The sequence below is a fragment of the Hyperolius riggenbachi genome, chromosome 12 (genome assembly GCF_040937935.1).
Source record: "Hyperolius riggenbachi isolate aHypRig1 chromosome 12, aHypRig1.pri, whole genome shotgun sequence".
NCBI classification, from domain to species: Eukaryota; Metazoa; Chordata; class Amphibia; order Anura; family Hyperoliidae; genus Hyperolius; species Hyperolius riggenbachi.
The window spans coordinates 31703625-31765129 of record NC_090657.1 but is presented as its reverse complement, the minus strand read 5'-3'; the positions used below and the strand labels follow the sequence as shown (position 1 = coordinate 31765129).

Genomic DNA, 61505 nt, shown 5'->3' with positions numbered 1-61505 from the left:
CAGCGCCTGCCTGTTCTCTGCTTTGTGGGTATTGTCTGTGCCTCTGCCTTCCCTCCTTCAGTCCTTATACCTTGCACATTAAAGTGGACCCAAATTAAAAATACAAGATTTCAGAAATAAAATCTATTCTCTAAATTATAATAATAAATAGCAGCCTTTTTTCAGCTGCATGATGACAAATATAAAATATTTTACATTTATTGGAGGAACCCCTCCCTTCCTTTCATATTGCCAGGACAGAATCCGGCAGATTGGTGGAGGAGATAAAAAACAAAAACAAAACACAGGCTGCTACTGATGATGTCACAGGGAATCTCCGCTTGTGTGAGATTTCACATAGATGACGCCCCTGTGAGGGAGGGTAGCTGATGACAAACACACCCATGATCTAAAACCTCCTACTAAGCTCAGAAGTAATGGCTGCCACCTGTATAACCCTAGTTATGAAAAGAGAAGGGTGAAAAGCATGCACTGAAATGCTCATAGGCTTGAAGGAGTGTTAATTTATCTTTGTATGTGTCAGAGTGGTGCAACTAAATATTTTGAATTAAAAAATGTTTGGTTTGGGTCCACTTAAAGGCCTGGGTGTAGCCGAAGTCAGGTTGACGTTACTCTGTCTCCTGTTCAAGCGGGGATGCACCAGACAAGGTGAAGACTGCGGTGTTAGATTGGGGAATAAGGACTGATACGAAGGTGGGGAGTCCGGCAGGCCTCACAGCTCTGGGTTACAGCATGCCAACAGTTTTAGAATGACACATTGCAGATTCATTGACACTAGAAAAGACTACACCATATTAATCAGTCAAAAACTTGCTCTGCTATTAGCTCATGATCAGCACGAGTAGAACTTTATTAATACTTGTAAATGCAAACATTTGTAGAGATACTAATTTCACTTTCATGCCGGAGTTTGTTTGTAATCACCACATGATGATCACGCTGATAAACAGGAGACAGCACGTCTGGTGACTTGGAGATTCCATCTGTTTCCTCGTTGCAGACACAGTCTGGCGTAGCTGGCAGTGTTTCCGCTGTCAGTCAATTCTTCACAGATGGTCACTGACTGTCACATCTTTATTAGGTTTCCTGTGACTTCACTTCCTTATGAAGCTTTTTTTTTTTTTTTTTCAAACCACAATCCAGCAACTTCCTGGTGTGAAAATGATGGATTAGACATGGCAATCAACTATCTCTCCCACTTGACTTCTCATCAATCATGTTGACAGCAGCTGTAACCATATTGTCTGGTTCATTTCTCATTCCCTTATAATGAACAAGTCAAAAGAAAAAGACTGGGCTCACGCCGTGGCATGAAAATACTGCTTTATCCTCTCTTCTCTTTGCTTTGCTTAGGTTTAATTGACTGACCACTACACAGGGGAGGGTGCTAGGGCCCTGAGGGGCCGTTCTTACTCCCCTGCCTACACCATTTTTTTTAATATATGTATTTTTTTTTATAATTGTGTGTGTATGATTAGTGAAGTGGATTTATCAAACAGATGCAAAGAAAACTGAAATTAAACTGGAGTAGCTGCCCAAAGCTACTAACCAGGGATGGTCGTAGTCAGCCAACTTTGCTACGCTGGAACTATGGTAGTTTTACGCAATTACGCTTCGCCAAACTACGGCTTCGAAATCAAATATTCGCTTTGTATGCATTTTGTAGACTACGCGTTAAAATATGCAATTACGCGTAGTGCGAAGCGTAGTGTATGCGGAAGCTTATGCCCGTATGCAGAAAATTTTACTCATTAATTCCTCTTTAAATGCTTATACCGGGAACTCTTCTATGTGTACATTCCCCTTTCCAATGCGTAAATTTGTAAGCATACAATCGCACATGGAAAATTAGACGCGAGTAACGCATTCGTAGTTCACAACGCAATACACATGTTAACTAAGCTACGCGTAACGGTACTTCGCTACGCGTAAATTCGTAAGCGTAGTTTCGAAACTTCACCTACAAAGTACGATGCGTAGATGCAAACTAGGATGCGTAAATTTGCACTGACGTAGTTTCTGCTCATCCCTGCTATTAACAGCAACCAATTAAAAACCTAGTTCCATTTAATAGATGAAATCTGACCGGTTTCTTAACCACTTGAGGACCACAGTACTAAACCCCCCTAAAGACCAGGCCATTTTTTGTTAATTGGGCCACTGCAGCTTTTACCTCGGCACAGTGATTCCCCCCCCCCCCCTTCCCCCTTTTCTCCCCACCAACAGAGATCTCTGTTGGTGGGGTCTGATCACCCCCCAGATTTTTTTTTTTATCAATATTTATCTGTTTATTTTTACAATATTTTTTACTATTTATTTATTTATTTTTTATCCCCGCCAGCCAATCACTGTGATCGGCTTTCATAGGCTTCAGCCTACGACAGCCGATCACTCCTGAGCTAATGGAGGGGACACCCATGTCACACGGCTGTCCCCAGTACATCGCTGCCGCAGATCGCATCGCTGTTTATAGATGGCGGTTATGCCGTCTAACAGTCTCCGAGCGGCGATCGCTGCTGGGAGACTGAAGGCAGGGCGGAGCTCCAGCTCCCAAGCGGAGATGCCGGGGGGGCTACCTATTACTGTGGGCACGTCTGGCTATCTATACCGGAGGGGGGCTACCTATTACTGGGGGCACACCTGGCTATCTATACTGGGAAGGGGGCTACCTATTACTGGTAGCACATCTGGCTATCTATACTGGGGAGAGTGCTACCTATTACTGGGGGCACATCTGGCTTTCTATACTGGGGAAGGGGGCTGCCTATTACTGAGGGCACATCTGGCTACCTATACTGGGGAGGGGGCTACCTTTTACTGGGGGCACATCTGGCTATCTATACTGGGAAGGGGGCTACCTATTACTGGTAGCACATCTGGCTATCTATACTGGGAGGGGGCAACCTATTACTGGGGGAACATCTGGCTATCTATACTGGGGAGGGGGCTACCTATTACTGGGGGCACATCTGGCTATCTATACTGGGGAGGGGGCTACCTATTACTGGTAGCACATCTGGCTATCTATACTGGGGAGGGGGCTACCTATTACTGGGGGAACATCTGGCTATCTATACTGGAGAGGGGGCTACCTATTACTGGGGGCACTCCATCTATCTGCTGTTGGTCTGGTCCCTCTGTCAAAAAACACACCTGATGAAGGGGGTTACCCCGCAACATGTTGTGTCTTTGCTAAAGTTTAGATAAACGCAAGTTGAAAATCCTGTTGTGTGACTTCTCCCTTGTTTACTGGTCCCTCTGTCAAAAAACTCATTGTGGTCACGAGTCAAAAAAGTTTGCCAACCCCAGTGTGTACTGAATCCATATTTCCCATATAAATGCTTTTCTTAGCGAATGTACAGAAACACCATTCCATCTATTGGCATGTGTAGAGAAAAAATATGCAAAACATTATTACATGAATAAAATATTTTGCAAGTTACCCAACAGTTGCTCTACCTGCAGCCCTGCTAGTTTAGGGAAGGAAGTCACAGCCAGTGTCACATCTGCTATAAAATATTGCAGGTAGGACCTCAGCTGTCACAGCCACAAACCACAGCAGCTCAGTGTGTGTGTACCACTCCCAGACCCCCATTATCAGCAATGACAACATGACCGAGTGCTAGAGTTCCCACAACATTCACACTGTGTTATGTTAAAGAGACTCTGAAGTCTCAAAAAAAATCTTTTTATTTAACAAATATGATTAATATGATTCCCCTAACTAAACCGCCGGCATCCCCGCCTCTGTACGCTAACTAAATCCCCCCAAACTCCCCGAGGGGCACTCCGGGCAGCACTTCCGTGAGAGGCAGAGCTATGAGCCGCAGCCCTGCCTCACACGCGTCTATCAGCCCCGGATCGCCACCTCTCCCCCGCCCCTCTCAGTCTTCCTTCACTGAGAGGGGCGGGGGAGAGGCGGAGATCCGCCGCTGACAGACGCGTGTGAGGCAGGGCTGCAGCTCATAGCTCTGCCTCACACGGAAGCGCACAGGGGCAGCAAAATCCACGACCAAGAAAGTTGTGGATTTTGCAGGGGAGAGGGAGGGGGGAATTTAGATAGATTACAGCGGCGGGGATGCAGTGGTTTATGACATTTGCAAAGTAAGAAGTTAAAAATATAGAAAAAGATTGATAGTTGCCTTATAATTTGTTCATGTTGTTTGATTCACCGTGAGCCAACAGGCCATCATCTTTAGTGCTTTCAGATATTTAAAAAAAAAAACAGAAAGGACCAACTGCCCTTATCTATAACCACACCCACTAACGATGTAATAGTCTGAAACATGGATGGAAGTCCATGGAGTGAGGACCCCTTGGTGCTCAGCTCCTGCTCCGATGTCCGCAGTACTGAGCCGCAAAGTGCACCAGAGCCGCGGAAAGCCCGCCAGCCGATACATGATCAGGGTGGGAGCACGGAGGCTTCACAGAAAATGATGCGCCGAGCCGCGGAAGTGGCAGCTAAACTGAAAAAGTTTCAGGCAGCTCCCTAAGGCTGTAAACTATATAAAAAGGCACAAACCTGATACAGTGAGGCCTGTCAGCTGCTGGATGGATAGCAGTATCCTTGTATTACTGAATAAGTGCTTATAGTAAAATTTAATCCACAGCGCTATTTGCAAAGTTTTAAAACGTTTTTTTTTAAAACAACAAGCAACATGTGTCTCCTGGGTCCTTAACCCTTTTTAAACCATCTACAATTGACATGCATGCGTTACCTACACACATACAACTCACTGCAGTGAATGAATATTAAAGGATACCCGAAGTGACGTGTGACATGATAAGATAGACGTGTATGTACAGTGCCTAGCACACAAATAACTGTGCTGTCTTCCTTTTTTTCTTTCTCTGCCTGAAAGAGTTAAATATCAGGTATGTAAGTAGCTGACTCAGTTCTGACTCAGACAGGAAGTGACTACAGTGTGACCCTCATTGATAAGAAATTCCAACTATAAAACACTTTCCTAGCAGAAAATGGCTTTTGAGAGCAAGAAAGAGGTAAAAAGGGGAATTTCTTATCAGTGAGGGTCACACTGTAGTCACTTCCTGTCTGAGTCAGGACTGAGTCAGCCGCTTACATACCTGATATTTAACTATTTTTTAGGCAGAGAAAGAAAAAAAGGAACACAGCATAGTTATTTGTGTGCTAGGCACTGTACATCCCCATGTCTATCTCATCATGTCAGTTGTCACCTCAGTTGTCCTTTAACCTATTGCCATCTGCAAAACGCCAACTGGCGTGTATGCCGCAGCAGCCCCAGGACTGCTTCACGCCAATCGATGTGAAGTCCTGGGGCGGGGTTTTGCAGGAGATCGTGCGCCGGTGCGCGTGCACCTCCACTCAAATGATGGAGCTCCGCTCTGTCATCAGTCTCCCAGAGGCTCACAGCAGCGCTGTACTGGGGACAACAGTGTGACACAGCTGTCCCCCTGGGCGGCAAGGAAGCGATCCTTTAACCACTTCACCCCATAGCGGTTTTTACCCTAACGGACAAGAGCAATTTTCAACTGTCAGTGCTCCGCCCTTTTATTTTCCAATAACTTTATTACTATCTATCGCAACAAAATGATCTATACCTTGTTTTTTGCCACAAATTAGGCTTTCTGTGGGTAGTACATTTTGCTATTAATGTTATTTATTCTAAATGCATTTTAACGGGAAAATAAAAAAATGGAAAAAAAAACATTAATTCTCAGGTTTGGGCCATTATACTGTAGTTTTAAAATAAAACATTCTCCTGTGGATAAAACCCACAAATTGTATTTGCCCATTTTTCCCAATTATTAGACCATTTAAATTATGTCCCTATGCCAATATATGGTGACAAAATATTATTGGGAAATATACAGTAGATGTAATTTTTCTGTCTTTTTTGTCCGATCCATAATTACAAGTCCCTATGTAGTAAAGTAATAGTAATATACTCTCATAAAATAAAGTTAAGTCCCTAAGGCAACTATTTACGTTGGCGGGGAAGGCGCGCATATGTGCACATTGGCGGTGGGAGCGAGTGACGCATTAAAATGTCCTGGAGCCATTAACAGGCTCTAATAGGACGTTTTAATGCGTCAGCTTGTCAGTAAATGGTTTAATGGAAAGAGAAAATGTTGAGCCCAAAACAAAGACATGCGCTAGTTCAAAACTTAAAAGTTATAAAAAATTTAAAGTTTTTATATCAACAGCGAAAAAAATGACGTTTCCACAACTATTAAGACAGTCTCCTGTCAATAAACTGGAGGCATTCAGAGGCAAGAGTATTGATTCCATAAAACTGCACTATAATTGGTTGTATATGCATGCAGTCTCTAAGAATCCAAATGATACAGCCGCTATAGTAGATCATGTGACATGTATGCAGTTCAAAGACGATTGCTTAAAGTGGACCCAAATTAAAAATACAAGATTTCAGAAATGAAATCTATTTTCTAAATTATAATAATAAATAGCAGCCTTTTTTCAGCTGCATGATGACAAATATAAAATATTTTACATTTATTGGAGGAACCCCTCCCCTTCTTTTCATATTGCCGGGACAGAATCCGGCAAACTGGTGGAGTAGGTGGTGTCCAGCAAAGGAGGAATTGCTAATGGCTGCCACCTGTATAACCCTTGTTATGAAAAGAGAAGTGTGAAAAGCATGCACTGAAATGCTCATAGGCTTGAAGGAGTGTTTATTTATCTTTGTATGTGTCAGAGTGGTGCAACTAAATATTTTGAATTAAAAAAATGTTTGGTTTGGGTCCGCTTTAATCCTGCATAATCAAATTGCAGATCAGCTATAAACTGGGTCAACGTTCATATGTTACCCGTCCAGAGAGAATGGCTGGTTAAGTGACCGGTATCTGCGTCTCAATCCTCCGCTAGAAGACGGCTGTTTCAGCAAGCAGGGAGAGACTATCGTTCGTGAAGCCACAGGTGTCTAGCGCTGCATGCGAATACCGGAAATGCCCGATGATAGGGTACAGAGTCGTGCTGTTCAGAGTGATGTCACTTCACACAAAGTAATGAATGGCTGACGTTTCAAGGGGTCCGCCCCTCTTCTTCAGGCTCTGAAGAATAGGGGCGGACCCCTTGAAACGTCAGCTAGGATCCATGCATCACTCAATGTTTTCTCAATGCTCCTAAATGTGAAAAATTATATTTATTTATTAATATTATTTAGTATTTATATAGTGCCAACATCTTCTGCAGCGCTTTACAGAATATATATAGTCTTATCACTAACTGTCCCTTGGAGGAGCTCACAACCTAATCCCTACCATAGTCATACAGTATGTCTATGTATGTATCATGTAGATTATGTATCATAGTAAAGACCTAATTTTACAGGGGAAACCAATTAACCTGTCTGTATGCTTTTGGACTGTGGGAGGCAACCAGAGTGCCTGGAGGAAACCCACACAGACACAGGGAGAACATACAAAACCCATGCAGATAGTGTCCTGGCTGGTATTTGAACTGGGGACACAGCGCTGCAGGGCAAGGGTGCTACCCACTAAGCCACTGTGCTGCCCTTGGGCAGGTACATATTTCTCCATTGCACAACAATTAAGGGTATCCCTTTTTTAGTTAAAAAACAACAACAATAAAAGGTTGTTTAAAAAAAACACACACACACACACACACATATATATATATACAGTATATATGCACAGGGAGATACTGCTTGCTTGGCAGTTGGCAACAGCTGTTATCTCCCATAATGCGACGTGGTTCACAAAGTGTTTTCTTATCAGTTCATTACTTGCCAAAATAATGTAAAACTGTCCTTTGTGAAGAGGGCAAAATGATTGAAAAGCACAAGTGGTATTGACTGATAAGCCAGTCACTCCTGAAGATGGGTTTTGGTATTGGCAACTGGCAGAGCCGGGGCAAGGTCCTCCAGCACCCAAGGCTGAGACACCAAAGTGTGCCTCTCCATCCCTCCCACCTCAACCATCACCCACTGATTGCTATGAGACTAAGAGGCGCCCCCAGGGCCCCCAACACGTTAATCTCTAGTTATCTGGCTTGCAGTCACTGCCATGTATCCCCTTTTCTTATTTCTCTCTGCTTCAAACACAATAGCGGAATGATAGCTGAGTGAATTGTGTGCCCCCTCCTACACTGTGCCCTGAGGCTGGAGCCTCTCTCGCCTCTGCCTTGGCCCGTTCCTGGAAACTGGTAATTCCTGTATTCAGTCTGCCTCTTAATTTCAAATGTTACAGAGAAAAATGTATGTCATGTATGTGTATGTTTTTTTTGTTTGTTTTTTTGTGTTTTTAGAAAACCGGATTGTAATTTCTCAAAGTGACTTCAAATTCTCAATAAAACTGAAAATGCTACCAAAAGCAGCACAAATGATAATATCAGTACAATTTATGGGGGTCAGAAGGCTGAGAGTGAATCTGTTACTATGTACATTGTCACTCTCAGTGGTCCATAGGACAGGAAGAGGATGAAGTGAGCTGTTTGTTATTTGTCACCCCCAACATCAAGGCCAGAAGTGTACAATAGATGCAGGTCATGGGTTCTGTCCCGTGCCATTAAGAAGACGCAATATACATGTATACCACAGGATGACGATTAGGTGGCAGCAGGACAGGAGGTCAGTAATAATGACACAGGAGACCGAGGTGAACTGGCAGCTGTGTGTACTGAAAACAGGAACAGTTGTAGAAGCTGCAAAGGCACATGATGATATATACGTCAACATCTGTCTGTGATGGTTACAGAGGGATCGCTGTATATACCGTGTTTCAAATTATCATGCAAATTATATATATTTTTTTTTAAGAATCTTTTATTTTCAAAAATTATTTTCTTGTACAAACAACATATATGAATACAACATAGCATAGCTAATAAAAATGTGAACATCGCCAGTCATACATTAATACAAGTTCTCCGGCAGTTAGGCAGGACTGTCGGGTGGTGAAATACAGAGAGATTATTATTAGTATGACTAATCTATAGCGTAATTGTCCAGGCAGAGTTCCAGTGTGATATTGCATAGTTGCGAAGGTAAAAGTTCCTTTATAGCATGTAGGGGGCATCATAGAGAGCGACCAGGGCCCAAGAGGGATCATACCCTACTAAGGGGAGCCATTCTTGGAAAGGGAGCTCAGCTTAGTACATCTCACAGAGTTCACGTTTTTGCAGAGGGGCTTCAAAGGAGAAGCTTATGGTATTCGAGAAAGGAGCAGGAGGTGTATGTATAGGAAGGGAAAGAGAGAAGAAAAGTTAATAGAGAAAGAGAAGAAAAAGAGAGAGAAAAAAGGGGAGAGAAGATGAAAGGGTTCGTGGTCCATACCCGATGTCGCCTAGTCAAATTTTAAGTTTGCCAGAGGGGGCAATGTTGCATGCCAAGTAAGGACAGTGGAGACATCCAGGGGTGGGCATAGGGCCTAGGTGGAAATGAGGGAAGCGTAGCGAGGTGTTTCGATAAATTCGAACCAACCATACCATGTCTTCATAAACTGGTCTCGTCTTTCTTGTATAGTGGAGGTAAGGTCCTCCATTTTTTGCACCCAGTCAATCTCTCTGAGCCAGTCTTTAATTGTGGGGGGGTCCGGTGATTTCCAGCGTCTGGAAATTAGGACTTTAGCAGCATTGACTAGATGCCTTGTAAGAGTTTTCTTGTATCGTCTAATTGACCAGTGGTTATGATGGAGTAGGAAGAAGGCAGGGGAGTCAGGAGGGAGAAAGTCTGTCAAGGAGTGCATGATGTCCCTTACATCTCTCCAGAACTGCTTGAGTTTACTGCATGACCAGAAAACGTGAAGGAGCGTACCCATCTCCAATCCACATCTCCAGCACTGTGGGGAGACTGAAGGGAACATCTTGTGGAGTTTGCAGGGGGTGAGATACCACCTGGTGAAGACTTTATATCCTGCTTCCTGGCTTCGAGAGGAGATAGAAGACTTATGGGCAAAGGTTAAAATTTTTCCCCATTGTTTGTCTGTAAACGTTAAATCCAAATCCTCCTCCCACTTTGACCTAAGTGTTTGGCATGGTTCTTCAGTAGAGTTCAGGAGAGAGTAGACCAGGGAGATGGTACCTCGGATGTGTCCCTCCCCCATACAGGCCTGCTCAAATGGAGTAGTGCGCCTGTCAAACCCCGTTTTTGTTCCCTGGGAAAGTAGGAAGTGTCTAAACTGGATAAGGCTCCAGATGTCTAGAGTTGGGGAGCCCAAGGAGGAACGTAGTTCCTCCAATTCTACCCATCTTCCCTCTGATATCAGATGGTGAGCCCGGAGGGTGGTTCCTAATTTCCATGGAGCATAGCCTCTTGGATTAAGTCCCATAGGGAAGCTCTCATTGCCCAAGATGGGCATCAGTGGGGAAGGCCACGGCGAGATGTGTGTCAGTTCCCTGTGTTTAGCTAAAGTGCGGAGAGTCTGATGGGGGATAGTAGCAGCTGGTTTTACCTTTGAGGGGTGTCTGGACCATGGCTTACCTTGCAGTGTACCTTCCACTAACTCTTCCTCCATACCCACCCAGCGTTTGAGGGAGCCGTGCCTGTGCCAGTCAATCACCCTAATCAGGGAGGCAGCAGTGTAGTATAGACGCGGGTTTGGGACTGCCATCCCACCTGACTCCTTGGGAGCAGTTTGGATAGCGTATTTTAGCCTAGGTTTCTTGCCGTTCCAGATAAATTGGGAGAAGGTTCTCCTTAGTTGAGTAAAGTAGGTGGAGGGGATGAAGATAGGCATCGTTTGAAATAAATAGAGGAGGCGTGGCATTATCGTCATTTTAATGATACAACTCCTTCCAAACCAGGAGAACTGGGGCTTATCCCAGGACTGTAAGTCTTGTTTGATGCGATTCAGGGCAGGGGTAAAATTTGCGGAGACCAGGTCCCTGGGGTTGGGCGTAATCTGAATGCCGAGGTATTTCAAAGAGCGAGTAGGCCACTTGAAGGGGAAATTACTTTGTAACAACGCCTTAAGTTCTCCTGGTAGCTGCAAGCTTAGCGCCTCACTTTTATCATAATTAATGGACATATTTGAAATCTCTCCATAGGTTTTAAATTCGGCCAGTAGGTTTGGTAATGACACATATGGGTTTGTGAGGTAAAACATAAGGTCATCCGCATATGCGGCTACTTTGTGGGAAGATTTGGGGAAGGTGATTCCCTGTATGTCGGGGTTATTCCGAACTGTGCACAGGAACGGCTCCAGGGAGAGCGCGAAAATTAGGGGCGAGAGAGGGCACCCCTGACGGGTGCCATTGTGGATAGGGAATGAGTCTGATAGAGCGCCATTCGCCTTCACCCTAGCATTTGGGCAGGAATATAGGGCCAGAATGCGGCCGAGCATATTATCCGACAGGCCAATATATCTAAGTGTGCCCCCAATGAGGTCCCAGTCCACCCTGTCAAAAGCTTTTTCTGCGTCCGTTGACAGCAAAAGGGAAGGTATGGACCGAGACCTCACCCAGTGCACAATATTTAGAGTTCTAATTGTATTATCTCTGGCCTCTCTGCCTAGGACGAATCCCACTTGGTCATAGTGGATTATTGATGGAATAAGAGGGGCTAATCTGTTTGCCAGCATCTTTGCATATATCTTAAGATCTACGTTGAGGAGAGATATAGGCCTGAAGCTCTGGCATTGAGCCGGGTCTTTCCCCTCCTTCAGAATCACTGAGATGTGGGATTCAAGCATTTGAGAGGAGAAGGGGTTTTCTCCTAGTAGGGGGCTGGAGATTGCGTTAAATGCTCTGAGGAAATGTGGGGATAATTGCTGTGAGAGCCTCTTATAATATTCTGCTGTGTAGCCGTCAGGGCCTGGTGCTTTGCCTGAGGGTGTCTGGGACAGGGCTATGTGTAGTTCGTCTTCTGAGAATGGTTCCTCTAAAAGCTTAACATCATCTGGGGATAACTTCGGCATCCGCGATCGTTCGAGGTATTCCGTTATCTTGTTTTGTTTGGTCTCTGCATTAGTTATAGGGTGGCGGTGTGGTAGATTATATAAATTGGAATAGAATTCTTTGAAGATCTCTACAATCTTTTCATATTTATAGTGCATCACTGAGTATTTATCCTTGATACAAGGTATGTAATTTGAGGATTGCTGAGTTTTTAATGCTTTGGCCAAGATCGAGCTGCACTTGTTGCCAAATTCGTAAAAAGTGCGCCGGCAGCGCAAGGCTGCATATTTGACTCTATAAAATAATAATGATTTAAGCTTTTCTCTCAGATTTGAAAGTGCAGATAACATTGTGGGTGCTCTATCTCTTTTGTGTTTCTGTTCCAACTCACCAATGGATATCAGGGTATCATTAATTTCCTTATCCCTTTCCCTCTTTTTCCTGGCTCCCTCCCTTATCAGTATGCCCCGTGTAAAGCATTTTTGTGTTTCCCAAATCGTGAGAGGTGACATATCCCCCGTAGCATTTATCTCAAAGAATTCCTCAAGTTCCCTTTTAATTCTCTGAAAGACCTGTTTGTCTTCCAGGAGTGAGTTGTTTAGCCGCCAGGAAGCAGGACCCCGTCTATTCTCCCCAATAGTGAGATCTACAGTGACTGGTGCATGATCAGATAGGGAAATATTTCCAATATAGGGAGCTGTTGATACTGAGAGGAGGTTATTTATGGGAGATAAAAATGTAATCTATCCTGGTGTATGCATTATGGGGGAAAGAGTAGTATGTATAGTCGATCGTGGTTGGGTTGTGAAGCCTCCATACATCCACTAGTTGCATTGAGCGTAATAGTGATTTACATTTTCGAAGGGTCGAGTGAGCGACAGAGGATTTTTTCGAAGAGGAGTCTAGTTCCGGATCTAGGGCCAGGTTTAGGTCCCCCCCCAGGAGGACACTGCCCTCGGCAAAAGAGTGGAGTTTAGCCAAAAATGATTGAAAGAAGGTCGCCTGCTGAGTGTTAGGTGCATAAAAGGAGCCTATGGTGATCTTTTGGTTATACACTACACCTTTAACCAAGTTAAATCTGCCTTGTGGGTCTTGATATTGCTCTATCAGAGTGAAAGGGGTATCTCGTGAGATTAAAATGGCGGTACCTTTGATCTTTGATAATTGAGGAGAACTGAAAAACGCTGTTTTATAAAATCTATTTAGAAGCCTGGGTACCTTCGGGCCTTTGAAGTGTGTTTCTTGCAGACAAACCACATTGGCTCTCTCCTTATGACACAAATGTAATACAGACGACCTTTTTTCAGGTACATTTAACCCTCTGGCGTTAAGGGAGAGTAACTTAAGTGACTGCTGGAATTGTCACGCTCAAGAAACGGCACCGGGACGACACACGAACCCTCCTAGTATGGAAAACTGAAATAGGAGAAGGTATGAGAGAAATAGAAGTCAGAGAAGAAGAGAGTACAAAGATGCGTGTAGAGAACCACGCAATACACATAAGTGACATATACATTTCAACCTTTATTCCGGGAGTGTACCCTTCCCGGTTTAGGTCCAGAATGAGCATCAGCTCAGGTTCCTGGGAGCCACGAAGGTTCCCGTTGGTATCGGCGAGTCGCCCTGGGGTAAGTAGCCCACAACCAACCAGTGAGTGAGCCCCCTCACCCCCGGGTGACCGCATGAACATGTTCAATCAATGAAAAAAAAAATATATGTCTAAGGGTAATAGATAAACTTTCATAAACTCTATCAAATGGACAGAGAAGAACGAGCTATAACCGGGCTAACAGGGGCACAGATCCTTTCGCCCCCCCCCCCCCTCCCGCCCTCAGTCCCCGGGTACTAAGAACTTATATATATATTTCTCTGTAGTTGTAGCAAAATTATCCGGGTGGGGTATTAACTCAAGTAGAGTACTATATCTTGGTATAAAAAAAGAGTATATAATCCCCGAGAGCCTCAAATGCCTCTATACACCATCCCTTCATATGTCACACCACCGACTTAACCCAGGCCCCTCACCCCCCACGCTCCCCCCCGCCCTAGAGCCGATCCCCACATCCCCCAAGCCGTCATACACTCCCTCAATAACGATGTTATAGACAGTCTCAATAAACATTATAAATACAGTATAAAATGCAGTATTATGATATCAGGGGCAAATGGATGTAGGTGAGTACTGAGGGGTCCGCAGACCAGGAGGAAATATCAGCCAAAGAGAGTTATTGGACCGGGAGGGGGAGTAGCAACTCATCCTCGTGTAGGGGGAAGGCATGGAGAGCAAGGAGCCCGGGGAGCAGGGAGCGTGAGGGTGGCGAAAAGTGTTTGCAAAATTGAAGGTTGCGGACAGTGCAGGCATGCTACGTTCCTGTTTGGCAGGGTCTTTCTGCTACGGCAGGGACTACAGGGGAGGGAGCTTACGTCCGAAGTAAGTCTCCAAGGTTGCAAAACATGGGGGGCGAAGGAGAACAAGTTGGAAGTACTCACGCTGGATCCCGAAGGTTCTTTTTTGCTTTCTGTGGCCTACCGAATTCCGAAGAGTCCGGGTCCCATTCGGACAGGTCTACAACAGGCAGTGACAGGGCCTCCCTAAACGAAGGCAGCTCTCTAGGGTGGCGCAGGATGCAGACCTGGGATCCTTTAGAAGCAATCAACTGGAACGGGAAGCCCCAGCGGTAAGATATTCCATCCTGCTTCAGAACCTGTATGAGAGGGCGCAGAGCTCTACGTTGAGCCAAGGTAAAAGGCGCCAAATCTTGGAACAGTGTAACCTGGGCTCCCTCATGGTCTAACGGTCCGCTGTCACGTGCTGCGACCATGATGTCTTCTTTGTCTTTAAAGTTGTGCAGCCTGCAGATGATGTCTCGTGGTTGCTCTCGATTAGTAGGCACAGCCCGGAGGGCTCTATGCGCGCGGTCAAATTTAATTTTCTGCGCCACAGGGCGATTCAGGAGCCCGTTGAACAAGGATCTCAGAGTCGGTACAATGTCTTCTGTGGAGACTGATTCAGGGATACCACGGATCCTAATGTTGTTCCGTCGTCCTCTGTTTTGGAGATCCTCCATCTGGTATCTCGTGATTTGTGCTGCGGCCTGTTGCTTCTCACTAGACTCTCTCAGGGAGGCAATCTCCGCACGTAGCTGGGCGATGTCTGTCTCTGTCGCGGTAACCCGGCCTGTAAGGCCTGAGATGTCAGCACGTATAGAGGCGATCTCTGACCTCGTGGAGGAGACAATGCGCTCCGTCTGCTCGTCCAGATCTTGTTTAGTTGGGAGTGAGCGGAGGTACCTCCATATGTCCTCCAAGTTGCTCATGGCAGCAGGTCCCGGTCTGGGCTGGCTGGTGGCTTGTGGAGATGAGGTTGCTGGATCCGCCATCTTGGAGGCCGCAGCGCTCGGCGTGGCTGCCTGGAAATATCGGGTCACAGGGCGCTGAGAGGGTGTAGAGTGTTGTCGGTGTCTGCCCTTACCCCTCTTCACTTTATCCATACCCTTTTGGTCATCAGATAGGGGAGAATGATTGCATAAAGTATCTAAAATTTCATGCGGGCCCGGGAGCTCGGCAGCAAGACGTCCTCACTCCTCCATTGCCGGCCACGCCCCCCCTTTCATGCGGGCCCGGGAGCTCGGCAGCAAGGCAAATTATATTTTACTGTGATTTTCCTAACTAGTCGATGCAATTGGCAGTCAGTATATTTTTTCAGTATAATTCAAATGTTACTGAATAATAACGGTATGATTTTCAAAAATAAAAATACTTAAAGGGACTCCGAGCACCTCTCATGGGTATGCCTTTAAGACTCCGACCAGTACTGCAAAGTACTTAAACATGCATACCTTCCTGTAGCTTGTGCTCTCCTCTTTCATTTGATGCCTGAATCGCCGTTCTACACCAAATAGTTTTAGTTTGATTTCAATTGAAAAATCGTGGCTGCCATCTTGACTATGTTAGAACTTCCGGGTCACCCCTGATTTCTCTGTTAGAGAAGTGCATCACTGAATGAAGCAGGAAGAGGAAGTGACACGCATGGCCATTGCAAGAGGCTCCTCCAGAGGGGTCATAGCACGACTTTGTTGGAAGTCGTCTGTCTTAAAGGCATGCCCATGAGAGGTGCTCGGAGTCTCTATAACCTTCCTGGCGGTAAGCCCGAGCTGAGCTCGGGCTATGCCGCGCAGGAGGATAGCTCTGCCCCTGGTGGGGCGATTTGCCCCATTTAAAGTGCTGTGTGCGCAGCTAGCACTTTGCTAGCCGCGCGCACAGCTTGATCTCCGCCGCTCTGCGGCGATCGCCCGCACGCAGCCAGAGCCCTGCGCTGCCCGGACCAATGAGTTCCCGGCAGCGCTATGGGCTGGATCGAAGGCGTCTGACGTCAGGATGTCGGCTGACGTCCACGACGTCATTCCGATCGTCGCCATGGCGACAGGAGAAGCCAAACAGGGGAACGCGTTATATACGCGTTCCCCTGTTTGCTATTCATGCCGGCGACGATTGCACTAGAGGGACACATGCGCCCTCTAGTGGTGTTTCATGTAGCTACCACTCTACCACTCTGGTAGCTTTACATGAAACAAAATTTTTTTTTTTTTTTTACATGGATTTCTGCCTATTTGGCAGAAAAAATTAACCGCCAGGAGGGTTAAAATGCACTGTTCCAAATGATAACACATGACAGAGTTTCAAAACATTTTTTTAGGTTGTAAAGAACTGAAAATGGTCATCCTTGCATCCTTACAGCATTAGATAATACATTGTCATTCATGGAGATGAGAACAGAAAAAATAGGGTTCTTCTTTTTGTACCATGGAAGAAAGTGGTCAGTCAGAAACTCCACATACTTTTCAGAGGTCATTTTCACACCTTCAGAGACCCTAAAGGGGCCGAACAGCTCTCTTCTCATGATTCCAACCCAAAACATTACTCCGCCACCTCCTTGCAGATATTGCAGCCTTGTTGGTATGTGGTGGCTGCTAACCAACCATCCACCACTCCATCCATCTGGACCATGAAGAGTTGCACAGCACTTATCAGTAAACAAGACTGTTTGAAAATGAGTCTTTTTGTAGTTCTGGGTCCACTGCAGCTGTTTCTGCTTATGAGCTTAGGTTAGGGGCAGGGCCGGATTTGGGGAAAGGCACCCAAGGCACAGGACTAGGGCGAAATATATGTACTACCTTCCATGGGGCGGCCGCTGGTGACAGGTTAACTAATTGACTGCACCTGTGACCTGTCACTGTCAGCTGGCCGCCCGCTAGTGTCCGCAGCCGCCCGCCCCGCGCTTGCCGCTCTGCTCTGTGTGCGGTGTGAGCAGGGTAGGAGCGGCTACGGTTGCCTGGCTACACAGGGGGAGGGATCCCAGAGGAGGAGGACTAGGGAGGAGATCGGACTCCGAACAGACTCCGAGTGACTCAGGCGGAGCCATGCGAACGATGCGATGCTGGCAGCCAGGCCTGGCTACTCCGTCGTCGTAGCATTATATACAGCAGAGCTGGAGGCAAAGCTTGATTGTGTGCGCCCTCTGCACACACTGTCAGCAGCCAATTGCAGCCCTTACATCCTCCAGGAGTCCAATAGCATGGCTTGGGGGGAGTGGCTTGGCCTGCACTCCTATTTACACTGGCTGGTAGTAGGTGGGCATCACGTGACTTGGCCGCTGGGGCACCTTTCAGAGACATGGTGGCCAGGTGTTGATTACGTAGAGGCCGTGAGAAGCAGCAATGGACACAACCAGCCAGGCAACTCGCATCATGTTGCCTGGCTGCAGCTCCCAGTCCCCGGAAGGGGGGGGGGGAGGGGGAAGGGGGCCATAGATCAATAATGGTTCTGTGCCAAAGAGTCAGGCAGCACCAGCAGTACAAGATCAAAAGCTCCACAGGGGTAATTATACAATAGATAAGATCTTTCACACTGACCTGTACCGCGATCAGATTAAGTCGCTTCAGTATACCGAAGATAAGATGATTGCCAGCGGCTGCTGAATGATTTATTGTCCATTCTGTCACTCCACATGTGTAACAGCTCCTTCCCTTCTCCACACTTTTCTTCCCACACACTCTCTTGTTCTCTATTTCTGTCATTTTTAGTTAACCTCTTCCCTATTTTGTTCACACTCTCTCTCCCTATTTTACTCTCCCATCTTGTGCTCTCTCTCTCTCTTCCTCTTCTCCTTCCTTCCCCCTCTTTTTCCTCTCTCTCTCTTTCTTTCTCTCTCTTCCATTTGACTGTCAGCTCACAATCTAATCCCTACCCCATACTCTAATGTCCTACCATATTATTATTATTATATATTTATATAGCACTGACATCTTCTGCAGCACATTACAGGGTACATAGTCATATCACTGACTGTCCTCAGAGGAGCTCACACTCTAATCCTACCATAGTCATAGTCTAATGTCCTACCATATTATTATTATGTATTTATATAGCACTGACATCTTCTGCAGCACATTACAGAGTACATAGTCATATCACTGACTGTCCTCAGAGGAGCTCACAAGCTAATCCCACCACCACAGTCATAGTCTAATGCCCTGCCATATTATTATTATGCATTTATATAGCCCTGATATCTCCTGCAGCACTTTACATAGTGCATAGTCATGTCACTGACTGTCCTCAGAGGAGCTCACAATCTAATCCTACCATAGCCTAATGCCCTACCATATTATTATTATGTATTTATATAGCCCTGACATCTTCTGCAGCACATTACAGAGTACATAGTCATGTCACTGACTGTCCTCAGAGGAGCTCACACTCTAATCCTACCATAGTCTAATGCCCTACCATATTATTATTATGTATTTATATAGCCCTGACATCTTCTGCAGCACATTACAGAGTACATAGTCATGTCACTGACTGTCCTCAGAGGAGCTCACAATCTAATCCTACAGTAGTCATAGTCTAATGTCCTACTATATTATTAAGTATTTATATAGAACTATTATCTTCTGCAGCACATAACAGACATGTCACTGACTGTTCTCAGTGGATCACACAGTCGGTGATATGATATTGTGTGTATGCTGGGGGGGGGGGGGGGGGGGCGCTTTGTTGCTTGCTGGCCTAGGGCGGTAAAAAGTACAAATCCGGCCCTGGTTAGGGGTGGTTGAATAGAAGGTCTATGCACTGAAATCCTCTGAAGAATCCTGTACTTGGATGACTCCGGTGGCACAAACACCTTTAAATATGTGTTTTCTGCTTTGTAATGGCATTTTATTAGCTGTTCTCTTAGTATGATGTATTTGACAGAACCCTTCCTCATTTTGTTTTTATCTGCACAAACCCATGTGTGCTCTGAGTAGGGTCTGTAACAAATGAAGACGCAGCTGCGGCGAACAGCACCGCCGCCGCAGCTGCCTCCATCCCCCTGCCCATCCCTCCGGCGTCTAGGACGCCGAGGTCGGGACGTTCGTCAGGCAATAGGATCCCTGTCTCGCGCGGGCACGTGCACAGACGGGACCTTTATGCTGGAAGGAGGCTCGTCAGCTGACTGGCTGGTTAGCTGACCTCAGAGAAGACTCACGGCGCCCAGGATTGCCTGAGTGCAGGGGGCGTGCCAGTGAGGTCTCCTCTGTTTCTTAAGCCTCCGGGCTTCAGTCTGGCACTGTCTGCTGTCGTGAATACATTATGTGTTAGCGCTCAGACCTTAGACTAGATCCCAGGTGTTGAAACCAAGGACTTCACACCTAGACTAGGATTGTGTTATATTGTTTGACTATCTGTTTATGACTCTGGCTATACTCTGACTCTGATCTCGCTTACTGATTCTTTACTTCCGCCTATCTGCCTTAAAGTTGCTGAACCTTTGCCTGATTATTGATTACTCTTCCACCTTACGATTTCTGTACTGATACTCACCTCTCTGTTACCGAACTTTGCCTGTCTAACCACTCTGTCCTCACCAGGGGACCTAGCCTCTGGTGAGGGATTCTTAGTATGGAATCACCTGCTCCTCAGGTGTTCACTATCCTGCAGTATTGTCTTATTTGCCTGGAGATCATTAGTTGCAGTGTTGGTTGTAACACCTGCTCCTCAGGTGTCCTCTAGGCTGTAGTACACTCTCAATCACCTGCTCCTCTGGTGATCACTAGGCTGCAGTACACTCTTAATCACCTGCTCCTCAGGTGATCACTAGGCTGCAGTACAGTCTGAGTCACCCGCTCCTCAGGAGATTCTATCTCCTCAGTATCAGTATCTCCAGCCTGCTGGGGCTTGTATGCTATTATACAGTCAGTGTACTGATAGTACCTCCCCAGCCCCTCTGGTGAGGTCTCGCCTAATTATTTAGTTACAGTCTGTGTATTAAAAGTACCTTACCAGCTCCTCTGGTAAGGTCTTGCAAAACTAATAAAGTTACGGTTGCACCAAGCACTACTCTCTAGCACCCTTTTAGCTATACTACTAGTATTATTGGTGATTCTGCAGATCACCACATAATCAGGTATAGCGTCTGCATTATTGGTGATTCTGCAGATCACCATATAATCAGACATCTGAGTTGCTACACCCAACCGTTACAGGGTCACAAATCTTTTAACACTACGACGATCATGCTTAAAATGACCCAGGAACGATGGAAATTAAAGATTTTTATAAACACGGATGCATTCCTCGCCGTCCTTCCGCGTGCCTCCGTTACGTTGCGATCTGGTATTCGGCTCAATTGGGCCCAGTCTGACTCAGTAACATCAGTTTAAAAATCACGGCTGCCATCTTTGCTATGTTATAACTTCCGGGTCACCAATGTCTTCTCTGTTAGAGAAGTGCATCACTGAATGAAGCAGGAAGAGGAAGTGACACGCATGGCCATTGCAAGAGGCTCCTCCAGAGGGATCATAGCACGACTTTGTTGGAAGTCATCTGGCTTAAAGGCATGCCCATGAGAGGTGCGTACTCAGAGTCACTTTAACACTTTTTGGCAGCAGAGAGATCATTTTTCTTTCTCAAATTGCTTGAAAATGGCGGTCTGCTTAATAATGTGGAAAACCCTTTTTTAGTAGTTTTTCCTTTAATCGAGCTCACCTGGCAAACTAGTGTCTAAAGTATTTCAGTGATCAAAAGAGCCCTGAGAAATAATTAATACCATCCATAAGTTTAATTGAAAAACAAAATATTTAATCTTTATGACACTTAAATACAATTTGCATAATACTTTGGAAAGTGGTGTATATTATTCACATCATACTGATATTGTATTAGGATTCCCCAGAACCCCAAAACAACCATCTCGAAACAGTCATGCATAGCATAGATTCCACATGATGCTGGAAAATCAGCCAATTAGCAGATATTGAGCTCAAACAAGCCCAACCGATACCAGCAATTATGCTACAGCCAGAATCATTGAGAATATACTGTATTTTTTGGACTATAAGACTCACTTTTCTCCCCCAAAAGAGGGGTAAAAAAGTCACTGCGTCTTATAGTCCAAATGCAGGGAGTTCCTGACTTGAGAACGTCCTCTAATACCAACCTCCAATGCGCTGCAATGTCAGGGACTCCCTGTACTGTGCCCAAGCAGAAGAGGACACAGGGGGACAAATGGAAGACACAAGGGGGGGATAGAGGAGGACACATGGGTGACAGAGGAGGACACATGGGGGACACAAGAGGTTCAAGGGGTACGAAGTACAAAGGGGGCATAATCCACAAGATGCCCCTTCACCATGGATGCACCAGGTTTAGTATATATTTGTTCCCCTGGTTTTTGTCCTCTAAACCTAGGTGCGTCTTATGGTCAGGAGCGTCTTATAGTTCGAAAAATACAGTATATAAACATAAGGTAAACAGTTTCAGTTTCTACGAACGAGGTGTGTGCTCATACCAGGCCACTGTAAAAATGTCTCTTGACCAGGGGTGTAACTACAAATCATTGCCCCCCCCCCCAGCAAAACTTTGACAGGGCCCCACAATGTGTTCACACTCTTTCCCTTGCCAACCCCTGGTGACCCTCACAGCCTGGAGGCCCATGTCGCTAGGGTCATAAAACAAGTGTGGCCATCCTAATCTTCACATACTGTACATAGCATGTGTAGCCACAAAAACACCTGATCTGAACTGAAGGGTGGAGCCCTATATCGAAGGGAGTGAAGTTGTATTTGGGGGTCCCTTACAGCTCTAGGTCCCCTGCTGCTCCCCTCTATTTAAACCTCTATTTACGCCCCAACGTAATGGCATAGCTACAGACTCATGCGCCCCAATGCGTAATTTGGACCTGTTCCCCACCCTGCCTCCAAACTCCCCCCCCCCCCCCCCTGACCAATTTGTTTGCAGAAGAAGTCAGTGCTCCTCCATATGATGTAAATACCATTTTGCTCTGGGCCCTGGTGACATCAGATCTAGCAGTGCAGCGGCTGAGCTCTATACTTGTCATCACTGATGCTTTTTTTTACCAGCACTCTGCCCCTCCCCTTGACAGTGCCACACTCTGTTCTTTACTTGGGGAAGAGGGGAGGAGCCAGGCCAGCCAAAGTTTTGTACTGCAGTGGTAGTTGGAGAAGGCGGTGCTGAGTGGACTGATGGCTTTACAGCACAATGAAGCAGAGCGAGGACACATGCCGGCTAGTGATTGGTCTCTGGAGGGGCTGAGACAAGTACTCGCAGCTGCTGGCATGCACGGGCCCCTTCAACGTACGAGCCACCATAGCAAACTATAATCACTTACAGTACAGTACCATTCTACTACCATACTATTTTGTATTTGGTATTCTTCCTGTTGTTTTTATTGCTGACTAGGTAAGAGGCGTAACTATGGGGGGCAAGGGGGGACATACTTTCCCGGGCGCAGCACTGTGAGGGAGCTCAGCACAGCCACTGTAACCCCACGTGAGTGAGAGGCGGCTCATTGGTCGCCCGAAGTGCCCCTGCTTCTTTTCTTCCCCCTGCAGAGGATTGCAGAAGCATTAACAGCAGCAGAAAAAGCGGGGCACATCTGACTATCTAAAGGAGGAGAAGGTGGGCACATCTGGCTATCTATAGGGGGAGAACATCTGGTTATCTAAAGGGGGCACATCTGGCTACCTAAAAGGTGGCACATTTGACTATCTATAGGGGGAAGAGGGCACATTTGGCTATCTAAATTGGGGGCACATATGGCTATCTTAACAGCATTTGTACATTTGACTCCACCCATGACCACGACCACATTCTGGCGCATGGTCTTGCCCATTTTTGTTTAGAGTAGGGTGCAAAAACTATATTTGTCTCTTTGTCCCCAGGTGCTGAAAACCTTAGCTACGCCTCTGGACCAGGTCAATGAATTGGCTGATCTCTATTATAAAGCAGATAGAAGCACAAGTTAGAAGGCTTTACCATGTCTGAAGCATAACTGTTGTGTATTGTACACGCCCTGCTGGTATGGCTTCTGTACCTGCAGAAGAGATAGCTACTGGAACACCTCCACCACATCCTCTTGTTAACCACAAACTTTGTTCACACTTAATTAGGTGTTCAACACCCAGCATTATATAAAAGGAATTCACTCAAACTTGGATGATCCATAAAGATTTTTCAGATTTGCGTGCCATTCAACCAATTATCACAGATGACAGTTTGTAGGTATATTTCCCATTTTGTTTCTGCTAACAGACTAGGGATCTGATTCAGTTACACTAATCGCTAGCATTAAGGGCCAGCAGTATTCTAACCCATGAGATTATAGAGTTACATAACGAAATTAAAGGGTACCTGAACTAATATGTGACATGAGGAGATAGACATAGGTATGTATAGTACCTAATCTAATCAATATGCGCCTGGGACGCATCAGCCGGGCGCACATGATGACAGGAAGAGAGCGCCAGCGCAGAGCCCAAACTAGCGTACTGCGTGAGGGTCAAAGGGCGCCCTCACAGACTGATTACAATGCCGCCGCTGCCACCACCAGGGGATTTACTTGGAACGGAGGGGGACGCAGCCACAAGGGAGGTGCGGTAAGAGACCACGCACCTCCCCATACACAAAGCGTCCCCCCAGCTAGGTCTTAATTTCGGAGTAGGTCTTATATTTCAAGCACGCTTAAAAAATAAGGGAGGCCTTACTTTCGGGGTAGGTCTAACTTTAGGGGAAACACAGTACTACTCCTACTAAGAAATTGTCTGAGGTCCCTTTCTGTTTTCCTGTGCAGGAAGTGTGAAAAAACAAGTTATGTTATCTATGCAAATTAGGCAGTCAAACAAAAAGTTGAATTTTACCAGATGTTCCTGAAAAGTAAATAGAAGTAAAAACACTTTTAACTACTGATAAGATTCAACTTTCACACCATTTCCCCTTTTCCACTTGGTGACCCTGCCTGGGGGCCTATTTGCCATGGGTCATACAACATGTGGCCATCATGATCCCATACATAACTAGGGTGGCCATATCAATATGTAATATGGAGAACAAACTCCTGTATCAGATGGAGTGCGGTGGAGAGGGGAGGAGTAAGGTCTCCCATAGCCCTTGACCCCTTTGCAGTTGCAGGCCAGCTCCCCCACAGTTACAATACACTCTGTGGGTTAATGCGGGGTTCAGCTCTCTGTTCAGCGTTGGCTTGGTTGAACAGTTACTGCTAGGCATGGGTTCAGGGGTAGGTCAGTGTGAAGCATTATGTGGTGCTCAGTGTTAGGGTGTGTTGGAGCCTTAAAGAGAAACTCCGACCAAAAATTGAACTTTATCTTAATCAGTAGCTGATACCCCCTTTTACATGAGAAATCTATTCATTTTCACAAACAGACCATCTGGGTGTGCTGTATGACTGATATTGTGGTGAAACCCCTCCAACTGCCAAAAACCATGCAGCAGCTACATCACCTGCCAGCAGTAAAAATGTTCACTGGAGTTCCTCTTTAAAATCAAGTCGTAAGGAAGCACATCCACAGCCCAATCCTTGGCTATTGATTTTCGGCAGATGTGTACAGCCATGGGCTTCAGTTCTACTTCTGTGCTAACAAGCCCCATCCCCACCATTAATTTTCCAGGCCTATACAACTATTGAATTTCTCCATATAGTATTTGTATGAATTATATAATGAATATCTAACTTTACTAAAGTCACGTTTATCCAAACTTTTTTTTCCCAAAATTTCTCAACTTTTTAAAATGTTTAGCCCCATTTTTGTAGTTTAGAGTCAATTAAACACATTTTATTCAGTACAAAAATACATATATTTACATAGATCTGTACAGGGGTGTAACTACAAATTATGCTTCCCCCCAGCAACACTTTTATGGGTCCCCCTAAGGCTCACACCCCTTCTCTTGCCTCCCCTTGGTGACCCTCACAGCCTGAGGCCCGTCTCACAAGGGTCATAAAACAGGAGTGGTCATCAGGATTTTCACTCCCATAACGTGTAGCCACAAAACACCTGATCTGAAGGATGGGCCCCTTTATGGGAGGGAGTGAAGTAGTAATTGGGGCCTCCTTACTGCTATGCCCCCCCTCCCCCCCCCTGCGGTCTCAGGGACTGCTTTCTCCTAGTTACGCCCCTGGATTTTTACAGGAGTCATGAAGAAGGGACAAATGAGGAAGAAAGAGGGACATAGGAATTGGGTTCCCAAAGAGGGACCATCCCTCTGAAAAAAGGGACTGCTAGGAACTATGAAGAGGGAAGGGATTTAAGATATAGTACACTCAAAGGATGGGCTGAATGAGAACCCACTTATAAAGCAAGTGGAGGAAGCCCTTCTCAACTCAGGGAAGCTGGAGATGGTCGCTCTCTTGCTGCCAGTGAAATGGTGACCAGCTGACCAATAGCTGCTGATGGCCACCCTCCAAGAGAACCCTGAATCCCACCAGGAGCAGTGACGTAGCTACGGAGCTTGGGGCCCCAGTGCGAGTTTTACATGTAGCCGTAAGCACTGTACTGATATGGAGCCTGCCAAGGACAGCTAGAGTGTCAGAGAGGTGTATTTAGAGTAAGGAAACAGTTTGTTAAGGATTAGCACACTGCAATGCACATATAGAGGTGATCATTACCAGCACAGTACCAATGAAAAGCTAATAAGATGGATGAAAGAGGCCCCTAGTGGGCCCCTCTGGCAGAGGCGGGACAAGGTCCTCCAGCACCCAAGGCTGAGACACCAAAGTGCGCCCCTCCATCCCTCCCACCCCAGCCGTCACACACTGATTGCTATTAGACTAAGAGGTGCCACAGGGTCCACAACCTCCCCAACACCTTAATATCTAGTTATCTGGCTTGCAGTCACTGCTATGTATCCCCTTTTCTTATTTCTTTCTGCTTCAAACACAATTAGGAATGACAGCTGAATGAATTGTGCGCCCCCTCCTACACTGCGCCCTGAGGCTGGAGCCTCTCCAGCCTATGCCTCGGCCTGGCCCTGCCCTCTGGTACAAGGGCCCCGGTGCGGTCGCAACCTCTACGTCCCCTATTGCTATGCCCCTGACCAGGAGTATATAGGCATCCTCCAGTCACACTGGTGTGTCCCTTTCAAAAAGAACTTTATGAAATTCTATTGGACGGAGCATCCAACATGGATAAAATTTGCAGTATATCTTCTAACGATTTTTGTTGTTTTTGGCCTTAACGGTGATATGGTGTTGATGATGTTTTAAGCAATTTCTTTTGGAAGTCAGACAGTTTCCTATTTTAAAGGGGCACTACAGCGAAAAACTGTAAAATTTGAAATAGGTGCAAACATATACAAATAAAAAGTACATTTTTTTTCCAGAGTAAAATGAGCCATAAATTACTTTTCTCCTATGTTGCTCTCATTTACAGTAGGTAGTAGAAATCTGACAGAAGTGACAGGTTTTGGACTAGTCCATCTCTTTATAGGGGATTCTCAGGGATTTATTTATTTTCAAAAGCACTTAGTGAATGGCAGTTGCTCTGTCCAACTGCCAAAAAACTGTATAGCGAGCAGGGAGGCTGGCCAGCATCATTGTTTAAATCCTTTTTAGGGAATATCTTTATAAAGAATAAAAGCCTTGCTGAGAATCCCTATGAAGAAATGGACTAGTCCAAAACCTGTCACTTCTGTCAGATTTCTACTGCCTACTGTAAGTGACAGCAACATAGGAGAAAAGTAATTTATGGCTCATTTTACTCTGGAAGAAACGCACTTCTTATTTGTATATGATTGCACTTATTTTAAATTTTACAGTTTTTCGCTGTAGTGCCCCTTTAAGAGAATACTGAAAAAGTAGATTTTCTATATTATAACTTTACAAAACAACACAAAAACTATAGACATGCACAACTAAACAGCGTGTTCAGCCTATAGTCTCCCGTGCATAATGCAGGAAGATGGGGAGGGGCCTCCCTCCTTTTGTATACACAATACTGTACAGAATGGGTTTCTATTCATTGCCTCCACAGCTCACACGGGATCATAGCTACCCACACTGAGGAACAGATACCAGTCATCATGCTGCTGTCACACTGTGGTGAGTACTGATTTCATGCCAGACACACAAGGCGACATACCACCACACTGCCTAGTCTTCATTCATGAACTGTCGTCACTGATGAGAAGCATGCAGTTATTCAGTGCTGTGTTATGCATTATTTCTCAAAGACTTTAAGAGTGTATATCTATGTTTCCAATACTGACCATTGGTGGAAGGGTCATAAGAACTTAATCTATGATTTTTTTATATGTTTTATTCATTGTGGGTTTGGGTTACTTCCAATACAGAAAAGCAATGTCCAGGCACTTTTATATTGACTATGTCAGGGGTCCCCAAACGTTTTGGGTTAAGGGCCGTATCAACATACTTCAGACTGCTGGCGGGCCGGAGGATACATATAATGATGTAGAAGTCTTTGCGGGCCAGACAGTCCAGCTGGACAGCAGTGTCACCTGATGTAGAATTTGATTGGAAATTAGCAAATTATTGCTTTCTGGCTTCCATGTGGATGGGTGGTGCCAGCACTGCTATTCTATATGCGGACCACCAATAGTTAAAGATGTAGCTGACCACATCTATAAGTAATACATTGTGGGGGGGGGGGGGGGGGCGGTAAAAAAGCCTCAGGGGGCCACATCCGGCCCGCAGGCCTTAGTTTGAGGACCACTGATCTATGTTAATAAGGGGGGGGGGGGGGATGGAAAAAAAACCTTGCGAAAAGTTTAGGTACGGGTGCCCATACATTAGGCAGATCTCTCCCTGATCCAATCTGATGAGAGAGAGATAAGTTGGCTGCCCATACACTGCAGACTGATTCCCGATTGAATATCAGCATGAAATCTCTTGGGAACCAGCCTTGTGCTGCTGTTTCCCCGCCCCTCCCCTGTACCCCCTTAATTTAAAATGTGCCCCCCGGCGCAGGTTTTGAGCTCCACCGCTGGCTCTCGGCTCAGTCCGCAATCCGCATTCATGCGCCCCCATGTGGTTGCCGGCGTATACCTGGGTGCGTGGGTGACATCACCATTGCTCGCTCCGATATCGCTTGCTGTTACCGCCGCGCATCTGATCGACCGTAACGGTCCTACATCTTGCAGTAAGTCCGATCGATTCATGTGACCCAATTTGCCCCAAAATTGGTCGTTGGTCATGCACTTGGCGGCACTGGTTTTCATTCGATTCAATAATAATTATCGAATTGGATGGTGGATCAGCTGCCAAGTTGACAGATATATGGCCACCTTAAAGGGAACCTGAAGCGAGGAAAATTATTTAAAATAAACACATGACGTGGCTGCAAATGAATATTATATACTAACCTCACTGTCAGTTCCTCTCAGAATCTCACCATTTTCTTCTTACAGTGATACCTTTCAGTTCTGACAATATTTTGTCAGAACTGAAATATACCAGTTGTTGTCAGTTATTATATCAGCAGCTGCCAGTTACAACTGAATGTGCAAGGTAATGTCCATGTTTCCCTATGGCTCAAGTGGGTGATATTACAGTTTAACAGTGTGCTGACCAGGAAGCTGGTAGGGGGTAATGGCCGTTTTTAAAATAGAGGACGGAGAAATTCCATGATTACAGTGGACAAATGGGAAGCAGGAGAGGGGAAAGAGATTGAGTAGTAGACTACATAGAAGGTAAGTATGACCTGTGTATGGTTATTTTGACTTTTTATTTTCAGTTCAGGTTCTCTTTAAGTAAATTACTGTTTAGATTAGCAAGCTGCCTCCAGAGCAGCCACAGAAAGCCAGGTGCCCCTTTAATACCAGTTATTGACTCTACCTGATTTACATTTCCTTTGTCAGATTCTCCAACCGCAAGCAAATTAGAGCATAACACAGCGTTTTTGACACATCTGTGTTTTCACAGAAGCGGTGCAGCTATCAGTATCGCCTGTAATTACTGAGGCTTGAATGTTAGGGTGACATTACAGGACACAAGTGCAATACAGACACATCACTTGGCTGTAGTTGAGCTATGTGTTCTGTACAGGGGAGAGGGGAAGAGGGACAACAGGGGCATGGCATACTACAGAGCGGCTTCTGGCAGGGGGAGATCTCTGAGCAATGTCGTGGGACACCTGTACACATCGATTTTATTTTTGATTGATATTATGATTCATTATTTGACACCTGACAATAGATGAACATTGCAGATCAATCATTTGATTAATTCTAGCCCATAATATTGATTGTTATGCCAATATCAATCACAAATTATTTTATTTGCTTCACTTTACAACCGATTACACAAAAATTGTACACGCAAGTGACGCAATCATAAACCCAGTTGTTACTGATGCAAAGTTAACTAATGCTAGGTACACACCATACACTTTTCTGGCAGATTTACCTGCCAGATCGATTAATTCCAACATGTCCGATCTGAATTTCGATCGATTTTCTAATAGTTTTTTTATCGTTTTTTCGATAATTTTTTTTATCGATTTTCATAGCACTGAACGAAAATCGATTGAAAAAACGATAAAAAAAAATATCGCAAAATCAAAAAAAATCGATCGAAATTCAGATTGGACATGTTGGAGATAATCGATCTGGCAGGTCAATCTGCCAGAAAATTGTATGGTGTGTAACGAGCATAATGAGGCTATGAAGGAAATTACATAGCTCTGACCATTGTCCTTAAAGTTAGATACAGGTAGTCCCCGGTTAACAAACGAAATAAGGACTGTAGGTCCGTTCTTAACCTGAATCTGTTCTTAAGTTGGAACATTGTGCCATCTCTGTCCCCTGTACCTCCTCTGCGCCCCCCTGTGCCTCCAGTGTCCCCCTCTGTGTGTCACCTCTGCCCTTTGTACCTGTTTATACAAGTTAAAAAGCCATTTTTTCTTTGATTTTTTAAAAATCGTTTTTCTCAAAAATTACAAGTCCAATTTAAAAAATGTTTTTGACTTGTTCCCATGGAAACAGAGAATCCATGCCGTTCGTTTTGGCGGGTCAGACGTAAGTCAGGCGTTCGTAAGTCGGGGACTACCTGTACTTGCCTAGGTAGAAGGAAGGTTCTGGATAGTCCAAAGGCTTTCCATCTGCTCTTCTTCACCCCACCATTGCCGCCCATGGACAGGGCCGGCGCTACCATAGAGGCAAAAGGGGCAATTGCCCTAGGGCCCCAGAGCCTGTAGGGGCCCCCCAAGGTGTCTTCTCCCAACTTAACTGTTGTTCCCCGGTGTCCCTGCAGAGTCTTCAGGTGAGCCAGGTGGTAACAGCCCCTGCCTCAGGGTCCTTGGGTGGAAATTTGGCTGCAACAAAGGGTCCCTACTGCCGATTTTTGATTGGGGGGTGTCTATTGGGGGGCCCCGGGGTTAATTTTGCCCCTGGGCTCCATTGTTACTAGAATCGGCCCTGCCCATGGACTCCAGGAACATGGACCTACAAGACAAGAGCTTGTCTGATATATCCTTGTGGCCTCGTTTCCTGTTTCTGTGCAATTTATCAAATGAACACGTATCAGTATTGGTGATGTTTTTCATACTACACATCTATTGTATGTATCTCTGTAGCGGTGTCACACTGGATGTCCTGATTGTACAGTATGTTGAAGTACTCATGTATCTATGCTCCCATAGTTTTATGGCTTTGTACATTGTACATCGCTATGGAATATGTTGGTGCTCTATAAATAATAACAATAATAATAACAACAGTTTATAATAAAATGTACTTTAATCCCCGTCTTACACCACCAGAAAGTGAACAGTAAAAGTTTACAAAATGTACTTCATCTGTTGAACACGGATTCAGCTGTGTCAGTTCATCACTGAAATAACAGGGGGGTTTTTGGGGAGGGGTCACTAAACTGAAAACTGATACTACAGATTTTGGTAAGAACGCGCACACCCAGCAAACCTTCTGCAACAGAAAAACGTGCATTCTGCAACAGTAAAAGCGTACAACTCATCACTAGTTTAGACTTTTTACACCTCTCCCATGGTGACCGCATCTTCATTCTGTGATAATGATCTTATTTCCCTGTCCATAGTTCTACTTCTACATGCGGATCCATCTGAAAATAGCGACTGCGAATAATGGCGCACGGTGTTGCCGCTAATCCGTTTGTCGCTTATCGCTATTTAACGTTAAAGCCTTATCGTTATTTAGCTCTGTTTATTTTATTGAAAATTAGCGTTAACACACAGAACCCTCTCTGTACCTATCTCCAACCCCTAGACACCCCCCCCCCCCTGGTGGTGCCTAACCCTAAGACCCCTATTGGTGCCTAACCCTAACCACCCCCCTGGTGGTGCCTAACCCTAAGACCCCCTGTTGGAGCCTAACCCTAACCACCCCCCCTGGTGGTGCCTAACCCTAAGACCCCCCTGGTGGTGCCTAACCCTAACCACTTCCCTGGAGGTGCCTAACCCTAAGACTCCCCTGGTGGTGCCTAACCCTAACCACCCCCTGGTGGTGCCTAACCCTAAGCACCCCCTGGTGTTGCCTAACCCTAAGCACCCCCTGGTGTTGCCTAACCCTAAGACTCCCCTGGTGGTGCCTAACCCTAAGCACCCCCTGGTGGTGCCTAACCTTAAGCACCCCCTGGTGTTGCCTAACCCTAAATCTCCCCTGGTGGTGCCTAACCCTAACCTTGACAGTGTTACATTAAATCCATTCACTGTCTTGCTAAATAATGTCTGCAGTTTGGCTTATGTAGGGCGCTATTGATAAATAACGTTACTGTGCGCAATAACGTCTGCTGTTTGGCTAATGAACGGCGCTGTTGATAAACAACGTTACTGTGTGCCTTTTTCTTCTTTTTTCCCTGTGCGCCATTATTATGCAGTACTAACGATAAATAGCGATAAGCGCATCTTTTTTAATGCAGCGCCATTTTTATGTATAGGCGCTGGGCGCCATTATTCGCTGATCCGTCTACATGCATATCATGTCGTGTTTTCTCTTAAAAGACCACTATCAACTTTAAAGAGAATCTGAAGTAAAAATAAACTTATGATGTAATGATTTGTATGTGTAGTACAGCTAAGAAATAGAACATTAGTAGCACAGATATGAGTCTCATATTGTCTCCAGCAGGGCCGGTTTAAGCAACAATGGGGCCCCAGAGCAAAGTAAATCTGGGGGGCCCCCCAACAGATACCCCAGAACAAAAATTGGCATTAATGGACCTTTTTTGTAGCTGGTATAGTCAGGGTGTGAAGCCCCAATCGGTCGGAGCTCCACATTCTGGCTACCCCAGCCTGCATGGGGGACAAGGGGTTAAAAAGTTTCAGGAGGGGGGACCCCACATAATTAGAAAAAAAAAATTGGGAAAATAGGAAAAAATGCCAGGGATCTTCATGCAGCCATTTTGCGGCTGTATAGCGATCCCTGGCCAAAGCGCTGCTGCTGCGTATAGACCCCCTGGAAAACCCGTCAGGAAATTCATTGCTCTTTCTTTTGATACATGTAAAATTACACTACCGTTAGGTTTGCTACTAAAAGTGACATTTAAAAGTATACTTTTTTACTTTGAAACTTTAAAATCGATTTTCTCAAAAACTATAAGGTCTTTTTGAAAAATAGTTTTTTCCTCTTATTCCCAATGATCTCCTTAACATATCCTGCAAATGTAGGGTTTCTAGCATTGAAGGTGGATTTGCTATAAACCGTTAAAGTCGGTAGGTTTTTAAATGTGTATTTTTTTCCTTTGAAACTTTAAAATCTATTTTCTCAAAAACTATAAGGTCTTTTTGAAAAGAAATGTTTTCCTCTTGTAGCCACTGGGGGCCCCTACAGGCTCTGGGGCAATTGTCACCTTTGCCTCTATGGTAGCGCCGGCCCAGGTCTCCAGTACAGGAAGAGTTAAGAAACTTCAGTTATCTATGCAAAAGAGCTTATCTGAGCTCTCCAACTAATTTAGTCATAGTAATTATCCTTTAAAGTGTACCTGAGATTAAGTAAAAGTAAAAATTCATAAATACCTGGGGCTTCCTCCAGCCCCGTTCGGCCTGACCGCTCCCTCGCCGCCGTCCTCTGCCTCCTGGATCCTCCACAATCCTCCCGGTAACTTCAACCTGTCGGCGCAGGTGCAGTGCGGCCACTACTGTGCAGGTGCAGAAGACTCCAGGCTATGGGAGCGCAATGGGCAACGCCTGCGCATGCAATGTAAACCCCGATTCCTGAAGATACCGGGAGCCATAGCGGAGGAACGAGACAACAGAGGAGGACGGCGGAGAGGGGGTGATCCGGCCCGAAGTGGGCTGGAGGAAGCCCCAGGTATGTATGAATTTTTACTTTTACTTAATCTCAGGTTCTCTTTAAATAAAAGACGTTAGTAAAAGAGTTAAACGATTCTGCACAATTTACTCTAAGCGTCACCAAAACTGAGAAACTGAGACTAGATGAGTGGGACTTCTGAAATGCTAGCTCAAGAAGGCCACTGTTGGGAAAATCTATGCTTTGTTTTTCACTTGTGTTTTTCTGACTGTGACTGAAAGCGGTTTGGTGAGTGGAAAGAGTGACTGTTAAAAACTGAAAGTGTTTAGGTCCTAATCTAACCTCTATGGTTTACGGTCACGAAATAACAAGTCTACTCTTCAGGTGCAATAGGCAACTCTGTCCTGCTCTGCTGGTAATCTGACCACAAGGAGCCTATCTGACTCATAGAATCCACCGAAAAAGAACTCTGCACAGTTCTGAATCTCAATTCTGAACTCACAACATTTATGTAGTAGAATCGAAACAGAGGTGCCAAAAACAGGATAAAATGTATTAACATGTCAAAAAGGGAGGTATTTATTAATCACTCCGACAATGCAACGCGTTTGGCATGTCTACAGCCCGCTTCATCAGGCAAATAAAACAAGGAGCAACTCTTCGCAAGTTGAGTCAAGGCAGGGCTCCTTATGTAGATCTGAATTCCAGATTGCGATCGCAATCAAAAATGATTTCTAGGCACCCCTCCTAAACATAAGTTCCACCCACCCTGTACTGTGCACCGTCAGGTGTCTCTATCTATGAGACGAATATTTAACCACTTCATCCCAAAGCGGTTTTTACCCTAACGGACAAGAGCGATTTTCACCTTTCAGTGCTCATCCCTTTCACTTCCCAATAGCTTAATCACTACCAATCACAATTAAATGATCTATACCTTGTTTTTTTACCCACCAATTGGGCTTTTTGGGGTTGATGTGTGTTTTCAGCAATTACTTTATTTTCTATGCATTTTAAATGGAAAAACAAGGAAAAAATGAAAGAATACACTATTCCTCCAATATCATCCCCTATAGTTGTAATATAAACACTGCTACTGTGCATAAAACCCACACATTTTATCTGCCTATTTGTTCTGGTTATCACAACATTTTAATTATGTCCCTAGTACAAAGTATGGTGAAAATATATTATTTGGAAATAAAGGTGTATTTTTGCGATGATTTTTTTTCCCTCACTAACCTCACGGGAACGCACATGCAAGCGCGGGAGCGCGCAGGTGCACGTGCACACTGCACAGTGGTAGCAGCACTGTTTGACTTATAAAAACGTCCTGAAGCTGTAAAGAGGTTCTAGCAGGAAGTTTTTATAAGTCTGGTTTTCATTAAGTGCTTAAAGTTTAGTTATGCCAGTGTTTTATATTAATTACACTAGCTGTGCTTAATTTGGCCATTGGACACTAGATCAGAAAAACAATTTGCGCATTAGTCCTCCCTTCTCTTTCACCCTTCTATGCTCTTTCACCTATCCTATTCCGAGCTAGTGGAACACACTTCACACTCTGGGGCCCTGGGGCAATTGCAACCTTTGCCTCTGTTATAGCCCTGGCCCTGATCCTCTCATGAGCTGAGGCACTACTGGCATTGTAGCACACTGCATTTATTCTGGGAAGAGGTGTGGTCCAGATGTCACTCACTGTTGGCTGTAAACCTCCATCTCATATTACCATCTTGGAGGAAAATGGGGTTGGATTGCCATACTCCATACTGTCTATGGTAGCCTATAGAAGTAGCTGAGAAGCACTTTCTGGGAGGAGAAACTATCTGACAATCACCCACAATTCCATAGTGGCCTGTGGAGGGTTTGGCATAGGCTGTCACACTTCATCTCACTTTGGCTTCTGTGAGGAGGCGTGGCTGGGCTGTCACTCCCCCTCCCTTTCCCTGGGCAGTACGGCGGGTAGGGTGAGGCCATTAGATTAGACATGTGACTAACAGGTAGTGTCCCTCAGGGTGCAGTGTAAGGGGAACTGCCCGATTATCATGCGTTACGTGGATGTGGCATATCACAAATGTTCATGGATTTATAACTTCTTCAGAAACATTATACATAGATTAATTAACTGAGGATCTTGGAGTCACGGGTAGTTTAAGGCCCCATTTACACCTAAAAGCACAAAACGCTGGCGATTACCGCCGGAGTTTTGCTGGAGTGATTTTTCTGCGATTAACGTGGAAAAATCACTGGACACTGCAGCGATTTTTCCACGATCGCGATTAGCGATTCTATAGCACTTGCGTTCGCCGGGAAATCGCCTGAAAATGGTGCAGGCTACACATTTGCATTTGGCGATTTGCGTTAATCGCTGGCGATTAAAGCAAATCGCCCAAGTGAGAACGGGCCTATAGGGTATTATTGCACTTGCGCTTTAAAAAGAGCTGGCGCTTGAAAGTTTTTGCCGAAATCGCTGGCAAACCGCTCTAGTGTGAATGGGCCCCTAGACTGAAGAGGAGTCCAGACGTTCAATTTCTGCTGGATTTCTTTGCAAGAAGCGGTTCAATTACTTTTCATGACATTTTTGCCTGTAACTTAAAAAGAATGTACCAAGCAAGGGTCTACTATACATTTTGAATATAATAAAAGTTTCAAATACAAAATAATATAAAAAAAATAAACTAGAGTTAATTTTCCCTTTCTTTCAGGTCGCAATATCCCCACTCTTCAGCTTTTTGGCAGAAAATGACCGTGTTTTCACATTTCGCATTAAAATGTGCAAATTTTCACATCCAGAGCAAAATTTTCGTATGCGAAAATTTGAATATGAACGTACATTTTAATGCACAAAAACATGCGAAAAAAACGCAACCCTGCCTTAGAACTGGTGGACGAGCTTAACTCATCCATACCGCTTTCAGTTATTTTTCCCTGAACGAGTCAGGCTTGTCTCTACCACCATGGAGGTTACATGTTAAAGCACTTCATGGAATGCATAATTCTGTCCCTTCAAAGACAAGCATCTGCAGATGACAGTGACATTTATTAATTTTCTCACTGAAACTTGCTATAGTTAGTGGACAGCCCCTTAACAATAATGACATTTACTCTGGAAAATCCCTTTACCATTAGAGTTCTGAGTTTGGCAGTAAACTAAAAGCTACCAACACATTCCTCTAACAAGTTTTCTGGACAGTCCCTATAAAATTTCAGTCAGTTCATGTCTTGTGGTAAAGGTCAGTTCTTTTCATGACAAACATTTGTTAGCTTCTACAGCCCACATCTTGAAGAGATATTGCTAGTTTGGCCTGTCAGTCTCATTTGATTACTTTCTGTGGGGACTTGCAGATCAAGCTTGCAGATCAGGTGCTCTGACTGGGGTCTGGCAAGATTAGCTGCATGCTTGTTTCAGGTGTGTGATTCAGACACTACTGCAGCCAAATACATCAGCAGGACTGTCAGGCAACTGGTATTGTTTAACCTCCTGAGCGGTATGGACGAGCTCAGCTCGTCCATTACCGCCGGAGGGTGCCGCTCAGGCCCTGCTGGGCCGATTTTTATCAAATAAAAAGCAGCACACGCAGCCGGCACTTTGCCAGCCGCGTGTGCTGCCTGATCGCCGCTGCTCTGCGGCGATCCACCGCGAGCAGCGGCGAAAGAGGGTCCCCCCAGCCGCCCGAGCCCTGCGCAGCCGGACCAATCAGTTCCGGCCAGCGCTAAGGGCTGGATCGGAGGCGGCTGACGTCAGGACGTCGGCTGACGTTCCAGCCATGGCGACGAGAAAAGCAAAACAAGGAGGGCCGCTCATCGCGGCCCTTCTTGTTATTTCTGATCGCCGGAGGCGATCAGAAATATGCAACAGGAGCACCCTTTAGTGGGCTTTCATGCAGCCAACTTTCAGTTGGCTGCATGAAATAGATTTTTTTTTATAAAAAAAAAACCCTCCCGCAGCCGCCCTGGCGATCTCAATAGAACGCCGGGGAGGTTAAAAGGAAATAAATATGGCAGCCAGCATATTCTTCTCACTTCAGGTGTATTTTAAAAAGACTCTGAAGCCACAAAAAACAGAGTTTTTACCTCTTATTAAGTTTAAGGATGATCGTCTGGGCTAAAACGCAGCTCTCTCGCGGCAGAACGAGGGTTTTATCACCCTCAAATCTAAGGGCAAAAATCCACGACTTTCCTGGTCTTGGATTTTGCTGCCCGGGGAGGCAGAGCTTTCTGCAGTAGCTCTGCCTCTCCTTGTGTCAATCCTCGCTGATCTCCGCCTCTCTCCCGCCCCTCTCAGTGAAAGAAGACTGAGAGGGGCGGGGAGAGGCGGCGATCAGCGGGGATTGATGGGAGCAGAGCAGGGGCGCCTTTACCGGCTGTCACTACAAGCGGGTGCCTGAGGCGGCATGAAGAGAGGGAGGCGCCGGGCACGCTGCTGCGGAGGGTGGTTTGACTGTGTGCGGCTGATCGCCGCTATTAAAATCAGCTGCTTGTCGGCGGCGATCGTGGTTTATTTACACCACGTGGTCGTGGTGCTCTGCCGCTTATATGCACGCCCCCCTCCCCACCCGCCCAGGCCCAGCCAATAGAGTAGCTGGAAAGTCTCGGTGGATAGTCCCGCCCACTCCACCTCCTCCAAATCGCCTTGCCCGCCCACCACCCCTCTCCCTAGCAGCAGCCGCAGTTTGTTTACTGTGTGTGTGTGTGCGATGCCACCTCTAACTCCGCCCCCTGCCTGAAGGCAGCGTGACTCTCCTGGCTGGCGCCGCATGGATGGGAGGACAGGAAGATTGCACGGCTACTGTGTCTGTGCCCCCTGCTGAGCCCCCCCTTGGCCGGCCCGGCCTTGCATGTGTACTGCTCTCTCTCTCCCCCTCCCGGACCCCCCAAACAAGTGGCTGCATTAGGAGTGCTGTGCTGAGGCAGCTTAAGGTAAGCCCATGCCCATAGTAGGCTAAAGTTGTGATCACTTCTTGCTGCTGCATTAATAAAAAAAAAAAAGTGGACCTGAACTCTTGCACAGGACAGAAGGAAAACTTGGAGAGATGCACCCTGTATGTATTTAGATTTAGCCTGTTTCATGCCCCCTCATTTATTACTAATCGCAAGTTGTAATTTGACCCTCCCTGTGTCACCTGACTGCCATGCCATGGCAGATAAGCTCATTAGAAAGCACAGGATGTTAACAATATGTATGCTTCCATGAAAGCAGGAAGTAGAAAAAGTGATGATTTATTTTAAGATTTGTATCAGCTGTAACAAAGAAATGTTTTTTTTAAAGTGTACCAGAGACGAGCAGCGTCTTTGGTACAATACTTACAGTAGGCTTCCTTAAACACGTTAGGGCTGCTCGTCCCTTGCCATTTCCCTGGGTGACTCCAGTCACCCATAATTGTCCCCGAAAGCCTGGCCGAGTTGCGCTCAGTCACACATGTGCGGCCCTTCCAGGTGCGCTCCTGTCCCTGGGCGGGATCGGTGCTTGCGCAGTACAAGTACAGGGACGGGAGCACGCCTGGCCGAGCCACACATGCACGATGGAGTGCAGCCAGGCTTTCGGGGACAACTGCAGGTGACAGGAGTCACCCAGTGAGATGGCGAGGGACGAGCAGCCCTAACGGAGCTTAAAGGAGTTATCCGGCCAAAAAAAAGAAAATAAACGCTACTTACCGGGGGCTTCCTCCAGCCCCAAGCTCCCAGCATTCCCTCGCCGCAGCTCTGTCCCGGTCCCCAGCGATGACGTCAGGCCGGCCTCCAGGTTGGCCTGTACTGCACCTGCGCGAGCGGCGCTGTCAATCACTGCCACGTGGAGCGGACTGCGCAGGCACAGAACTACTGCGCCGTCCGCTCCGGCCCACGTGGCGGTGATTGACAGCGACGTTTGCGCAGGCGAGCGGCTGCGGGCAGAGCTGCGGCGAGGGACATGCTGGGCGCTTGGGGCTGGAGGAAGCCCCCGGTAAGTAGCGTTTATTTTCTTATTTTTGCCCGGATAACTCCTTTAAGGAATCCCCAGGTAAGTATGGAACTTGGGACGCTTCTCATCTCAGGTTCAATGTAAAAATTATTATGCTGTTGCCTATCTTTAAGAGCAGAGAGGACATTCTGAGTTCAGGTCCACTTTAAAGTGTACCAGAGATCACGGTTTATAAAGTTTTTTTTTTTTACTTACCCTGGGTTTCCTCCACCCCCATAAGCACGGTTCTTCCCTCGCCATCCTCCCGCAGTCCTCTGTTTTAGCGATAATCAGCTCCGGCATTTGGCTCAGTGATGTCTGCCGGGGTCTTCTGCGCATACACAGAAGGTCAGCACTGATTACCGCTGAACAGAGGGCAATGGGAGGATGACGAGGGATTCATCCATGCTTATGGGGCTGGAGGAAGCCCCAGGTAAGTAAAAAATGTTGTAATTCGTGATCTCTGGGGTCACTTTAAAGGAGAACTGTAGTGAGAGGTATATAGAGGCTGCCATATTACGGTAATTTCCTTTTAAGCAATACCAGTTGCCTGGTTATCCTGCTGATCATCTACGTCTAATACTTTTTGCCCTAGACCCTGAACAAGCATGCAGCAAATCAGGTGTTTCTGACATTTTTGTCAGATCTGACACGATTAGCTGCATGCTTGTTTCTGGTGTGATTTTGCAGGCAGATAGCTTAGCAGGGCTGCCAGGTAACTGGTGTTGCTTAAACAGAAATCAATATGGCAGCCTCCATATACCTCTCACTACAGTTCTCCTTTAAATGCTATTGTAAACAAACAGTCCCAGGATGTGTGATGCTGGGAATACACAATAAGATTTTTCAGATTTACTGTCCGATCGATTTCCATTCACTTCTATGAGAAATCGATCAAAAAAACGATTGAAAATATAGTATAATATTGTGTGTGTGTGTGTGTGTGTGTGTGTGTGTGTGTGTGTGTGTGTGTGGGGGGGGGGGTGTTTCATGTGGCTGAAGACTGGGGGGGGGGGCGCCACAGGTTTTCTCGCCTGGAGTGACAAAATGGCTAGAGGCGCCCCTGGAGCAGAGGCAGAGCTACTGCAGAAAGCTCCTCTTCTACCAGGAAATGCTCCCCGGTTTTTCCCCCGGGGATTTGGGGGTGATAAAACCCTCGTTCTGCCGCGAGATAGCAGCGTTTTAGACCAGACGATCATCCTTAAACTTAATAAGAGGTAAAAACTCGTTTTTTTTGTGGCGTCAGACTCTCTTTAATGCAAGTTGGTCTAGATTTTAAGGCCTTAGCATCAAAATAAGAATATGGTATTTGAGACATGTCCTAGTAAGCGCCACATGTTTTTCTTACTATATTTTACTCCAAAGTCTATCGTATGGGTTTTATACACGTGAAATACTAAATTACTGTGCTTTCCTTTATTTCAGAAACGCAGCACAAGCTCTCCTGTGCAGTCCTTGTCCTGGCTATGCTGCAGGTGAGAAGTCTCAGATATCATTTGTAGGTTTTGTACTTTTAATATACAGTACAGATTTTTCTATCTCCACAGTGATCTGGTTATTGTGGCATTAACCAACTGTATGGGCTCCACCCACCTCCTCCCTCTGCTCTCTCTTCTTCCCTCATAACCACAACTGTTTCATAATTGTCTTTTTTTGTGACTGTGCCTCGTGCAGATCTTCTGCCTTTGATATAAAGAATCTCTACTACAAAGACACCATCCAGAATAAGGTTGTCACCCACGCAGCCCCATATGTGGGCTTGCAATCCATATAACTGTACCTAAGACAACGCCCAACTGATAGAGCTATATAACTAACCACATACATCCTATGTGATCATTATCTCACTCTCTGCTGCAATTACTACTCTTCTGAGGTTCTTAGAAAAGCAGGTACACACCAGCCATGGAAAAAAAAACTCCATCTAAATTAGTAGCTTGACTGCCTTTTTATTAAGTAAACTCTACGTAACCTTGAAATCAAAGGCCCTTATCACTAGACAATTTCCAGCATTATTTGCACATTTACTTCCTTATGCTGGGTACCCATGATGCAATTTCCTGTCCAATTGTGTAATCTGACAGGAAATTGCATCGTGTGTGATTATCCAAACTGCTCCCGATCTGCATACATCAGATAAGGGCGCCAGGAAAAAAGGGCGCTGGGTATAGTTGAAATTTTAAGATATTGTCTATAACAATTTTGTTACAGTTTTTTCATCTTTATCTAAGATAGACTAATAAATATGTTAAAATATGGGTATTAAAAAGGGCAAAATGTTGTCTACAACAAAGGAAATTAAAATATATTTATAGTTGTAATGAGTGAAGTAAAACATTGGTAAATATTACCGATATTTTACTACTCTAAACCTAATCCTACTCTCACACAGAACTCTCCCCTGGTGGTACCAAACCCTAAGGACCCCCCGCCACCCAGTGGTGCCTAAACCTAAGACACCCACTGGTAGTGCCTAAACCTAAGAACCTCCTGGTGGTGCCTAACCCTAAGACCCCCCCTCCCCGGGGGTGCCTAACCCTAAGACCCCACCCAGTGGTGCCTAACCCTAAGACCCTCCCTGGTAGTGCCTAACTCTAAGAACCTCCTGGTGGTGCCTAACCCTAAGCCTACTGGGGGCAACTATACTACCCACACTGGGGGCAACTATACTACTTACACTGGGGGCAACTATACTAGCTATACTGGGGGCAACTATACTAGCTATACTGGGGGTAACTATACTAGCTATACTGGGGGCAACTATACTACCCACACTGGGGGCAACTATACTACCTATACTGTGGCAACTATACTACCTTTACTGGGGGCAACTATACTAGCTATACTGGGAGCAACTATACTACCTACACTTGGGGCAACTATACTAGCTATACTGAGGCAACTATACTACCTATACTGGGGGCAACTATAATAGCTACCTATACTAAGGGCAACTACACTAGCTACCTATACTGGGGACAACTTTATTACATATACCGGGGCAACTATGCTACCTATACTGGGGCAACCATATTGCCTATGCTGAGGGCACCTTTACTTGGCATTGCCCGCCGTGGCATGCTTAGTATACCGCACTTGCTCCTTTCCTTTTTTTGTGTGGTTGGGGGGGGGGTCTTATAATACCCTGCGCCGGGTGTGAAATGCCCTAGGTACGCCACTGTTGAGGTATAAAAGTTAAAGAGAGAAAAAATAGGCATAAGGCATTATACTGTCTGGAAATTATGGTGTGAGTAATAGAAAAGGCCCCATGGGTGATATTACTGGCAGCATATTGTTATTCTCACAGAAAGGGAATATCTCAGTCATGTGATCCCATGATTAACCAAACAATGACTCATAGTTCTTGAAAATAACAGTTGCACTTTCAAGCAGAGCTAAAGGCAAACATAAAAAAACAGTAGTTAACTGCTTTAGGACATCACACAGATATAAACACCTACCTTTAGACAAACCTCTACTTAAAGGACAACTGAAGCGAGAAGAATATGAAGGCTGCCATATTTATTTCCTGTTAAAGAGAACCCGAGGTGGGTTTGAAGAATATTATCTGCATACAGAGGCTGGATCTGCCTATACAGCCCAGCCTCTGTTGCTATCCCAAACCTCCCTAAGGTCCTCCTGCACTCTGCAATCCCTCATAAATCACAGCCACGCTGCTGACAAACAGCTTGTCAGAGCTGGCTGTGTTTATCTCTATAGTGTCAGTCTGCTGCTCTCCCCGCCTCCTGCAGAACTCCAGTCCCCGCCTGCATCCCTTCCCTCCCTGCTGATTGGAGGGAAGGGACGGGGGCAGGGACCGGAGCTATGCAGGAGGCGGGGGAGCAGCTGAGACTGACACTTCAGATGTAAACACAGCCTCACAGCATGTCTGTGATTTATGAGGGATTGCAGAGTGCAGGGGGACCTTAGTGGGGTTTGGAATAGCAACAGAGGCTGGGCTGTATAGGCAGATCCAGCCTCTGTATGCAGATAACATTCTTTAAACACACCTCGGGTTCTCTTTAAGCAATACCAGTCGCCTGGCAGCCCTGCTGATCTATTTAGCTGCAGTGGTGTCTGAATCATACCAGAAAAAAAACACATATATCCAGGCACATCGCCTCTAGTTAGGACATTAAATAAGCTATTAAGGAAAGGGAGGTGCTGAAGGGGGTGTGGCCAGAAAATTAGCAAAAAACAATTAACCTTTCGCAAACTCGCATGCAAATGTTCAAACAAATGAATTTGCATGCGAGTGAGCGAAGGGTTAATTGTTTTTGAATTACACCAGAAACAAGCACGTGGCTAATCTTGTCAGATCTGAGAATAATGTCAGAAACACCTGATCTGCTGCATGCTGGTTCAGGGGCTATGGCTAATAGTATTAGAGGCAGAGGATCAGCAGGACAGCCATGCAACTGGTATTGCTTAAAAGGAAATAAATATGGCAGCCTCCATATACCTCTCGTTACCGTTGTCCTTTAATGTATACTACAAAAAATGTTATGTTATCTATGACCTGACATAAGAGATGCTTATCGAAATATGTTCTCACAGTTTCCCATTAAAGCAGTTAAAACTCAACTATTCAACAAAAATGTGTTTTCCTACTTTTTATAAGCCATACAATTATCAGATTTACTTTTGTGCACAAGTATTATTATTCATTTAGAAATTAAAACTTCCCAAAGTTTCAGTGAAAACTGCTGGTGCATTTTATTCATAACTGTTGTAATTCTGTTGTAAATGCCGCCAGCAGTGATTTCGGACCTGTGTTTCACTTCCGGACTCATTAGCATAAGTATCTGCACAGCCAGAGAATGTTTACTTAATTGTATCAAGTAAAGAATGTATACAGAAGATAAGCTAATCACCAGGAATGCTCTAAACTTTGAATTCGGATGAAATTTGAATAGGGTTATTCGAATGTCATCCTACTAATTGCAGCAGCTGTGCGGGTGGCTAAGGGGGGGTTAATCTTACCCATCAGGCGTCTTCTTCGCTCGTCCCTCGGCGCCTCCCACACTGCATTCCAATCCGGCGTCACGTGATTACATACACTTCCTCCTTCCGGGTTGAAGGAGGAAGTGTACAGTCACGTGACGCCGGATTGGAACGCAGCATGGGAGGGACGAGCTAGGAAGACGCCTGATGGGTAAGATTAACCCCCCCTCGGCCACCCGCACAGCTGCTGTAATTAGTAGGATGACATTCGAATAACCCTATTTGAATTTCATCCGAATTCGAAGTTAGGGCTCTTTTCCACTATGAAATGCGATCGCGATTGCAATCGCGATTCCGATCGCGATCGCAATCGCGTTTCAATTTCCACCATGCGATTGCGATTGAGCTACTATACTCATTAAAGTACAGCTCAATCGCATACAAAACGCGGCAGGACGATGATTGCGCTTTGACCAAAATCGCATCGCAATCGGATCGCACTAATGGAAATTGCTGCTTCAGTTTCCATTAGTTTAATGTACCTTGCGATTTGCGATCAGAATCAAATCGCAAATCGCAGGCTAGTGGAAAAAGGCCCTTAAGAGCATCCCTGCTTATCACCAGTTCGGATGCGGCTGCCCCTGCAGGAGAAAAAGTCAGTCCTGTGATGTAACCCTTTAAATGGTGTTTTACTAAAAAAAACATTGTGTTAGTATATTATATGCTGTAAATAATCTTTACTGGGTTAAATTCCGCTTAAATGATTTTTTCTGCCTTGATTTTTTATGGCAATTGAGCTGCCATCTTGCTGGCGATGGTAGCACTATGCACACAGCAGGGAAAATTCACAGCATTTTTCAGTCTCCTCCTGCACGGGTACCTCAGCCTGTTATCTGACGTAGTTCTCTGTCACACAGTATCCCTTTCTTCTCACTGTTTGTGGAAGAGTAGAATCAGTCTGATAAACACTTACATAAAGAAAGGTATGACAGAAAAAATGAAAAATTCAGACACAATAATGCATTGCGGCGGGCTGAGTGGGAGGACCAGGCGAGTTTTCAGACTCCTGCAGGTTAGACTTTGCAGTAAAATTTCTGTTCAGCGTCTTTGTGAATCTGTGGCTTCCTGTCCTTTTTCTCCAGGTGAGAGGATGTGGTGGGAGGGAGACAAGTTTCATCAGCTGCATCTGCAAATATGTGCAGAGCAAGTGGTAAAACAGCGCACTTATATGCTGAAGATCAACAAGCAACAACTTCTAAGAGGCAATAAACCCATTACCTATATAGGGGTGTTGCTAGGATCCTAAGAGATCTGGGGCACTTTTGGGCATGCTAGATGGAAAAAGGGTGTGGTAGTCATGGGTGGAGCCAAATTTACATGAACTTAACAGCATCGCAGTGCCCAGCATAGCACTACAGCACCCAGTATACCTACATAGAGGCACCACAACACCCAGCATAACCTTGATTGATGCATCACAAGTCCCAGCATGCCCAACATTGAGGCACTACAGCAGACTCTGCCTGGGCGACATCCAGGGCACCCCAGAATAGATCCGGGGTGCGTGCCACTGATCTTTGGGCCTAGCAACGCCCCCTGTATACAGTAGAGTCTCATTTATCCCACACAGGTGGGGATTGCCTCATGCCGGATAGGTGATCTTGCCGGTTGCTTGAGTAGTCAAGAAACCGGCGTTGAAATGAACACTAACCTTCCCCCCGTAGACGAAAGGCAGAGTGGAGCCCAGCAGACTTGTTATGAATGTTCCAGGCACCGGTCTTCTACTCTCTTGCAGCTCCCAGCGGCTTTGCTGTGTCCTCCGAGTACGTAGTCCCATGTGTCACTTGACCCTCATTGTATCACTTGGCCTGCTAGGAAAAGTTATTATAGAACAAACTAATCTCTGTGCAACAATGCAAGTTCTATGTGGTACTCTCTTCAGAAGGGTAGGTTCGGTTCTGGACTTGGAATATACTCAGTACAGGTAGATAGCCTTTTAAATGATTTTAAATCATTTATTTAGAAAACTAAAAGATGTATTACAGAATTATTAGAGATAAATGTCGTCTATAGCAAAATGAACAGTGTAGCCAACAACTGTCAAAATGATAAAGGATTCAAAAAGCTCGGGTTCAAAATAACATATTGACCTGAAGAGAGGGAAGACTCAGGATCCTAATGAGGCTTCCCTCGGTGGTCTGATGTCCCCCATGGCTGAGCGCGGCCCCCTCCAGATCGGGGTCATGCTCCTCCTCTGTTACAAGTGCGGTCGCACAATAGCCATGCAAGCATGGGTGCACGTGTGCAGTAGCTCGGAGCACATGGATCCAGCTTACTGTGCATGCACGGGTGTGTGCACAGCCACGCTGAAGGAAGAGAAAGTGCGCGGCCCCCGATATGATAAGCAACCGTGTCAAGCAAATGTTAGGAATACCTATTCTACATAGCTGTCATATGACCTTTCCCAGTTAACACCATTGCTCAATTCTTGTAATGGTCTAGTTTTATGTATTTGCAGGACTTTGTATTGCCTTCTGGGACTGGGCATTATGTGGGCTTCCACTTACCCTTTTTCTCCAACACCCAGTAGTAAATGTTGTTGTATAAACTGCCACTCTTGTTGCTTCATCAGCTTCTTGGGTGGAACAAGGCTAGGCAGCCACTTACCCTCCCTTCTATTTAAGGCTAAGCAATGCATGTAGTCATCAATGGGGCCATAGTCCAGGCAGCCAGTTTCCTGTACAAAGCAGTGCAGTCCACTAAAGTGTTTGTCACATCTTCATGCCAAGAAACTAGTTACCATATAGAAACTATAATGAAATAAGATAGTGTGTGGCAGTCACCAGGAAAATTCATGGAAATGTCATTTAGCATAATAACTCCTTTTTTCCCCATCTCCTAATAAACAGACCATATTTTTTTTCTTCCCAGATCTGCATGGGCCAGGAAAATGTCACTGCTTCCTTTCAAGAAACTGACGATCCTAACAGTACCATCGATTATGACGGTTATCAAGAACTATGTGCCAAACGTGATGTACGAGCATTCCGTGCCACCTTCTTGCCAGTAATGTATGCCATTATATGCCTTATAGGGCTAGCAGGGAATGGCATAGTGATACTGAGGTATGTCTACTTCAACAGGCTGAAGACTGGAACTGATTATTACATGCTGAATCTGGCTATAGCAGACATGCTCTTCCTCCTCACCTTGCCTTTCTGGGCTGTCAGTGCAGCCAAATACTGGATCTTTGGTAACGAGATGTGCAAAGTCATCTACTGCCTGTATAAAATGAGCTTCTTCAGTGGAATGTTCCTACTCATGTCCGTGAGCATCGAGAGATACTTTGCAATTGTCCAGGCTCCCTCTGCCCACCGTCACAGGTCCAAGACTGTGCTGATCAGTAAACTCTCCAGTGTTGGCATATGGCTATTTGCCTTTGTCCTCTCCATACCAGAGTTGATCTACAGTGGTGTGAAATCTCTTGATGAGGCGGAGGAATGCATGATCTTCTCTTCTGGTCTTCAAAGTCTTAGTGCTAACCTCAAGATCTCCCAGATGATTTTTGGATTCCTCATACCCTTGATCATCATGTGCTTTTGTTACACCATGATAATCAGGACACTGCTCAATGCACGCAATTTCGAAAAGTACAAAGCCATCAAGGTCATTATTGCCATCGTCATTGTGTTTGTGGTTTTTCAGCTTCCTTACAATAGCGTTATGTTGATAAAGACTTTTAATAACACCACCGATTGTAGCATCAGCAAATCCATGGATGTGGCAGACGATGTCACCTATAGCCTCGCCTGCTTCCGATGCTGTCTAAACCCTTTCCTCTATGCCATCATTGGGATCAAGTTTAGAAATGACCTGTGTAAGTTCTTTAAGGATCTGGGCTGCCTAAGCCAAGATAAGTTCTCTGAATGGTCTACAGCCAAGCCAAGCAAGAGAAGCTCTTTTGCAATGGACACAGAGACAACCACCACTTTCTCACCTTGAATTCCTGCCATCAATGGACACAGATAGTGACAATAAACCTGTAAATATTTCTGGGCAACTGTAAATGTGGAATAAGTGCAACTGTCATTTCTCAGATAAGACCAAAAGCCAACACCAATTATGGACTACAGACAATAAAACACCAGTTATGGACTACAAACTGAAGGGGACTTTTCAGTTGAGTGTTTTGATTGAACTGACGTCTTTGAAACTCAGATATCTAATGAACAATGAATCATAGCATGATTTCAGAAATTACCTCATTCTCAGAGTTAATTTGACATTTCATGCTTATCTCTGATCGTCATCTAGTCAGCTTCTAATTGACTGCATGATTCTCTGACAGGTGAATTTCCTGGTCTCTTGATGACGATCATGAGGTTGCTGATGCTGAACTGAAAGGAGATGAATACAGCAGATAGTCATATGAGTATCCCTGGGTAGAATTTCTGACAAATTCTAAGACTTGTCAACTTTGATACACACATGCTAAAGTATTTTATGTGAATAAGCTACTGAAATATAGATTTTTTTTTTACCGAAAGCATCTTCAAGTGTAGAATGGTGGCAAAAGGCAACTGGGCCTCTGCCAAGATATCTCCTATGCCTACCAATATTAGGGGAATGTTTATGAGACCATACAGTATAGGATATCTCATTTTATGATGAGTTCCAGCTAATGAGATTATTATGCTTTCATTATGTATAGATTTTACTTAACCATCTGGGGCAGCAAGAGCCCCACCTTAACTGTCAAGTGATTCATTTTATTCAAGAGGCTCTGTATGTATCAGTGTAAATGGCTTATCAATCAAATAAGGCTGTGCTCTCAGACCCCAATTCAGCCAGCTGGAGGCTTACACAATAAACACTCATTGACCACTCATGTCTTTATCTGCGTGGAGTGTCCAAAGTGTGGATGCCTTGATGTGGATCGGGTTTGCCTGACCTGAGTAGCAGCTCTGTTTAGTGAAATGAAGTCTGGAAAAGACTAGACTGATCTAGATTGCAAACAGATCTGGATCTATCTGCAGCTAAATAATAGAAAAACATATTTCTACTGAGATCCATGATCTTACATATGGTCTTTCATTATGTCAAGGATTACTCATGTATTGTTAATAGCAAAAGTGAAAAACTCCCACCAATATGGCCTCTACATTTCACACTGTGACAAATTGCAGCACAAATGACCATTCTACCGTGAGAGAGCCCTGAATAAACCTATTCCTGCCTATTACCCGGATTCAACTGCAGAACCAGCAGGTGGGTTGGATCAGGGAATGTGATGTCACAGGGAACCAAAGCCCTGCCCATAAAGGGAGAACACTGAAGCTGATGAGTACAGGAGGTAGATTCTGATTTACTTTTTATTCTGGAGAACCACTTTAACTGTATTCTTAGATACAGTAAGGTCTCAGCTAGTGTTGGGCGAACACCTGGATGTTCGGGTTCGGGCCGAACAGGCCGAACATGGGCCAGATGTTCGGCATGTTCGGCCCGAACGCCGAACTCAATGGGAGTCAATGGGACCCCCGAACATGCCCATTTTGGGGGCCCCATGGGGTCGCAGGCATAAGGGGGGAGCATGCCCCGGTCGCGGGGGGGGGTCGGAAATTCCCCCCACCCCCTCCGCTAGCGCTCCCCCCTCTGCCCGCTTCCCCATACAAAAAGTTTGAAACAAGTTCAATAGTACCTGGGCTGGTGGCACTGGCTGGCAGTGGAGTGAGGAGGAGGAGGAGGAGGAGTAGCAGAGTGACGTTGAGGCCGGGCAGCGAGCGGTTCAGCGCTAGTACCCTTGTGGTACTTCCGCCCTTTCTCTGACCTCACGTCCTCTGCGTGATGACGCATACGAGGGTACGCGTGATGCGTACCCTCGTATGCAGAGGACGTGAGGTCAGAGAAAGGGCGGAAGTACCACAAGGGTACTAGCGCTGAACCGCCCGCTGCCCGGCCTCAACGTCACTCTGCTACTCGGACTCCTCCTCCTCCTCACTCCACTGCCAGCCAGTGCCACCAGCCCAGGTACTATTGAACTTGTTTCAAACTTTTTGTATGGGGAAGCGGGCAGAGGGGGGAGCGCTAGCGGAGGGGGTGGGGGGAATTTCCGACCCCCCCGCGATCGGGGCATGCTCCCCCCTTATGCCTGCGACCCCATGGGGGGCAGTATTCGGCCGAACAGGGCCCTGTTCGGCCGAACAGGGGCCCTGTTCGGCCATGCATTCAGTAGTTCGGCGAACCCCGAACAGTTTGGCCGAACACCACCAGGTGTTCGGCCGAACTCGAACATCACCCGAACAGGGTGATGTTCTGCAGAACCCGAACAGTGGCGAACACTGTTCGCCCAACACTAGTCTCAGCACATTCTGAACCTGCATTACCTGTAAAAGGCCATAACAGCAATATTTATTCTATACACAAAATGTAGGCCCATACACAAGCTAGGCTAAAGTCAGCTGAGGCGGCAGATAACGAACGTCCCTGTTGTTAATCTGACGTGTGTACAGCAGCCCCAGCGATCTGCCAGGTGGATCAATTAGGCGGAGTGATGGCCAATAGCTTTTCTCTCCCTGCGTGCCCTGCCGACCGTGACATCACATCTTCGCTTCTCCATCAGCCAATTCGCTCCCCGCAGTGCAACAAAACATGTCGTTAGCCTGCAGGCAAACTTTGCATCTGTACAGCCTCGGCACAGCGCTGTCACCCAAGGGATTGGGTCCCAACCAGTGTTGCCAACTCATCCCTTTAATTACTGACACCTATGAATTATACAAGTTTTGTGGCTAGGTGGATGCAGTTAAGGCACTGATTATGTGCAAATAGCCCCAGAACCTGTATAACTTAGATGTTTCAGTAATTAAAGGGATGAGTTGGCAACACTGGTCCCAACCCCCATCGGGGGACATCCATCTACTGTGTGTTGGGAGTTGGGACCTTAAGGTGCCAAAACATAGGATCCTAAGGGTGCCCATACATGGTACAATTTTTTTGTTTTTTTTTCGATTAGATAATTTAATTTGATTATTCCATTAGATCGAATATAGAGATTTTTCCAACATGTCAGATCAGATTTTTATTGAAAAACGGGATAACCATTTGTTTTTCTTGATCGAAAAATAAAGGAATATTTTCTACTTATGTTCAATTTGATTGTTTTGGATGAGTAACTGGGATAATCAAACTTTTTTATTGTACCGTGTATGGGTACCATAAGGCCATAAGGCACATCTTTAACAATCTTCCTATTAGAGCTGAATTTTAGGTCTGTACAGATTTACATTGTAAAATAAATAGAAAATTCTAATTTGGAGAGCTGACAACAAGGCCCAATGTCTATGGTAAGTGAGTCCACCATAAACAGCTCCATGACATCCAATCTATTACGATACAGTGGATAAAGTGGAAATTAGGGACAAAAATACAAGAACCCACGCTGTTAATTGAAACCAAAATAGAGACAGAAGCAGTTTTGCAATCCCAGTTTGTGGGTAAAAAAATCAATTTCTATTCAAATACACATTCTTGGAGACGTGTGCAATCTGTTTGATTGTGGGATGAATTTACAAGTCTCTGGTTGGCTAGAGATAAACACTTCCTGTTCTACCCTACACAGGAAACAGAAGTGGTGCATGTGGCACATGACCATTGACCAGCCATTAAGAGACTAACAAATCTATCACATGATCAAGGTAAACACATTTCTCCATTGTTATAGGAGATATTTTCAGCATGATAAAACAACCTTCATAACATATTACTCTCCAAGCCTAGCCTGGTCTCAAAGGACTATATTGGAATCCACTTGACGTCAGAATTCTTTGATCTGAACCTGAATCTTTTGTGTTTCCTTCCTCCTTGTAGGCTCTGTTTTTACACTTGCATAGCTCCCAACTGTCCCTCTTTTGGAGGGACAGGTCCTCTTTAGGACCCCTGTCCCTCTGTCCCTCTTTCCTCCTCATTTGTCCCTCTTTCAGGGCTTTGTCCCTCTTTCTATGCAAATATAAATATTTTTCTACAAAAAATGTGTTTGATTGACTCTAAACTTTATGCCCATCCTTTAAATTGATATATTACTAAGTTTAAAATGTTACTATGAAGGAAAATGAATCAGGATAGAAAGGACCAGTGTGGTTTGAATTATAAAACAACATATTTTTCTCATGAAATTGTTATGTTATGCGTGACTTGGGTTGTGGCAGGGGCGGGGTTAGAGGTATGGCAGGGGTGTGGCTTAAGTGTACCTCTTTCTCATCTCAAAATGTTGGGAGGTATGCACTTATTAATGTCTATGCAGATCTTACCGGTACAGAGAAGTATGGGTTAGCGATGAGGGAATATCAGTACACAACAAGCCTATCCAAATAAAAAGTAGGGTAACTTTCACTGGCCCCCTTTCCTATTTTTTTCATTCTTACAGATTAATTTCTTAAGTTCTAATAAATGAAGGAGATACCTAGACAGTTACAAGTACAAGTAATTCACTTACTTCAGCCAACAGTCCAGCGCACGACTTCCCAGCCCAGTCCTCAAGTACCACAAACAGTGCATGTTTTGTGGCAATCCACAGAGGTAGCTAATTACCTCATCTGTGAATGTTTGTGGTATTCTGCAAAACAGGTACTGTTGGTGATACTTGAGGACAGGGTTGTAATGCCCTGGCCTAGCTGATTGACACTCATTATGGGGATGTGATATGATTATTAATATCAGCATAATAAGTGTCAGTCAGACTGTAGGCTGTAGGCTGGAGTAAGTGGATTATGTGTACACAGAGATGGATTGAGATGTAATGGGGGACCCAGGCAAGGTAGTAGATTTGGGGCTCTTATGGTCCTTTTGGTAAACTGAAATGGAGAGAGGTCAAAGAAAGTGGCAGAAGAGCCCCTTGACACCCACGAGGCCCCAAGCACCTGCCTAGGTTGCCTGGTGGATAATCCTGCTTTGTGTTTACATATAAGTATCTGGGCATTTCATCCACCTACATAAGCTAAAAAAGGTGCTTTGTTGGAGGGAGGAAACACCTTTCACAATAAAAAGACGTCAAGGCCAATTCTTCCATAGAGTCAAGCTGGGCAGCTGCCCAGGATCATGAAGCATTAGGAGGCCAGACAAGTCAGGTACTGTAGAGGACTACATTGTGCCCAGCTGGTTCTACCTTATTTGTAGTGCTGAAGTTTTTTTAAGTTATTCAAACTCAACCTTGTTCAGAATTCTTCAGATCTGAAATAGCGATGAGCACAGATTTTGCATAGATGTAATTTTGCATCGATTACGATACAAAATCGTAATGCGAAATTTGGGGAAAAATCATAATGATTACGTCTGTAATTGCAAACATTCGTAATTTTGTATACATTTTCACCTAATTACGTGGCCGATTTTAGTGGTTAATAACATACATTACATTACATACGTTTAGGAGGATAGTGGGTACAAGTTAAAAAAAATACCTTGTCGTTTTTTGAGAGAATTGATTTTAAAACTGCACAGCAAAAAAGGTTTTTAAACTCATTTTCTTGAATTTAAAAAACATTTTTCTTTGCAAAAAGTTTTTTTTTTTTTTAAAAATGTGTTCTTTGACTGATACCCACTATACTCCTTTAAAGAAAACCTGTAACTAAACAAAGTTCCTCTGTGGGTTACTCACCTCGGGTTGGGGAAGCCTCCGGGTCCGATCGAGGCTTCCCCCGTCCTCCTGTGTCCCACGTCAGTCTCGCTCTGGCCCTCCAAATAGCAGGAGTGTAAATATTTACCTTCCCAACTCCAGTGCAGGCGCAGTATCGGCTCTCCACTCGGAGATAGGCGGAAATAGCCGATCGCTTTCGGTCTGCTCTACTGCGCAGGCACAAGTCTCCTGCACCTGCTTAGTAGAGCGGACCCGACGGGGATCGGCTATTTCCGCCTATCTCTGTGCTGAGAGCCGCAACAGCGCCCCGCTGGAGCCAGGGAAAGTAAATAAATCAGTGCTTGTTGAAGGAGGATTCAGGGACGCTTCAGGGGAGCCAGCGCTGGGCTGCCTGCAGCTACAGGAGTGGGGGAAGCCTCATTGGGACCCTGAGGCTTTCCCCTCTCGAGGTGAGTACCCTCCAGGGGAACTTTTTTTTGTTAAAGAGTCTCTTTAACACATGTAGCAGTTGTGAATTTACAAATCGTATTTACGTATAGGCATAATTATGAAAATCTTTACCCAAGAGGTGGCGCTCAAGGTACACGAGTAGATGTTAGCACATATAGAAATACAGGCAAAATATAGCAGACAAAACCAGTGAGTCCTTGATGTTAAATAAAGTCCACAATCAGTTGTAGATATCTCCAGTTCAAAGGACGAATAGAATAAGTTCCAGCAGAATCAATGTCTCAGGCATTAACCACCACCACCACCCTTTGTGTGCCACTCACCGCATTGACTGACCACCAGGTCAGTATGAGCCTTGGGACAGTTCCCAGGTCGTCCCCCACCTTTCCGACCACATCAACAATCCACTTTAATCCCAGAAGGTTTCTTCAATGTCAATCACCTCAAAGAAAACTCCACATAGTGTGATACCGTATAAAAAATGTATTTATTTAAAGCATATTGCACTCACATGCTCCAAAAGGATAAAATCGCCTAGAGTTTTAAAACGGGCTCTCCCCCGTATGGATGGCCAGGGCTGGCAGGCTACAGATCCGGCGGGCTCTCTCCCACCACCGCCGCGCGCTCGGTACGCGGAAGGGAATCCACTATACACCGAGCGCGCGGCGGTGGTGGGAGAGAGCCCGGCGGATCTGTAGCCTGCCAGCCCTGGCCATCCATACGGGGGAGAGCCCGTTTTAAAACTCTAGGCGATTTTATCCTTTTGGAGCATGTGAGTGCAATATGCTTTAAATAAATACATTTTTTATACGGTATCACACTATGTGGAGTTTTCTTTGAGGTGATTGACATTGAAGAAACCTTCTGGGATTAAAGTGGATTGTTGATGTGGTCGGAAAGGTGGGGGACGACCTGGGAACTGTCCCAAGGCTCATACTGACCTGGTGGTCAGTCAATTCGGTGAGTGGCACACAAAGGGTGGTGGTGGTGGTTAATGCCTGAGACATTGATTCTGCTGGAACTTATTCTATTCGTCCTTTGAACTGGAGATATCTACAACTGATTGTGGACTTTATTTAACATCAAGGACTCACTGGTTTTGTCTGCTATATTTTGCCTGTATTTCTATATGTGCTAACATCTACTCGTGTACCTTGAGCGCCACCTCTTGGGTAAAGATTTGTTAATTATTAAGAGGAGGCGAACAGGTGTCATTTAAGTTTTTTTACTGTGAGGGCCCTTTTCCACCAGCGCGTTTGCGCTGGCTGAATCGCAAAACCGCAAACCGCTAGCGATTTTACAATCGCTACGGTTTGCTTTTTAACATAGGAATCGCGGTAGGTCATTTCCACTACCGCGATTCGCTTTTGTCGGGAACGCGAACGCGCGGCGGAGCGATAATTGCCGCGATTTTGCTATGCAGTGCATAGCATAGCAAAATCGCGGCCGCAAACGTCGGGGGAATCGCCGGTTTTGCGATTCAGCAATCGCTAGCGTTCAGCCTGAACGCTAGCGATTGCAGGTGGAAAAGGGCCCTGAGCGCTACCTCTTGGGTTTTAATAATTATGAAAATGTATGCGAAATTTCACGTAATTGTAATTAGCTGATTACAATCATCACTAATCTAAACCTAAATCTTTATACATGCGCATTGTGGCAGAGGGTGTTAACTCACCTCTGCCACCTCTGTCTGCGCCTCTGCCTGCTACGCTCCATGACACATTCCAGCTCCCCAGTACTTCCTCCTTCACAGGCGGAAGTAGGAAGTGATGGAGAACTGGAATGCAGTGCCAGAGGCAGCGACAAGAGAGAATTAACACTATGCGTCACAATGCACATGTGCAAAGTTGCAGGCTCCGATTGGAAGAATTTGTAACAAAGTTTCGACTTAGAATAACTTAACCACTTTACCCCCAGCGGTACGGATTTCTCCGTCCCTTTTTCCACCCTGTTACCACCAAGGGACGGAGAAATCCGCACCTGACGCCACTCCCGCCGCTCCCACCGCTGTCCGCGCTCCCACTTGCCCGTCCGCGCGCCCCCGCGCTCGTGCACGCCGCTGCCCACTTGCCTGGAGATCAATGAACGGGAAAAACCTTTTTCATATACAAATACATTAGTTATACATTAAAAATTAACTCATTACTTCCCACACCTTCCCACACTCCCCAATTATTATTTTTTTTGTAATTAAAAAAAAAAATACAATGAAAAAAATACATAAATAGTTACCTTAGGGACTGAATTTTTTTTTAAATATTTATGTCAAGGGGGTATAACACTGTTACTTTATAAACTATGGGCTTGTAATTAGGGATGGACGCAAAACTGAAAAGTATGCACTTTTATTTCCAAATAAAATATTGGCGCCAAACATTGTGATAGGGACATAATTTAAACGGTTTTATAACCGGGACAAATGGGCAAATACATTTCATGGGTTTTAATTACAGTAGCATGCATTATTTAAAAACTATAAAGGCCGAAAACTGAAAAATAATAATTTTTTTCCCACATTTTTTCCTATTTTTCCATTAAAACATTTAGAATAAAATAATTCTTGGCATAATGTCCCACCTAAAGAAAGCCTAATTGGTGGCGAAAAAAACCAAGATATAGTTCATTTCATTGTGATAAGTAATGATAAAGTTATAGACGAATGAATGGAAGGAGCGCTGAAAGGTGAAAATTGCTCTGGTGCTCAAGGGGTAAAACCCCTCAGTGGTGAAGTGGTTAAACACCTCTACACTACTTATTTGTCCTTTGGACATATCGTCACCTGAAAATATGAAATGAACTTGATTGCTACGGGTTGTTGTCACACATTTTCATTCGCCTTTGTACAATCAGATTGGAATATTACAGAATGCCTATGATCACTTGTCTGGTAAAGCTTTTACTTTTGTATCTTAAAGGAAACAAAAAGGAGACCGAGAGCCCAATATAGTGTAGTATCTCAGTGACAGGTGGTCAGGTACACAGCAAAGCAATGGTTATACTCACAAACGTAGGTCGCCACAAAGGCAACCACTGGATAGGCAGGCGGGGAGAATTATAACCTGACCCTGCTCAGGTATCAGAAGTTGCTCTCTGTACACAGGAAGAAATGGGGATACACCCCTCCACCAAGGGTGGACTAGACAATTTACAATGATACTACTCTACAAATCTTACTTTTATATGATACTGTTTTTATGATCTATTTGTCATTTTATGACAAAGCAATGTATGTAAGTATTGCTGCTTCATACCTCACTGGGACTTGATGGCTTTGAAGCCAAAGTTTAGAATGTTGCTATTATATATTGTATTTTATAATGGCTTTTGTTATTGTATTGTATTATACAAAGATCAATAATAAAATTGTCTTAAAAGTGAACGTGTGGCCAGATCCTGTAAAGCATAGTGTGAAAACGGTGTACATGTCGTTGTCTTATAAGTGTTCCTTGTTTGGATTCTATGCTATTCTTCTTTTCACTCAGGGCCATACCAATAGCCTCCATGACCCCTGCAGTCACTGGAGGGGGCCCGCTCCTGTACTTAAAGCAGAATGAAACCCAGCATTTCATCTTTGCTCTATAAAAATTATTTACAGCATATTATATACAACCAGCATTTTTTTTTTACTAAAACAGCATTCAAAGGGCAGAGAAATGTAGACGCATCCGAAGTTGAAGATAACGTTATCTTGTGTTTACTTAAATATATCAAGTGAGGAATGTGACACATTCTCTGACTGTGGAGAAGCTGCTGGACACAGAGAGACACCGAAAGCATTTCTGCCTTCAATACATAATGAATAAAACCAGTTATGAATAAAATGCAAAGTCAGCTCACAAAGCAAAAAAGTGTACTTTTGGGCAGAGCTGTGGAGTCGGAGTTGGAGTCGGAGTCGGGGACATTTTGGGCACCCGGAGTCGGAGTTGGAGTCGGAGTTTCATAAACTGAGGAGTCGGAGTCGGGAGTCGGAGTCCGATGATTTTTGTACAAAATCCACAGCCCTGTTAAGTATTACACTAAGGAGTCGGAGTCGAGGAGTTGGAGTCGTGGCCATTTTGGGTACCCGGAGTCGGAGTTTCATAAACTAAGGAGTTGGAGTCGGAGTTGGAAGATTTTTGTACCGACTCCACAGCCCTGCTTTTGGGAACGTATAATTTCTAAATGAATAATAATACCTATGCACAAATGCAAATATGATAACCGTATGGTAAGGAAAACATGTTTTTTTAAATATTATGTCAGGGTTTTATACCGCTTTAATGTAGAGCAGCAGCAGGAGCGGTGAATAATTTCCTCCTTCTAGAAGCAGTAAGGTCCTTCTCACTTGTCTTCAGTGTACAGGGGCGTAACTACGGAGGAGCAGCCCCTGAAGCAACGGGGGATGGCCAGAGGAGTGGGGTTCCCCCAACTACTAACCTTCCCTCCCTTAAATTCTCCAGATCAGGTGTATAGCTACACATGTTATGGGTATGAAGATCCTGATGGCCACACTTGTTTTAGGAATACAAAAGGTTTGGGGTATGGAAATCCCTCAGCTGCAATCAGGTCTAGTAATCCAAAGGTCCACTGCTCAGGCTGCTCGAAGAAAATCCACTAGAATAGAAACACACAAAGACAAGGGCGCTCTGAGACTCTTGCTATAAAATGGAATTAGCCCTTCCAGGACAGCTCTCACCTGCTCGTATTGCGGCTGACAGATCGTGTTCAGCCGATAATCGCTTGCGTCCCACTTTGTATCAGCCGGGGACCAGGCTATCCGAGGTATCCCAGGGAATCACGTGGTGCAGGGGGCGTCACTGTAGGGCTCGTCATCGGCGTCAGTATAGCGCTGCAAGGAACAGGTGCTCCGCCCATCACTACGTGGAAGGTTGTGATTGGGTGGTGATGTACGTCACGCTGCTACTAGATATTGCAGCGTTATATGGAAACAGCACAAGGAGTGTGCAATGGAGTTAAAAAATTTAATAAAGGTAAATACATAAAAAAGACAACGCGTTTCACAGAGGTCCGCCCTCCGTCTTTTCAAGTCAATAATAGTCGTTTTAGCAACCTTGTGAGATGAGCCCCCAGGCTGTGAGGGTCACCAAGGAGAGGCATGGGAAGGGTTGTGAACATGTGATTTGTAGTTACACCCCTGGCATCATACAACCACCATACAACCAATAACAGTGGTCCCAATAGCAGTGGTCATGTGCTCATAATGTAGTTGTTTGAGTTGGCCTGTCAGTATAATAAATACATGCCTTGGCAACATTCTTCTGTGTTCCCATTAAACTTTTCCGGACTGTAGGCTTACACCCCTTATTGACCAGGCAATTTTTTCAATTTAGGCCACTGTAGCTTTAAGGGCTCGTTGCAGGGCTGTACAACTCCGCGCACAAGTGATTTCCCCGCCTCCTTTTCTGCCCACCAACAGAGCTTTCTATTGGTGGGCTCTGATCGCTGCTGGGTTGTTTTTTTTTTATAATAAATTTCACTATTTTTTTTCTCCCGAGCCCTCCCCCTCTCCCCCGGCCAGCCAAACAATGTGATCGGCTGTCATGGGCATCCGCCTATGACAGCCGATCGCTCCTGTGCCTTCAGGGGGGACAGCCGAGTGACACGGCTGTCCCCAGTACAACACTGCCTTAGATCACAGCACTGTACATTGTAAATAGATGGCGATCGCCACTGGGAGACTGATGATGGAGTGGAACTGGCGCGATCTCCTGCAAAACACGCCCAGAGGACTTGATGCCAATTGGCGTTAGGCGGTCCTGGGGGAGCCACCGAGTCCACGCCAATTGGCGTGACGCGGTTGTATAGAGGTTAAACAGATCCAGTTTTTTTATGATTGGATAGATGAGCCAACAGATCAGCATGTCAAAAGGTAGTTTCAAAAAAGAGTTGTTGATAGCAACACAGTTCCCATTCACCAAACTGTGATCAATTAGATGTCGAAGTCATTGATAAAACGCAAGTGAAAGCACACACACTACTTCCTGTGTACTGTTCACTGTACACATGAATAAACTAGGGGCTAAATAGTAAAAAATACCCCTACGTACATTACATTAAATACCAATACATAAATCCCCCATTGAAATTAACCCTTTACCTCCTCCACTCTCCCATAGTTACCAAAATAAAACATTTTTATATATTAAAAAAGTTACATAAAAAAATACATAAATAGTTACCTTAGGGACTCAACTTTTATTTAATTTGTATGTCATGAGGGTTGCAAATAAGGGCTTGTAATTATTGATGGTCGCAAAACGGAAAAAATACACTTTTATTTCCAAATAAAATATTGTTGCCATACATTGTGCTAGAGACATAAGTTAAAGGTGATAACCGGGACAAATGGGCAAATAAAATTTTTCCACAGTAGCACGTTTTATTTTAAAACTATAATGGCTGAAAACTGATTATTCCTGTTAAAATGCATTTGGAGTAAAATAATTCTTAGCAAAATGTACCACCCAAAGAAAGCCTAAATGGTGGATAAAAAAACAAGATGTAGATCATTTTGTTGCGATACGTAGTGATAAAGTTATTGGCGAATGAATGGTAGGAGTGCTGAAATGTGAAAATTGCTCTGGTCTGTAAAGGGAAAACCCCATAGTGATGAACTGGTTAAACCTCATCTCTATTGGACAACTGTATCCCAGCCAATCAGCTTCTCACTTTTATTATTGCGAAGACAAATGTATGACGTGTCTAATAAGACAGAAACACACAGCTGACCTGATTTATTGCCAAATGCAGAGAAAACTGCGGCAGGCAACCAACCAGAATTCATGCTTCAATCAATAACTGATACCTAATGGGTTGCTGTAGACAACTGCTCTATTTTTGCACCTGCATTAACTCAACATTCTTGTCAAGAGGAATGAAATTCCATATTAACCACTTGAGGACCACAGTCTTTTCGCCCCTTAAAGCGGACCCAAACCGAACATTTTTTTTAATTCAAAATATTTAGTTGCACCACTCTGACACATACAAATATAAATAAACACTCCTTCAAGCCTATGATCATTTCAGTGCATGCTTTTCACCCTCCTCTTTGCGTAACTAGGGTTATACAGGTGGCAGCCATTAGCAATTCCTCCTTTGCTGGACACCGTCTACTCCACCAGTTTGCCGGCAATATGAAAGGAAGGGAGGGG

The 61505-nt window shown here is 45.1% G+C and overlaps 1 protein-coding gene across 2 annotated transcripts; it reads left to right on the top strand.

Annotated features, from left to right (window-relative positions):
- The first annotated feature begins 26735 nt into the window (after positions 1 to 26735).
- Positions 26736 to 49161, top strand: CCR7 (C-C motif chemokine receptor 7). Of its 2 annotated transcripts, none has more exons than XM_068264439.1 (3): positions 26736 to 26867; positions 40755 to 40804; positions 47205 to 49161. In XM_068264439.1, exons 2-3 carry the CDS (start codon positions 40796 to 40798, stop codon positions 48273 to 48275), a joined length of 1080 nt encoding a protein of 359 aa, XP_068120540.1. In that variant the 5' UTR covers positions 26736 to 26867; positions 40755 to 40795; the 3' UTR covers positions 48276 to 49161. The 2 variants fall into 2 exon arrangements, with proteins under 2 accessions (XP_068120540.1, XP_068120539.1); XM_068264438.1 differs by lacking the exon at positions 26736 to 26867 and adding an exon at positions 27187 to 27254.
- Positions 49162 to 61505: the final 12344 nt, after the last annotated feature.

Excerpts from the sequence above, each read along its gene's own strand:
- CCR7 (XM_068264438.1), top strand. Across the intron at positions 40,805-47,204 it reads TTGTCCTGGCTATGCTGCAG|ATCTGCATGGGCCAGGAAAA; the intron begins GTGAGAAGTCTC and ends TTTTCTTCCCAG.